The 55,000-nt window shown below is 38.1% G+C and overlaps 2 protein-coding genes and 1 long non-coding RNA gene across 3 annotated transcripts; 1 reads left to right on the forward strand and 2 right to left on the reverse strand.

The window, feature by feature from the left end:
- Positions 1-1,853: 1,853 nt before the first annotated feature.
- LOC148736767 (adhesion G protein-coupled receptor D1-like) lies at positions 1,854-13,561 on the reverse strand. The gene is made up of 18 exons (XM_088751033.1): positions 13,157-13,561; positions 12,011-12,040; positions 10,997-11,361; positions 10,606-10,795; positions 9,961-10,065; positions 9,238-9,325; positions 8,659-8,749; positions 8,119-8,168; positions 7,722-7,851; positions 6,834-6,928; positions 6,518-6,620; positions 6,263-6,413; positions 6,018-6,102; positions 5,742-5,808; positions 4,930-5,012; positions 4,668-4,788; positions 3,330-3,371; positions 1,854-3,156 (listed from the first exon to the last, which is right to left on the reverse strand). The coding sequence occupies exons 1-18, from the start codon at positions 13,185-13,187 to the stop codon at positions 2,980-2,982; spliced, it is 2,004 nt and encodes a 667-aa protein (XP_088607159.1). The 5' UTR covers positions 13,188-13,561; the 3' UTR covers positions 1,854-2,979.
- Positions 13,562-23,778: 10,217 nt separating this feature from the next.
- Positions 23,779-30,431, reverse strand: LOC148736768 (uncharacterized). Its single transcript, XR_015997319.1, has 3 exons — positions 27,795-30,431; positions 25,087-25,581; positions 23,779-24,523 (listed from the first exon to the last, which is right to left on the reverse strand). It is a non-coding gene; the product is annotated as an uncharacterized LOC148736768 (long non-coding RNA).
- A 739-nt stretch (positions 30,432-31,170) lies between these two features.
- On the forward strand, positions 31,171-50,482 carry LOC148736769 (uncharacterized). Its single transcript, XM_088750935.1, has 17 exons — positions 31,171-32,057; positions 32,317-32,672; positions 33,381-33,545; positions 33,725-33,835; positions 34,122-34,247; positions 34,355-34,451; positions 34,890-35,108; positions 35,567-35,943; positions 36,249-36,416; positions 41,183-41,293; positions 41,728-41,844; positions 42,159-42,249; positions 42,569-42,943; positions 43,247-43,369; positions 43,853-43,975; positions 48,586-48,720; positions 49,975-50,482. Exons 1-17 carry the CDS (start codon positions 31,979-31,981, stop codon positions 50,334-50,336), a joined length of 3,135 nt encoding a protein of 1,044 aa, XP_088607061.1. The 5' UTR covers positions 31,171-31,978; the 3' UTR covers positions 50,337-50,482.
- Positions 50,483-55,000: the final 4,518 nt, after the last annotated feature.

Below are 55,000 nucleotides of genomic sequence, written 5' to 3' on the forward strand. Positions count from 1 at the left end.
AGTTATTATAATTGGTAAAAGAACATCGATAGACTTAACAAGTAAAGGTGTCGGAATTGGATCGAGAGCGCATGATTTCCTGGCCATTCCCATGATGATGTTGTAAACCTCGCTTTGCGTGAGAGGTTCAAAACATCTAAATGACGACGAACATAAATGTGAGTTCTCTGATGGCTGAAATACTAAAGTGATTTTTTCACTGTTTTGGTCTTTCGCTTGCTTCATGGTTGTCATTTCCTTGATAACTCACCCCGGTAGAAATGCGTACAACTGGAAAAAAATTATAATGTGATTAAAAAAAAATTATATGGAGTTAAAGCAAAGTATGCACTTGAGCTAGGTGGTTCGAGCGGAAAAAGTAAAATGACACTTTAAGTTAAACCCTTCTTATCATTCCATCAAGTTTCTCTTACAATTAATCTGTACACATTTCTACACCTTAGTGAAGAGGGAGAGAAGCACTGTAAACGCAAAATGTTTCACCTTGCAACATAAAACAATGCACCGATAAAGTCTGGAATAAGACCTTCCCGGCCTGAAGTCCAGCGAAAGAAATCTTAAGAGCCACTGACCATAAGTATTGAGAATCCGCCGACATTGCAGAGTTTCGTAATTCATTTAATTTTTTCTAAAGGACCCTTTTAATGAATATTTTTCGAAAATTACAACAAAAAGTTCTATCACGCTTTTTTTTTTTGTCCGAGATATCAAATATGTATATGAGCACGATCCTTCGCAGTAAAGCACTATTTGAGCAATAGTGAAAATCAGACCTGAAAAAAATTTCAGGCCTGTACGGGATTCGAACCACTGACCTCTGCGATACTAGTGCAGCGCTCTACCAATTGAGCTAACAAGCCAACTGGGAGCAGGCCATCAAATTAATTCGACATAAACTCGTAGATGATACATCAAACAAAAACAAACATATGCAACATATGTGTGAACTGCGGTTATGAGACGTATATGAGCACGATTCTTCGCAGTAAAGCACTATTTGAGCAATAGTGAAAATCAGACCTGAAAAAAATTTCAGGCCTGTACGGGATTCGAACCACCGACCTCTCCGTACAGGCCTGAAATTTTTTTCAGGTCTGATTTTCACTATTGCTCAAATAGTGCTTTACTGCGAAGAATCGTGCTCATATACGCCTCATAACCGCAGTTCACACATATGTTGCATATGTTTGTTGTTGTTTGATTTATCATCTACGGGTTTATGTCGAATTAATTTGATGGCCTGCTCCCAGTTGGCTTGTTAGCTCAATTGGTAGAGCGCTGCACTAGTATCGCAGAGGTCAGTGGTTCGAATCCCGTACAGGCCTAAATTTTTTTCAGGTCTGATTTTCACTATTCCTCAAATAGTGCTTTACTGCGAAGGATCGTGCTCATATACGTCTCATAACCGCAGTTCACACTTATGTTGCATATGTTTGTTGTTGTTAGATATCAAATAGTTCAAAATACGCCTATATAGACTTTGTCCGCCCACCGTAAAGCAATGAAAGACTAAGCGACCTCGGCAGTTTCCTACGCTACAACGGGATGCAATCCCACTTTTAAACTTTATTTGCTGGAAGATGGTCTTTTTATCTCTTGGAAAATATAAATTTCTTGTTGTTACGTTTGAGTCTGAGTAGGGACCCGTTGAAACAGAGTACCTCTCGTCTTTTTCGCACAGGTAAAATAAAGGTCAACTTCAGTGGCCCATGAAGAGGTCTGCCATATATATTTTCCAGATCATTAATATAGACCACCTGATGATTTATTTTTACATTTGAACTCCTCCGCTGAATAGCTCTCACGACCCATTTAAAGACCGTTAAAAATATCTGGTACGATATATTTACAAATCAAAACATACATGATCTTAAAGGTTCATCTTTGTAGTTTAATTTCTCAAAGTTTCTTCCTTGGCCCGCCATAGGCAAAGCGTCCAGCTTGAAAAGAGTTCGGGGCTAAATGAAAAAAAAAAATGTGATGCGATCCGTTGAACGACTGTCACGCAAGAGGTCATGTGTTTGGTACATTCCTGGCCAAGCTACGTTAATGCAGCGCATTTAATTTTATGTAGTAATATCAGGAATCGAAATCACTTTGTCCCAGTTCAAAATTAGTAGACATTATAAACAAATTATTTATTGATGCCTGAATATAATTACATACACCTTAAAATTACATTTTCATTAGACAGGGAGGAGTGAGAGGAAGCCTAACCTCTTCGTACAAAGTTCACTTTCTTTTCTAGAAATGGAGATATAATCAAAGTACCTTATGGTTTCTTATGAAGGAATAAGGACGATTAGTAGATAAATAAAATAATGAATAGACTAAATGAAACATCTGAGGAAGATTTTCTTTCACGGTGATGAAATCCTAACCATTTCTAATGGATACTCATTGGTGAGCAAGTTTAAGTTTGAAAACAATTTTTTTTTTTTCCTTCTGAGATACCCTAGGTAGCTCCCTTACTCTCAGGAACTGTCTCTTGGATGTGGTTTTGGATTTCTAGACCATCTGACCCTGGTTATATCCGGTACTCACATTCGACATAAAGGATACTTCCCATGAGGATTACTTGAGCTGTTTGTTATATTATTATAATTTGGATCAAATGCAAAGCTATCCGAGCCTCAGCTTCAGAAGGTTATAATAATAATAATAATAATAATAATAATAATAATAATAATAATTCAATATTTATATTGCGCAAATTAACATGTGGATATGATCAAATGCGCATCACAACACTTTTCGGGGAACTTTGGCCGGACTGCATCTGCACTTTACAAACAATCGAAGGAAACGTGTTTGAAGATGCCCCCTCCCCCCAGTTCCCATTAAACAGGCCAGACCACATCACAGTAATCTCGTGAGTGGGTTCTTATCCAGCTCTTCTGAGTCGTTCCAAACTTTCTAAACGAACTTAATATAAGATATACACAGGTCTAGACTGTGGAAAAAGACTACGATGCCGATTCAGATCTCAGGGACTTCAACACCACTTTCACTGTTATTGAGAGGCTGGACATGAATATTTCTCGGAAAAACGATATTCTCATCAGTTTCATTCACTTGCGAGGCTCGCTTAATGCTCGTTCCTTCATCTATAGTTGGGGTGACGCCAGTGATCCTTCTTTTAAAGCGAGATCTAATCTGCAAGGATAAGGTGAAATCAAAACGATTACAAGAGTTTTAAAACTGATCGTGCTTTGAATTGGATCGATATAACCATGGAATTAAATTTCTTATTAGAAAATCGAAGCCTATCTAGAAAGAAATCTGAAAAGAGGTACAAAGAGAGCTAAGAACAACATTGAATAACATACCTCTGAGTTTCTTACGCAGTGAAGGAGAAATATTAAGAAGCCCTGTTAAATCATAAAGTGGGATATCAAGTTAACGCCTGCAGTATAACTTTTTTTATTGCCTGTGTGTAGACTCATAAAGCTTTCATCTACGCCCTCCACCTCGAAGATCTACCGCCACCAACTTCTGAGAAAAAATTTTAATGTCTGGCATCGAGAAAAGTGACTTGAACAAATTCTACCTCCTACCATTCAAAGCCACGAGAGAAATTAAATTGACAATGTTTCAATACAAAATTAATCATCGAATTTTACCAACGAATAGCTTGTTACATAAAATGAAAAAAGTTGCATCGCCCTCCTGTCCCTTTTGTCCATCTGAGCACCAGACCGTCTGGCATTTGTTTATAAACTGTAAGTAAGCAAGTTCTTTTTGGAATAGATTCCAGGAGTGGTACTCAACCTCTAGTAATATGAAACTGTCACTGTCAGAACTGGAGATTATGTTCGGAATTATTCGCTGTCACACCTACTGTTTAGCCCTCAACCATCTCATTATTCTAAAAAGAAGCCCTGTTAAATCATAAAGTGGGATATCAAGTTAACGCCTGCAGTATAACTTTTTTTATTGCCTGTGTGTAGACTCATAAAGCTTTCATCTACGCCCTCCACCCCCAGTTCCCTGAATATTCAATTTCATGGTCAGAAAAATGTCCACATTACTGGTATTAATCACTAGTTCTCTATTTTTACAAGTTGCTTTACACTACGTTTAGCACATGGTAATCTACTAGGCACGACAACATGCGTGACAGTGACACTACTTCTATTGTAAGATCAATAATATAGGATAAATTTTATGAGATGAAGAAAACCATCATCATTGCAGATTCAAGATCGTGAGATTTGTTTTATGATTTAATTTGTTATTTTTAATTCCGGAAAATTAAATATTACTTTTTATTATCATTGTAAAGAGTGATCGGAATTTTTATTTGACAACATTAGAATCCTGATTGCCTGCTTTTTATTTAATTTTTTTTTTCTCGTTAACGTTATTTACTTAAGAATGCTATAACTGTTGAAAGCTTAATAGCCGTAGGGGTTGTATTTTCCAAGCATGTGGTAATGGGATAGAACGTTCGCTTAAAAAGGCAGTCGAGTATCAGAGAGAGCTGAGAATTCATAGTAAACAGTGGTGAACTTGTGCTCTCACATGAGTAGGGTGTATCTCATATGAGTAGAGATAAACTCTGATTACTGACTTCAACTTTGGTGAGATTTATCAAAACAGAAGTAACCCATTTAGCTAACACATATTGGACGGAATTCATTTAAAAAGATTTGTGTTTAGTTTACCTGAGTGGAGTTGAGAAGTGTGAAAATGTAGGCGAACGCTTTGTGCAAGGACAACAAAAGACCAAATAGCCACGTGATCCCCAGCAAAGGAATCATCACCATGCATGCCCTGACACCAACCCTAAAAAATCATGGAGAAAAATAAAGAAGACGATAGGTTGCTTTCATTTTCGTAAGTAGGTATTACTTGTAAAAGGAAGCAAAGAAAAAGGCGAATAGCTCACCGTGATTTATATTCTACTGGCGCCGCTGACATACTCACCTTATTTGTTCACTGTGTTTGTCTTTCGCCTGATGCATGATTGTTATTTCCTTGATAACTCGCCCCAGTAGCATTGCGTTTAACTGAAAAAAAAAACAACAACAACAACAACAACAATATGCACTCATCAAACTAAATCAAAAACAACATGATTTCGAGGTAGAGCTAAGTTTGCACTTAAGGTAAAGGACGTAAAAAGTTTGGCGCTTCCCCCTCCTTATCATTCCACTAAGTTTCTCAGGTTTACCAGAAAAGGCGTTCGTACACATTTATGTACCTGGGTGGAGAGGAAGAAAAGCACTGTACACACAAAATGTCTCGCCTAACAACACAAGACAATCAACCGTTAACGTTTCGAACCAGAGGCCCATTTCTCGAAAGTCCCGGTAACTTAACGGGCCCGTAAAGCTGTTCTGTTTTCATTCAAGATGTCGATTTAAAAACTTTTGAAAATGATACAACAAAACTATTAGCTAAAGAAACAGAAAAGGACTGGTTCGGGTGCCCGAACCTGCTTTTTTGTCCTTTAAATTTTGATTTTAAAACATGGCCTCGGGTCCGTTAAGTTACCGGGACTTTCGAGAAACGGGCCCGTGGACTACTTAACCTGCCGTCCAGCGCGATAACCGCTTTATGCGTCCTCTAACAATGGGGTCTCCCAAAGGAAAACATAAACTTTGCATTTCGCGGAATACTATCGAACATAGTGAATGAAGTTAGAGGTAAGTGGTAAGAAAGAAAACATCGTCGCGATTCTAACTATAACTGAAGACAAAACGTAAAAGCGAATAAACCTTAAAAATTTAACTTACCAACTCAATCAGCAGAACGAAAACAACAAATATCCATATCATCCCGTTAGCAGATGAAATCCAGCAGCTGAAGTAAATTAGGTATCGGAAACTTTGATAAATTATCAATTAATGATTTATTATTGTGTACATGCACGTACACAGTATCCTCTATGCCCGGTTTGCTTCCAAGTAAAAATCACAAGAGAAATAAAATAAAACAAACAAACGAAAAGGCAGAAAACGACGATTCGTGACAGACTCATGGATCAGGAGAAAAAAGTCCTCACTGCTTACAATTTTTCACTGACATAGCTTGTAATCCCCTGTTCGCTTCCTGCTGCAGTGCCCAGCGATATGGAGACGACGAGGGCGGGTAGACCTGTGTATTTGAAACTCGAAGTGATTACAATGTCAAACTACAAGGCTGTGGTGATGATGGTAGTGATGAGGGTGATGAGAATGGTGCAGGTAATTATTCATGTTTTGCTTTTCAAACAATTATCAATGAGAGTATGACAAGTTTTGAATGCATTTTTTACCCCATGAAAATCCATGTGACACCTTCATCTTGTCGTTGATGTTGTAAACTTTTACAACAAATAGGTAAAGATAAATTCCTTCGACAAGCATCCAGCAGAAAGCGGCCATCAGGAGATACTGTACTAAAGCTGCTATTGTAACACAGGCAGACTGCACAGGATAGAAAAAGTGGCATGGACTGAATAAGTTAAGAGCAGGTTACCGTCATAAGGATTAACACAAAGAGACTCCACGTTTTTGATGTAATATCTCACCTTGTTCTCAACAGCACCAATTCCGGTTAGAAAGATAACTTGCCCTGCACCAAGTGAGGTGACTAGACTCACTCGGATCTGAGATAAAGGTCCCTTCATGTCTCTAATCAAAATTAAACAAATGATTTATTAGAGGACTCCTCCATGTCAGCTCTATCCTCATTTTATACAAAGCCATGTTATATACTTTGGGAAACAAAAGATAATTTGACTTGGGTCATATCTCTTTGTGCGTCTAAGGTCATAATAGTTTTTGTTCGGTCTAAAACATCGGCTGGCTTCGGAATGCTTGTGTGGAATTATTTCATATACTTACGTAAGAAGAGCATAACTGATAATTGTTAAAGTGCTTCCAACTAAAGAGATAGACAAGCCCACGTGCGTAAGAATTCTCAGCGCCTTTTCGTCAGTCTTGAAAATACAAAAAACAGAGATTCAATAATCATAACAGAGAAAGGTTACGTACCATGCACCCGGTTTAACACCGACGGAGGGAAAAGCGCCACGCCGATTGTTACGGTATTTTCCAAACCGCCAGAAAGATATAACTCGTACAACTCAACTACTTTATTGACTGACGTAATAACTACGAAGCGATATCGACAACCAGTACAATAACTATCTTTTTCACTTAGCTACGGAGCGATATAAATACTAATACAATCAGTATCCTTATAACTTAGAGCCCTTTACAAATAATATCACTTAAATCTCAGTGTACTACCGCACAACTCACAGTTCTCTTGAAAATCTTTAACAAAATGTCGACGTCCGTAATTCTTTCTCTCACGTAGCCTTCCACACGGCTTTCAATTCCGGTAAACAACTCTGTCCGGCTCTCGCTCCTCTGGGCTCTTCGCAACAGCAGTTATAGCTCACTAAAAGGCCTTCCTCTTTAAGCTAGCGTGACTCCTTATATATCTTTCAGAAAAGTTCTAGAATGTTCTAGAGATCTGTAATATTGCTATTTTTAGAAACATTACACTATGATTACATCATAACAAAAATATGCTGAGTCACGGTTCTAGAAGGTTCTCCTTAAAGTTCTCGCTTAGTCATCATGACTAAATGTTCTAGAAACTTCTTCGTTCTATTTTTAATAATTACGTAACGCAACGCACTCTAGGAAAATATGGGCGCTCTCCATAACACGATACATGGTGCCTTTTGAAATCAATTTATGTATTTTTCGCAATATCCCTACCTTAGTTAAAGTATTACCGCTCGTTCCACTATCAAACTGCATAAGAACTGCGAAGTGAGTTAGATGATTGCAGCTGCACTCGGTGTAAGTTTCGTTCCTAGATTTTAGAAGACACCCTTGCCCTGACCATCTCGAGGGCCTGCAGAAAGCATTTAGAAAAACAGTCGTAAAATTTCCCTTCCCCCTTCCCCACTATTAAAAAAAATAATAAACGAAACAACTGACAGTTCGATCGACCATGTCTTATACGGAGGTCTGAGAAAGAGGAAAATGAGTAAGAAGTGAGCATACTATATGATGTACCACTCACAAAAGCCTCACCTGTATGAAAGATGAGTCCTCAAGAAATTTGATAATTGGAGTGAACGATGTCATTAGTTAATTCAAAGTTATTTACCTGTTCTCGACAGTATTCCAAAACATGCAGCTTCTGTCCAAAGTTGCAGGCTGAAACCGTGAAATTACAATTAGTGTTAAGTAATTCAGCGTCTTGCGGGCCAATAAGGAGGTAGGAGTGCTCCCGCCGCATTTTTTTCAGACCCCACCCCCATTTGTGATACATCTGAAGAGTTGCTTCCTAATATTTCTAGTCTAATTTGCCTCTCTTTGAGAGGCGCCCTAAAAAGAACTAAGGTCTTGAAGTATTAAAAAAACTAACACTAACAATTTGAGGTAAAATAAAGTCCACCATAACAACAACAACAAAAACGACAACAAAAGTTAACCAAAATCAAGACTAAAAAGAGGAAACAATTGGATATATAGAAATAGAAACAACGAAAATGCATACAGAAACACGGATGATACAGGAGAGATGCGTTAAGAGAGAGAAATTGCCAAAGTTTGCTCATATTATCCAGATATACTAAAGCTGTTTAAACTCTTTTAAATAGTTACAAACATGGCTGCAACTGTCTCTTGGTTAAATATAACTTACCTTTAGGTTTTTAAATCTCAACGTGATATTCTTCCTGAGTTTGGTGTTCCTTGGCCATATCGTTGCAGACAAGATAAATGTGTTGATGTTCCTAACCATGATTCCCAATAATTTTGCAAAATGCTTAGATTAAAAAAGCTATTGTGTGCACTTATTTCATCACAAGTCTTGAAACCTCCGTCGAAATTTCTTTATGGACCAAAGTCGACAAAGCGAAGTTTCTTTATGATCCAAAGACGACAAAGCGGAAATCCTTAATTCCTAGTCTATCCTTTTAATATGCATTCAATTTTTTTTTCTATGTATATCATTCAGATGTCAAAAGTCACTCGAAAGACCAACAAATAAACATAAAAACAAGACAAATAAAAGTAGACGAAAAAAAAAGATAAATGTTCTTAAAGACAAAAAGAAAATTGATAAAAATTTATTAAAAGAAAATCAAAACAAAAGCGAAACAGAAATTCAATCTGGGATCGAGCACATTCCTCTAAACTTGCCTGGTGTAGCTTATCTACACACCAAAAGAGAGCTATAAAAACATGAAGATACTATATATAGAACTAGGTTTTAGCAAACCTTCGTTCGCTGAAAGAGGCAGAGTTGGCTTGGTTCGGTTGGAATATTTCATGGAGATCTTTGTAAATGACCGCAAGTGCCACTGATCCTAAGAAGTAATAGTGGAGGCAATTTTAATACTACTGGTCTAATAATAAAAAGAAGGACAAGCAATCACGACTTTAAGACCTTACAAGCCAAGTGGCTAATTCAAATGGTATGCCTTACGTTTGAATAGGAATAAAATATATCGATCTACAAACAAATAAACAAATAATTATAAACAAACAACCAGATTAAAATCTCAGTCATTCAGTTTGAATTTTCCTTCGTACATGAGACCCAGCCCCCTTCTGACCATAGCCCTGATAATCAAAATATAACAAAATCTTCGAACCTGATTGGTTATCACTAGCCTGATTTATGCACTTATAGGACAGTGTATGCTTCATGCTTGTAATTGGGCAATGTAATAGGAAGGTTAAAGGGATACTATGAAAGTAGACAGGACGTGTTATGTGCGCTCGCTGTGGCCGCGCTTTTCGCCGAGTTCAATGTTGTTGTTGCTATTTCTCTTTGTTTGTTTTTCTTCTGAAAACATATTACTTATGTTTAGTTTCTTTTCTTAAATTTGTCATAGATTTTATTAATTGGCAACAGGACTTCGTGTCGTCTAATTCTTTGTTTGATGAAAGCCCGAGTTGGACTACTTTAAAAAAAATGAAAAATATGTAACTCTCCAACCGTTATCCAATCCTGCAGTGGGAAGGCTGAGAGAGTTTTCTCTTTTATCATCCCCAAGTTGGACATCACTCTCATTTTCGTTAAAAACCTTCCTGACCAAAATATCTGATGAAAAAAAAAAAAGTATTTTAAGCGCAGGCCAAAAAAAATAAGGATGCTTTCGTATTAGTCACAAGTTACCGTTCACGAAATATTTAGGCCTAGAAGGTCTGAAAACCATTACTTAGAAGAAGTCAAAGCAAGCACTTTGGAATGATCCCTAGTCAAAGGAGTGTTCTCAATTTGAACTTCGGATAAAGTGTAGGTGATAATTTTTTAATCATAAAACGTGTATTACCGCGGCGGATTCGAAAGTTTTTTTTCTTTAACACACTCTGTTGCGAAATTGTATGGTATTGAAAGACTCCTTAGATACAATCGGTGCGCGATAGGAATTCGTTGGTATGAACAGCCTTAATGGGGGTTTTATACATGTCGCCAACAGGACGCGATGAAAGGTTGATGGAGACAAAGCTTTCAACCAAAGTCAATAGTTTAAAGCAAGTATTGCCCTAGCAGATTTTTCTCAAAAATGCCATGAAAAATGCATGAAATCGGTATCAGAAATCAAGAAAACTCCCAAATCAGCTTTTAACATTTACTCACCTGCATGTTCACTACTGATATAAATCTCAGGTGTGGTTTGATTAAGATGGTGTTGTGAATAATTCCCAATGAACTCCTCTAAATCAGTAACGGAGAGAAGAGCACGCTCCGTCTTTTCTTGATTTATTTTAATTCCAGGAGGGCTTATCACTTCTGTTAGGATGGTGTCGACAAGTGTCTTGCTTGGAAACTGAGAAGGTTAAAAATAAAAAAAAAAGTTTCGAGTAGGAATAAGACGGTGGTTGACGTATGTCATCTAGTAGCCTTACTCGTGAAGGAATAAATAAATGAATGGAATACAAAATCTATGCGAAAGCTCTGTAAAGAGTTAAAGGAACACTAAGAAACATTGGGCGCTAAAAAATGTCACAGAAGAACTAAATGCACGTACTTCGATTGCTGATGTTAGCCTAATGGAAAGAAAATGCGGTTCCCTTGCCCAGCATTGTTTCACTGTAATACTTCCCATATACGACGAGTCTGTTCTATTTGTCATGATGATAGAGAGGTGTCTGCGAGGCCTACTGCATCTCCACATTTTCTTACAGCGCGAGGTCCAACTGAACGACTGTCCGAAACAAGACGCCAACTGCTCACACCAAGATTTACAACATTCCTTGTCAATGGGTGGTTCTGTTTCATTGAAACATATCAGCTTATGCCAGTTCTGACGCCATGGGCCAGTCTTCTGCAGGCACTCCGTACCGTTAAGTGCTGAGTGACTGAGATTTTTGTTATGGATGGAGCAATGACTACCTGCGTTAGAAAAGTGAACATTTAGTGGAAGCATTTAAAAATGTCAACGATGTTCCTCGTTTGCACACATACTGTATTTTATTTCTTTTATAAAATACATTTTTTTGTAGATCATTTTTATTTCCACTCACGTCCTGTTCCATGGACTTTCAGAAACAAATTATAATCGGTAGAGAACCCCAAGAAGTTTCTGATTGCTTTTGTCTTTCTGTTTTTATCGCTTTTCACTCATTATCAGTATTATTGGTCTGTAGAGAAAATCTCAGAGTTATTCGATGTTTAGACCCTCAGTTTTTTCTGACTTCACTTATCTTTTCTTATTAATTTTGTAATTATTATTTTTTTTTCGGGGATGGTGACCCGCTTTAAGATTGAAGTTACAGTGTAAAGTTTATAGGCCAACACCTTCCCCTGTTCTTTTGTTTTTTTTTTTTGTTTGTTTTTTTTTTTGTCTTTTCTTACATCTTTTGAAGGGACAATTACCAGCAATAAAAAATCATTGATTTTCCCGAGTAGTTCGCTTCTTAAGATTTATTTAGCGATAGATGAAACATTCAGGGTTAAGCCTTGACGGCAGAGGTGAACACCTCAGACAATGTCGATCTCTTAAAATGTCCTATTCCCTTTTTCCTACGAAGAAATTACAAACCTTGTGCTGAAATTAGCATGATCTTAGTCGCTGTGGGAGAGATGAAACCAGACAAAATGTAAATCACCAGTCATAAATAATAACTCCCTAATTCATAACCATGACGAGGCAAGGGGGTTGGAGTGGGGAGAGGAAGGGGGATTTGGCAAAAGAATAAATTGCGAGGCAAGCACTACGATAATAAGATATCCATGGAAATGTGGTCTTAAAACGATCAAATGTTAGAGAGTTTATTTTTCCGATTACGTCATCTCTAGCGGAACATCTACAAAGTTTATCATTACTCCTCATTTATGAAAAAACCTGCCGTCGAAAATTAAAATAAGTAAACCATCATATCTTTTTTTTACCACTAATAAAGGGAAACGTGTCAGTGGAAAATTTGACACACGAAATACCGCCCGTATCAGAAATACACCTTCACGGCGACAGTAAATAGACTGAGGTGTGTCGCCGCCATGAGATTGTTAAGGAGAAAGAAAATTAATTACAACCACTAAAGCGGAGTTCTAGCGACTCATAACATAGTTACCGGTATACTTGAAATATGTAAAACCATTTTTATTTTGTTTTCTGAGCTAACTACTCATTGAAAAGGTTTTTGTCACGGCAGAGCGCTTGTGTCGACAGAGGGGTCTAGAAAATACATCTGTTTGAAAGGAGATCGCCGTTACGTTTTGTCCTCACTCGGGCGACGGACTACGTTTATTGCATAGAGGAAAATTAGGATAACATGGTAGAGATCAATGACCACATATAAAAGAGATTAAACACAGAGCGAATCATACACAAATCGCCGAGAAATTTTAGAAAAACGAGTAAATTAATTTGTTGTGTTCCGGTATAGGTAAATTTTTCTACCTACATGTAATTTACATCTTGTTTGTAATTCGCTTTTACTCATAGTAAAGAGATGACAAAAGGGAACATCCAAAATAGAAAAAAAAGCTCCCATCTTTCCAAATGTCTTTATTTCTTCCTATTTCTTTTTCCTCACCAGATTTTCACGTCTATTAAGTGCGTCAATACAAGCATCAAGAAATTGTGAAAGCATTCTGTAATAATGTCAGAGAGAAAACGTAACAAGAAGTTACTAAAACTGCCTCTAGCTACGCTACACCGAATTGGTTTGATACAAGTACTTACCAAGAACGATCAATAGTCCAAGCAATGGCATTTTTTTGAGAAACTCCGTCCAGGTGAAAGGATTTTCCCTTATATGTAGGGATCCAAGATAATCCGGCGATGACAATATCGACAACCGCAAATTTACCCTAGCGAATTAATATCTCTTATTCAGACTGCTTTACTCGGGGCCCTACAGAGCTGAGATGTAATACAATCGAGAGAGGGTAAAATAAAGAAGGGCCAGTCTCACTGAGCGCGGAGTGAGACACTAAACGGTTAGATTCAATGCTTTGTTTTCACATTATGGCTTGATAACTTAGCTTTTAAGCTCGTAGATCCATTATAACTTCTCCGACGACACATTGACATTAGTACGCGCCTAAACAGGTGGATAATGGATAGAATAATTTCGGTCCGCATCAGATGGCAAAAGCTTTGTAAAAAAAGGAGTATTTTAAGGTTTTATTGAAATTTTGTTTTCGTTTAGCATTTGTATTAGCCTCGTATTCAGTTTCTTCAAGCAACATAAGTGTAAATTTGTGCTTGTTCCTATCGAGTACTTGCTATAGATTAAACACGAAACAGTACAAAGTTGAACAGAAACGATACCTAATATTCAAATTTCACCATTCTATGTTTTTTTTTTTTCAGTTGAAAGCAGTCAGGGCATGCCCTATGTTGACAATCACTATCGCAGTCTGATTGGTTTTTGGAAATAAGTTGACAAACAATTGTCTGTTGCGTTGACGATTATTTTCACTGCTATTATCAGACCATGTTCATAGGAAGCAAAATATGTTGGTCCGGCCGATCCCCGGCCGGACCAACACTCAAGGTCTTAAAACGATTTAGAATAATTTTCTACCTTTCTATAACTTCAAGAAATGGTTAGATATTCTAGTCTTCTCAGATTGGGACGAATAAATGGAGGTCCTGTCTCCTGCAGGGTTGGGGATATAAAGGGATAATCTCCACCAAATTTTAACTTTTGATTAAAATGTAGATCTTTTGCCAAAATAACTACCGGCAGAAGAAAAAGTTCCCTAAAACCTTTCATTTGATTAAAATCCTGGTGTAAAAGCGCGAAATTCACTCAATTCAAAGACCGGAAGTTGAAATGGCTCCTAGTTAAACGCGTGATCAATGACGTAAAAAGGAGAACTGGAAAACATACGAGCGATCGCAATGGAGTCCGACTTTGGTGATTCGAGTTCTTCCTTTTCGGATTCATCGTCAGTGATCGAGAGTGCAGACGCTCAAGGAACTTAAACATATATATGTTCGAATAAAGGCTGATAGTTTCGAAAGAAACTGTTTGGGGCAGCGTGGGTGGGGGTAACGAAATAACTTGGATATATCAACAAAGTTGAAGTGGTAAATTGGCCACCGTAATGATTACAAAAGCTGCCGTTTCGAGCGTTAGCCCTTCGTCGGAGCGAATAAAGAAATTGTGGGTTGTGTGTGCTTTTAAAGGCAGAGAATGGAGCTACGTTATTGGTGGGAACATGGCAACGAGAAAAACAAGAATGTGGAAAGGAATGACAAGGACACATCGAAACCACTCGCTAGACATTTTAATTTGGATATATCAACAAAGTTGAAATGGGAAGTTGGCCACCGTAACGATTAGAAAAGCTAAAGTTTCGAGCGTTAGCCCTTCGTCGGAGCGAAGGGCTAACGCTCGAAACGTCAGCCTTTATAATCGTTACAGTGGCCACTTTACCATTTCAACTTTTTTGATATATCCAAATTATTTCGTTACTCCCACCGACGCAGCCCCAAACAGTTTCTTTCGAAACTATCAGCCGTTAGACATTTTAATTTACCTAATCATTCTAAGCAACATATGGCAATCTGCGATCTTTCCTTACACTTAGGTAGCAGGGAAAGCCGTAAAAATCTTGAACTAAAGCTCATCTTTCAAACCAGCAGTCTAAATCCCACAGGGATCAACGAACGCTTTTCATTCCACTAATTTATTCTTGTTTTTCTCGTAGTGTGCTTTCAAAGGCAGAGAATGGAGCTACGTTATTGGTGGGAACATGGCCGCTCCGACGAAGGGCTAACGCTCGAAACGTCAGCTTTTGTAATCGTTACGGTGGCCAATTTACCATTTCAACGTTGTTGATATATCCAAATTAAAATGTCTAACGAGTTGTTTCGATGTGTCCTTGTCACTGCTTTCCACATTCTCGTTTTTCTCGTTGCCATGTTCCCACCAATAACGTAGCTCCATTCTCTGCCTTTAAAAGCACACACAACCCACAACTCCTCTATTCGCTCCTACGAAGGGCTAATGCTCGAAACGTCAGCTTTTTTAATCATTACGGCGGCCAATTTACCACTTCAACTTTGTTGATATATCCAAGTTATATATGTTTGAGCCTTACGACAGTGAGGCTAGTTCTGACTCCTCGAATGAATCAGATGAGGCGATCCATTCGACCGATTACGAAACAGACTGGTAAGCGATTTCTCTGAGTTACAATTTTCGCCATTTGGCGAAATCTCTTCGTTTCTCACTTCACAAAGTGAAGTGACGTTAGAGTTGAGAAATGCAGCAGTTTTTGGCCCTAAAAATATAGGAAATCAACTTGATTAGACCGGCATTTGTTTTTAACACAATAAAGCTATTCTCTCACATTCGCTGCACGTGTTATGTAAACCTTAAACTTGCGTAATTCCTCGATCTTTTACTTCTTCTTCACCTTATTCCTCTTGATCCGAAATTTCTCGTCACTCTGAACCGGGGTCGACGTAATGAACTCCTTAAGCAAAGTGCGCTGTAGGCCTTTACTGGAACGGACGTCTAACCACCTGCCAAGTTATTTTAGCGTACGATTTGTTTACTTTCTTTGGGGTGGCCAGACTACTGTCACAACAGATTTATATTATTATGTATTTTCAAGTGACTAAATTCGCCTTTAGTGGTACGACTGCTCCAAAATTGCACAGAGATATCTTTTCCTATTTTGGGAGTTTGGGTGTTCACATCTTGAGCTTGCGTGGAGTAAGAACTCTGCCGATGCCAAACTTACTTCTTCGGTACTCTCTTTGGAAAGGGACAGCTGTTCACTTTCTATATGTGCATCGAGGATCTGGAACGTGCACCGGGTATATGAGCTGGGTTAGAAGTTTGAAAGAGCTTTTTGCTTCATTTTTGATTCAATGAATACAGGTTTATATTTCTTTTACAGGTAATACAAACCCTTGCAGCTTCCCGTTTTCTGTACGCCCCACGTAGTTGTTGTCGTTTTTGTTTTGATAATCCCGCGCTTGTGTCACGGACTTGTGAGGATGAGAGTTTTTTTCGTCCTCGAGCCTTTGTTTATTTTTTACAGGCGGATTAATTTTAAAAAATTAAGGGAACAGCATTGTATTTTAGAAAGGGCTTTCACCTTTAAACCCATAGATTTCGCCAGAACCGACTGTACCTCACAAGTAACTGCAGTGAAGTAGTGAATGCTGCACAGACGGCTAGAGTTTGTTGAGTTCACAAAATCGGATCGCGTGTTTTTCACGGCTCTCGTCCATAACTTAGCGAAATCAGGATCGCTAACTGTAGTGGAAAGTCCACCGGCCACACATCGTTGCGGCATTATTGTATTTTTGGGGCGCGTTTTTTTATGATTTAGAAGAAATCCCGTTGCTCTTGTTAAAGAAATCTTAACGGAAGTTCAATGAGTTCTCCCCTCTACATCACTTCCATTGGGAGGCAAAGCCCCTACGATCGAACCGTGCGTTGAGAAAAGTTTTAAATTTAAACGAAAACTGCCAAAGATTTCCTGTTTTTTTTTTCAAAAGAGTTGTTTTATTTAAGTTGTTACCCGTCTTTTCTCAAACATTCATCACTGGCGAGAGGGTATCCCTTTAAATGAAGAGCGTTCATTGATACTAAAACTTGGCGTCTTTTCTTTACTCCTTAGACGTGGGGAAATGAGATAGACTGCCAAATGCTACTTAGAATGATTAGAGAGTTCAAATTGTCTTGCGACTTTGGATGCCCTCTTGCCCCACCTTTGTAATTTACGAAAGTGTTCTCGGAATCGGTCGATTGGTCGTTTTCTTTTTTTTTGTCCCCAATGTATAACCTTTGGCGATGACTACAACTTATACAATATATGACAATGGGAACGATGCATGTCAAGTGATCAATATTCTAAATGGATCGCCTGAGTTTCGATATTTTCTCCATGTTATGAATGAGAGGACAAGGTTTGCGTAGTGCACGCGTGCATTGGAATTTTCCCGGTTCATCATTAATTTGTCTTGAACTTCTGAACAAAATTTTCGTATATTTTTTTTTTTTTTGCCGCGTTACAATAAATTTAATAGTTTCAAAAAAAGAGTATCAGTTTCGGGATAGTTTTGAAGTAATCTATAGCTTTTAAGAGTAATAGATTTAGCTGCATGATTGTGAAGATGAAATGTGAGTGTGAACATTATTCGATCGTTCCTTTCCTTCTGCGACGTTCCTTTCCTTCAGTGACGTTTGTAACGCTAACTAACTGAGAAAGTGAAGGAGGGAGGCGATCCCACTCATGCCTCTCTCCTTTTACTCGATCCGAACCAAGCCTCCCATATCTTTGTAATCCAAGCCAAGCCTCCCTCTTTTTTGGCGACTCGAACTCAAGCCTCCCTCCTTTTTCGCGGTCTAACCTCCTTTATCCGCTTCCTCGCCTTTGAATATTTTACTCCGTTCTACAACCTGAAACTGAACGCCCGGAACATGCTAGGAAGTGATCAATTTTGAGGTCAATCGTCGACTAAGACATGTTTTGCAATTCAACATTCTTCACTTGGTCACGTGGAAGATACCAATTTTCTTATAGGTCTGTTTCTCTCCGGTACATGGATTTTGAGCCTTGGCGGCTCTCTCGACTTTTCACTTACTAAAATCGCTGCATACGTCACGGATAAGTGTGCATTTAGTACGTGGAGTTTATTTTCCAGGGATTTTCCGGTGAAATAAAGGTCTTTTGTAGAACTTTAATCGGTGAAATTTAATTCCATCGTGAGAACTTAACTCAAGATTATCTAATAACATTATTAGACCGCACCGCGAATAAAGGGGTAAAACCGAAAGACAACAACTTCGCGCAGTGAGAACTGCTTCAAACGCCGTCCAGCTACTTTGTATTCTTGTGGTACGCTATTTTCCCTTAAGCAATCTTTTCTCTTGCCTTAGCTTGGGTTGAAGCTTTTCTGGAGTCCTCTTTAAATTTTACAGAATGTACTTAGAATGCTTAGACTTTGCAACAACTATCGAATGAAAGCTGAATTATTGTTGGTTTGACTTCGCGAGCAAAGATTAAAAAGGTTGTCCACGTTGACATCGGCTGCAGGCACGTTGGTGGCTGACCAGACCGATGCGGGAAAGGAATTATAGAAGAATTATATAAGAATTATAGAATTATATAAGAATTATACAATTATATAGGAATTATAGAATTATATAAGAATTACAGAATTATATAAGAATTATAGAATTATATAAGAATTACAGAATTATATAAGAATTATAGAATTATATAAGAATTACAGAATTATAGAAGAATTATAGAAGAATTATAAAATTATAGAAGATACACAAAGTTCCAAACTAAGTGAAAAACTAAGACTCAAATCTCAGAGATTTCACTAGCAGTTTCACTACGTGGTTAAACATTAATTTTCCTTGACAAAATATTGCTGCCAGTTTCATTTACTTGCGGGGCTCGATTACTTCTTCTCCCTTCAACGACAGCTAGGGCGAGATCTTGTCTGTGAGGATAAGTTGATCTCAAAACAGTGACGTGGTTTAATTTGTAGAAAGGAATGATAAACCATACTATTACCATGATGTTCCTTTATCACTTATTATGTCTGCTACGGTCAGCATGTGCGTCGAACCATTGACAGCAAATGTTCATTGCCTCTAGTATTATCAACGAAGCAACACGCTTTGTTTTAAGAGTGGAATTACACTTTTTTTTGTCAGAAATATAATACGTTTTATGATTAAAAAGTGATACAATTTAGACATGCCCATCATAGAGTGAGAACTGACTTAGTAGCCACAAAAGTGATTTATTAAAAAAAGAAAAAAGGAGATAGAAATTGAATACCTTTCCGCTGAGGCCTCCCGCCTTTCGCTGAGGACCTAGGTGGAAACGACAAAGCTTTTAACTTCATATCCACCCAAAGAAAACAAGTCACTAATTTGAAAAAATTTTGAGCAATGCGTAAATGAAAAAGTAAATGCATAAATGATTATATTGCTGAGTACAGAAAACACAAAACTGTTAATGAAGGGTTAGAATAATTAATTCTCATAGGAACAAGGAAACAAAGGAACTATTGGGTGAATAGAGAGACGGGTGGATTTAAGTACATACTATTGACGAAATAATAAACAGATTCATAATGACAACAAAATAAATCTTATACATACCATCCCCTTCTGATATGCCGTTGAATTGCCTTATCTTTATCATGGTGTAAACTTTGTAGAATCGCAAACCCAGGCAGTGTTAACAGTGTTTGACGTCTAAGCTATAGGATTGGCGATTTCCTACGGAGTTCACCATAATAGTTGCAGAAAAATGTTCCGGATTGAGTTTCTGAATGCATTTTTCTTGTCACTCAATGGATTATTTGAGACACAAAGCGAAGTCTCTGCACTACATCAGGACACAAAACCGACGAGGTGGGAAAGGGCATTTAATTTCAAACCAAAGCTGATTGGTTCCGTTTTTAATTAGCTGACAGGTGTCCTTTACCCCTTTGAGTTCCTTCTCTGCATAGTAGGTGGGTAAGAGCGTTAAATTCTAAAGAAAATACTCGACCGTACCCAGTTTCCAACTATAAAATCAATTCTACAGCAGAGGTTTTAACTGTGATAGCCCGCTTTGGGTATTCTTCAGCAAGAGACCACAATTTTTTTTGCTACAGTGAGAATATTTTCTGCGGAAAGTATTCCAAAATGAGACTATAAGTTATAGAACCATCGAATTGATACTGACATAAAATAATAATAATAATAATAATAATAATAATAATAATAATAACAATAAAAACAATAATAAAGATCTTCAACGATTGGCGAGTATACTGTGATGAAATAAATATTTTATCCTGGTATCATATCTACAAGGATAGGGAGGGGGTGGTGGTGGAGATGAACAAGGACAAGTTGGCAAATATAGACAAACAAGATATCGGATAATTTCCCTCTTCTTCCCCATTAAAAAGTAAAAAGAAAAGAAAAAAAAAAGGGAAATGAATAAACGAAACGAATGACATCATAAAACTGGCATCCACTCAGAAGGTTACCCAGTTGTTCTTTCTTACTCACCAGTCATTAGTGTAAGGCTGAAAATTTTCCTTGACATTTCGGTTAAAGATCCCTTCAAACATTTTAAATGTGTAATCGGCCTTTACGTGTCTTTAAGATCATAGTGTCGTTTAACGTTTCGATGTGATGGTGTTAGTCTTTGTTTAGTGGCTTTTGGTTGATAGATCCAGGCTAAATCTTGCAAGAACAAGCTAGACAGCGGTGACCATGTTCGGCGTGAGTTTTTAACAAATCACCCCTTGAGGTTGATGGTAATAAATAGACTAGCTGGGTCCGTATTTACTTCATAAATCGAGACAATACTAAGAAACGATAAGAATACTTACTTCTTGCATGCGAAATTGTCATGGAAACCATTGGGCAGCAGCAGGTGGCAGTTGAGTTAACAAAAAATAATTGCATAAAGCGAACGTGTTAAAAGGTACGAATTTTCACTTAAATCCTTCCTAACACCAACATAATAATTTTCAAATTTACTCTTTTCTTAACATGAAGTAACGGATGCAGATCATAAAGTCACGCCGGTATGTTTCAAAATTTTAAATTCACCTGTAAGTTAGGCACGCTATTTTTCTAATTGCTGGTGTTTTTGCGTTAATGACGTCGCCACGGACATATGAGTAACGAATGGGGACTAAAACAAAACCATGGGTTGCCATCTCAGTTGGTTCCATCATTGAAAAAATTTGCCGAATTTCTTAGTTTGCATAACTGACATAAGGTTGAGCGCGTTTTACTTTTGAAAAGTGCAGATTTTGGAATGAATATTTATAATGTCTGCCTCTGGCCACGATATATTTTCATTCTTTTTTGTTAGCGATCATACCTGATACATCAAAAAACATTTCACCGCAAAAATTTATAAAACAAACACGGGTCTTAACTCGTTCTAAAATTATTGAATTGGTGTTTTACGAATATAGACCTCCTTGACAGATTTACATTTAGTTCATCTGATAACTGGTGTTTGTTACAATGCTTTGTTATTGCCGAAGGATATTAAACAATCAACAACAAAAAAAGCAACAACAAAAGATAAACAACAAAACAACAACAACCAAAAAAAAAAAACAGCAAAAAAAGCAGCAACAACAAAAAAACACCCAAATAAGGTTTTTTCATTTCATTGAAAATGACAATCATTAAGTCAAGGAAAAGACGAAAACGAGAGAGCGAGAAATAAGATGGACTGTCTAATGCGATACCTCTTCTAATAAAGTTATCTAAGACCTGCAAAGCCTTCACCATAAATAAACTCATGCGATGGAAACGAAGCACCTTGGCTCCATGCTTTTAAAGTGGATTCCATAATTTTCATTTGACCAGGAGCGCATGAAGCAGTTTTGAAATATAAAATGGAAATACTTCCCACTTCAATCATACCGAAACATTTCTTCTACTTTACAGGCAAGAAGAGGTCTACCTCCTGTTTCCCGTTTTCTGAATCGTCTGTCGAAATCACAGAATACTATTACTATAGTTTTGAACGAGGAGCAGATATCCTTATGAGGAGAACGACACGCAGTGCTGTTGCAGAGTTCACATCTTTTCTCTGCAAATCATTTTGTTAGTAAGCGAAGACGCCAGTCTCAAGGTAATTTATGTAATGAATCAAACAATCAATAGAGATTAAAATAGTAAGGAAGAGGAAAGAAATACGATTCAATTTTTCGGCGTCTTAAAAAATACTTATAAATTATTTAAAATCCTTGCCTCTACTCGAGGCAGTTGTCATCTCGACGAGTTCCTTACACAAAGTAAGCACCAAATGTTTCTATAGATACTCAGTGTGGTTTCAGCGATTAACGATAAAAGCACCCCTCTGAATTTCATTTGGTAGGTTTGACTGCAACTCATTTTGAATATTGCATACAGTCAACAGAAGAAAATTTAGTAAGAGTACAGGAAAGTTGAAAACTTATGAACAGTAAAATACAGTAGTATTGTAACAAGTAGAGGTTTTAATCACTGAACTAGTGTCACTCCCGACTCCACTGGAAGTCCAAGGTTTTGCCGGTCACATGACTCTTGGCTGGAATCGCCATGTGCTTGGGTTTGCGGATGTTTTGTTTAGTTTTTTTGTCCATTGAAGAGAGTTTTAAAAAGGGCCTTATTGTTTATTTTCGTTGGCTTAAGCGAACGGTTCGGTGAAATAATATTTTATTATTATTTTATTTTTTTTTGTGGTTCAGGCAGGTATTTGGAGTTTGATGCCTTCTTTGTTTGTACATGATTTTCAGACAACCTTTCGCTTTCACTCTCACTAACCGAGGCCGTGCGATTAATGTATGAGCTTTAGTTTTCGACGTTCGTTTGAGATAAATAAAAACAGTACTACGGTCCAACAACTAGGTTTATCTTTCGTTCTTTTTGTCCTTAAGTGAGCTTCATCAACCTAAAAAATAATTTACAAAATAATAATCTGAAATTAATAAGGATCGGAGTTAAATAAGTGTTTGCTCGTGTTTCCTTTATGTAACACTCGACCTTAGTTCCTGTAGCCACGAGCTTCACGGTCCAAACTTGTATTTTTGCGGAGTTGTCGATTTCTGTGGACGCTAATTTTGAATTAATTAGCGTTATTCCGCACACGTGAAACATGTTTCTGAAATAGCAAAATTTCACCAACATTTGGTTCGCGGTTTAGTTAAAGACTTATATTTAAACAACGATCTCTTACGTGAAGTAATTACAGCCTCTATTTCAGCGAAACGGAAAGAGAGAAGCCCTGAGATACGCTTTGTAAACAATCATTACCAAGATGTGTTGAATATCCTGCCAAGTTATATCGCTAATATACAGATTTAGCCAAGCCTAAAAGCGGAACTCCCAATAAGTGAAGATTTTGCAATAAAATTTCTTTACATATATCACAAATTTTTAGCCAAAAATTAATTCCGTATAGATTAAACCCATTGACACTTACGTGTAACACGTGCCTGTGAAAAGTCAAAATTTTGAAGAAACCAAGAAAGCAAACACAATCCGCAGTAAATTTTTAAAAATCATCTTTTCCAAAAAAGCAAGCTCCAGTGAAAGAAGACTAATTAACAAACTTATTTCCGACAAAAAAAGCGTTAGGGGCACTTTACGTTTTAACTAAAAAATCAAGATGAAAGATAAATATTTTCGCATGTGTGCAAATAATTCAAACTGGAACATCAACATGAAAGATAAAATCGATAAATATTTTCGCAGGTGTGCCTATTTCGAACTAGAATATGCGAATATGTCCGTGAGTGAAGAGATCTCAAGTTCCATGGAATTTATCAATCGAAAGCAAGACTAAAATGGCCAAGAAATATTTTGGGACGACATATTTATTCAAAACAGTTTTTGATTTGCTCTAAGCGAAAAACGTACGAATTTCTTGTGTGTACAAAGCCCACGCGGTAAAATTCATCATGCTTAGATCGTTGACTTGCCTTCAAGGCCAGAAATTGCGCAGCGTTATGTTGAAAGTTCTCTAAAAACCTCGATTTGACGATTTGACGCAAAATCTTCTATTAAACAATACTTTTTGAACACATGGTTACTCGAACATAATATTTACTGGGCCATCGAATCGTCAAATTGTCGCTAGGCCCTGCTTGAAGTCCGAAAGTTCGTTTTTCACTTTACGTCCATAATTCGCATAGTCCTGAGAATCGTTGACTCGACGTCTTATTCTGACACCTTTAAGACCTTGATATCCATTCTTCTCTAAGCAGAGTATTCTATAGCATTGTTACTTTACATTCTGAGTTCTAACTTGATCGCAACTTTGCAGTTTTGAACTTTTTACTTCTCGTAACTTGACTCGTTCAAACTTCTCGTAACTTGACTCGCTCAAACCTCTCGTAACTTGACTCGCTCGAACTTCTCGTAACTTGACTCGCTCAAACTTCTCGTAACTTGACTCGCTCAAACTTCTCGTAACTTGACTCACTCAAACTTCTCGTAACTTGACTCGCTCAGACTTCTTTTTGAATCAGTTGCTATCTCTTCTTCCTTTAGCTCACAGTCTGGTAGATTCTTTGCACACCCGTTCCCCAGCAAATGGTTTTCTACTGTGAAGTGAAACGATTTCCCTGAATGAATTTGTCAGAAATGATATCGTGCCTAATGTCCGTTACCTCAAGTTTTTCCACGCTCTTCGTTCCTAGCTCACAAACCTTCACCTCACTTTCGCTTAACCGTGCCCAAAGCCTTCATTATATACGCAAGGTGCGAGAAAAAGGGGAAGAAAACTATTGAATATATAGAAAAAAGGTTTAATACACAAGTAAAGAATGCGAATTACATAATAGATACAAATACCACACACTAGACATATCCTAAGGCCATCCACAGACTAGGGATTTAGTTGTCGACAACTATTTGTGATCGACCTTTAAAAATTATCGACAACAATAAAGCGTAGTCTGTGGCGCACGTTGTCGACAACTAAACCGCAAATTATTAGTTGTCGACGGCCTCATTTTTAAGCGTCTTTCTAGTGTGTGAAAACTTTTGTTTTAGTTATCGACTACTTTTAGATCTCCGCGCTATTGTGTTAGCGGCTTTCCCCGCCGGCTTAAAACATGGAGGATTGCAGAAGTAAAATACTTGGTAAAGAAAACATTATTTTTACCTTCCTTCTCCACATCCCGTTCTTGGAGGTAGAAACGACACTAACGATGTCATTATTACGGCAGCTTGTCCCCAACAATAAGTTCTGATGCAGGATATTTTATCCAAAACGACTGAAGGCAGATTTGGCGCAAAGTTCGTTCGAGGGACTTTTGGCTAGCGTTCGTAGAAACTGGAATGACAGCGATTTTATCACCAATTTGCGAGTAGACAGCGGTACGTTTCTTGTTATTGTTGACTGACCCCTTCTATTCACCGAGAAACGACAAGAATGAGGCAGTCCATTGATGTCCATGAAAGAGTTGCTATGGCGTTATGGCGCTATGGAGCATGCGCAGTAAGCTCTTGGTACCCAACCTCGCGCGTATCGGTTGCTAAATCCGCATTTGAGCGCCAGTGTGTAGAATCCTTTATCGGACTTATTTAGTTGCCGATAACTTTTAGTGGTCGATTACAAATGGCTGTCGACAACTAAAATCCCTAGTCTGTGGAGGGCCTAAGAGAGTAAAAGGATGGATTACATAATCCTAAGTTAATTATTTTCAATGCTTCCATGACAAGGTGGCGATGGACAAGCACGCTGGTGTCTATTATAGAAACCGGCGCTATGGCCACAAATCACAGACAATGTACTTACAAACCAACTTAAGGTTTGACTTTAGTTTTAAAAGTTTTTTCGGAGAGTGTGAAGATTGGTTGCGCGACTAAACGGAAACTCGTTACGATTTCCTGGTAAACGGAGATCTACTTCGAGCGAGCATATACGGACTTCAAGGATGAGACAGCGTTTTGGTTCCAGAGTAAACTTTATTCGGGCCCCAGTTGTTGAAAGGGCGGTTAATGCTATCCAACGGATAAATCGCTATCCAGCGGATAAGTGTTAGCAAAACGTACTGTGCTATCCACCGGATAGAGATTTTTCCAGTGTATAGCGTTATCCATTCTTCGAACAACCGGGGCCAGAGCTGTAAAATGTAGTTGCTTATGAAATAGTTGGTGTGAGGTGCTATTGTTATCTAAATCGACCATTACTGTGACATTGTTTGGGGTAGCTGTGGGAAAACGCTACGAGACAAACTGCAGAAATTGCAGAATAGAGCAGCCCGTGTGTTGACATTCTCTAACTATGATGCTGATGCAACTGAGCTACTCGAGTTTTTAGGGTGGAAAAATCTTGCACGCCAGCAGGAAATCCATAAAGCCACCATGATGTTTAGATGTCTGCACGGGCTAGCTCCAAGGTATCTATATTCAAAGTTTACGTGGCGTGACTCTGCTTATGACCTCAGGGACTCTGAATATAAGCTTAATGCTCCACTACCGCGCAGTAATTATTACAGAAAAAGCTTTAGCTACAATGGCGCCACATTATGGAACAGTTTACCACTCGATATAAGGAACACAGAGTTTCTGGGGTTATTTAAACGTCAGATCAATGACATTCTTTAAGTCTAAGGCACGGCTCTCACGGAAAACAGCTTTAGTGTTATAGTATGTAGTTTTAATTTCAAATATCTTAGCGTATGTGATATGTATTTTTATAGGCTGATGAATTGATCGTGTCTAAATAAAGATTACAATACAATACCACGTTCGAGACGTGGAAAGGAATGACAAGGACACATCGAAACCAGTCGCTAGACATTTTAATTTAGCTAATCATTCTAAGCAACATATGGCAATCTGCGATCTTTTCTTACACTTAGGTAGCAGGGAAAGCCGTAAAAATCTTGAACAAAAGCTCATCTTTTAAAGCGGCAGTCTAAATCCCACAGGGATCAACGAACGCTTTTCATTCCACTAATTTATTCTTGTTTTTCTCGTTGCCATGTTCCCACCAATAACGTAGCTCCATTCTCTGCCTTGAAAAGCGCACACAACCCATAATTCCTCTATTCACTCCGACGAAGGGCTAACACTCGAAACGTCAGCTTTTGTAATCGTTACGGTGGCCAATTTACCACTTCAACTTTGCTGATATATCCAAATCAAAACAAAAAAAAATCGTTTAAGCCAGAACAGGCTCTGACCTGCATCGTGTCTAAATAAAGATTACAATACAATATAATACAATACCACGTTCGAGACGGCAGTCTAAATCCCACAGGTGCCAGACGCGGAAAGGAATGACAAGGACACACCGAAACCAGTCGCTAGACATTTTAATTTAGCTAATCATTCTAAGCAACATATGGCAATCTGCGATCTTTCCTTACAGTTAGGTAGCACGGAAAGCCGTAAAAATCTTGAACAAAAGCTCGTCTTTCAAACCGAAAGTCTAAACCCCAGAGGGATCAACGAACACTTTTCATTCCACTAATTTATTCTTGTTTTTCTCGTTGCCATGTCCCCACCAATAACGTAGCTCCATTCTCTGCCTTGAAAAGCGCACACAACCCATAATTCCTTTATTCGTTCGTTCGACGAAGGGCTAACACTCGAAACGTCAGCTTTTGTAATCGTTACGGTGGCCAAATCCAAATTAAAACAAAACAAAAAAATCGTTTAAGCCAGAACAGTCTCTGACCTGCATGACTTGATTTCCCCCCGTTGCATTTATCCTAGTCAAGATTTTGCGCGTTAGCTATTTCCCTAATTTTAGAATTCCGCATTCTTCCGATCTTGTATTCGTAGAGAAATTAGATTTTTTCAGCTAATGTAAAGTAGTGTTGCTAGCTCGCATAATGAAGGAAACTGTTTTCCACTTACCCAGATCTTCACCAACATCTATAAGGTCAGGAGTTCTTAGGTGCTGCTGTTTTATAGCCTTCCTCCCTATTAAGTCTTCAAAGATAAACGCAGTAAAAAAGGTTTCCCCCAATTTTTGACTCTCTGAAGAATTTGTGCAGTGGGACCATATACTTTGGACTGAGGAAGTTAATTGGTTTTTCGCATCCTTGATGAAAAGTGGTAAAATTAAGTAGATTAGAAGCTAACTCCAGTTACTCAGTTGTTGCTTAATTAAAAGATAAATAGATATAATAAGTGGAGTTCGGAGTTCGGGTTTATGGATATTTCCGTTTGTTGAATTTCAGGAATATTGACATGTTCTGAATACTAGATAAGATTGCTTTTCAGGACGTTGACTAGATGAAGTAACAGACTAAATATAGCGTTTTATAATTCATCTTACGGTATCCCCTCACTGTTGCGTTTGTAACCAACCCATTACTAAGCAGTGGAAAAAAAAAAAAACTATAAGTGATGGTCTTATACATTATAATATCTATAAATATTGCATAGTATTTATAATTATTAGTATATTTTTATCATATACCTGTAGGTCTAAATCCTCAAGACTTATGATAGTAACAGTAATAATAATGATAATAATATATATTAACACTCAGGAAAGTTTTAAAAAGGGCAAAAAAAAAATCATGGTTTTTCCTCTCAGCTACTTTGCAGTCTGGAATTTCTCAGTTAAAGGACAAACTCTTGTTTACATGCGTGGCTTGTTCTGGGCAGTTTAACATAGAGGAAAAATGGTTTTTAAAACTTGTAGTAAACAAAGCGGTGTGGAATCAAAAACGTAACTATATATTAAAAAAAAGGGAAAAATGCTGAAGGATATTGTTGTCATTTTCACTGATTTTCCATCACAATTGGTTTCACTCTGTAATTTCTAAACAAACGACGAGGAACCTCCTCTTACCAGGATGCAGTTGATTATCAAAATAAGTTGAAAGAGATGGATAGATAGATTCTCACAGCAACTCTGAAACGTATGACCTTCCGAGTATAAGAAGTTTATCGGGCAAAGATTTTTGTGTTATTCTTACGGTTCCGATAATGAAACAGCTACACGGCTCTTTATGTCGATCTTTACTGCGAACAAATTCTCGTTGCGAAATAAGGCACTATTCATTCATAATTGCGCTAAATGACCCATTTGCTTTCAATGCCTTGTTTGGCATTTCTCCCATTTCTCTGCTACTCGGTCATTTGTTCAATTATGTAAAGAGGGCACTCTCAGACAGATCCTGCCGTTTAGAGTTAAAACTTACTGTATATTTCTCTTGATATTTGGAGCTCCTCGTAGTTGTTATAAAGCTTCACTCGTATTCCCTAAAATACATTACTACACCTTAAATGCCTCGTTCCTATATTCCCTGAGGAATTAAAGGAGTCCCGTTAACCTACAGGCCCCGACAGTTCACCTTGTTCAACATCCACCAGTCATTTAAATCATTTCTTCTGTTATGTTATTGATTTTAAGGGCCACTGACCATAAACATCGAGAATCCGCCGACAGTTGCAAAACTTCCTAATTCATTTACATAATTTTTTTTCTGATAGAGCTTCTCAGAGTAAACCCAAGACGCACCCACCCCCAAAGCTCCCCGAATTTTATGTGATGATGGCATTATCCAAGATTAAAAAAAACTGCTATTGGCCCTGATGGGTTGCCTTTATGGGTTTGGAGAGACAAATGCACTAGTCTCGCTCCTGTGGAGACTGCCTTGTGGAAAAAGTCCCTCTCTTCTTACTCTTGGCCGACAGCTTGGAAAGAAGCTAACATCAACCCCTTCCCAAAGGTAGACACTCCTGCTCAACATTCGGATTTTCGAGGAATTAATGTAACCCCAGTTATAGCACGTTGTTTTGAAAGAAACGTGTACCATCATTACAGAAAGAAAGTTTTTCAAGGAAAATATGACTGTAGAGGTGTCCCTGTTCGTGTCCAGAGTAAAAACAAAATATAACCGAACTGGCATAGCTTAGTCAGAGCGACTGCAATCGTGGCTAGCTCACCATGGTGATCTCCAGTAGTCGCAGTAAAGAAAGCGTCCAAAATTACATCTAATACGTTTAAGTCTAAATCGTGACCCGTTGAAACAAAGTACTTCGAGTCTCTTTCGCGGAGGTAAAATAAACGTCAACTTCCCTGGCCTCTGAAGAGGTCTGCCATAAATACTTAAAAGTCATTATATGCATCATCTTAAAGTTTTGTCCTTGTACTTTAATTCCTCCAATTCTTCATTTTGGCCCGCAATAAGCGGCACGTCCAGCTTTAAAAGAGTTTGGGCTATTTTGTCAAAAATTTAATGTCATGGCCCCTTTAATGGCCTTTAAAAAGGTCTTGTATGATATATTTTTGCATTTGTCGGCGGATTCTCGATAGTTGCAGTCAGTGGCTCTTGCTCCAACAAGAAATGCCCCTACAAAACAATTATCGTGGAGCTATAATCTTAGCAACAACTTTTGCTCTCCGTTTGTGACACTTTTTCCTTTGTATTTTTCCTTAAGGTCAAATGTGAAGATTATCTTCGTGTGCATGAGAAAAAAATTAGACAACACGCAAATTAGCAAATTAGTTAAGAGGATTTTACGTAAGCAAACAGGCTTTAGTAAGAGGATAACTTTATAGCACGAAACTCGCAAACATTCCTCGAAGCACTACGTTGATCAGGCTTTACATAGAATACAATGTCAGGAAAATTTTCAGAGGTATGTAATCTACTAACATTAATCAGGAATTCCGAAAACTCCGCTGTTTTTTACATAATTAAAAGATTAAGAAAAGTAGATGAAGACTGGTAGGCAATAACATCATGACCTCGCCGTACCTTGGGCAAAGCTTAAGAAAAAGTGATAGAAGAAAGAATTATGGATTAAAACTGATTTTGTGATACGCAACATGCAAACACTCCTAAAACTCTGCGAGCAGTACAGGGAACAAATCGAGATCCATAGGAAATCGAATATCAACAAGACTGGCCAGAGAGTTTTGAGTACTGCGTTATGCGATAAAATGAGGGAGTAAAAGTATCTAGCATCTCGTGACTGGAATAAATCGCAAGGGAGTTAATAGCCTTTGCTTTAAATCAGTTGGGTAAGTCCATGACTTGAACCATCATAATCCTAAAATTCTTTTTTCTATCTTAGAGACACAAATCTCGCATGATATATAGTGGAAAACGTCCAATTACTAGGAGCTTGCCTTTTGTTCGTTAAGAGGATCCCGCTTTATGAAAATATTGCAAATAATTTCCTCTCCTTTCTAACAAGTGAGGTAAAAGATATTGAGGGTGACTCTTAAACTTCAGAGGTGTGGTATATGAAGGTGGGAGGGTGGGTGGGGGGAAAGAAGTAGAAGTGTCCATGTTCGTGTCCAGAGGAAAAAAAGTATATATAACCGAAATGGCATAGCTCAGTCAGGGCGACTGCAATCTTGGCTAGCTCACAATGGTGATCTCCAGTATACGCAGTAAAGCAAGCGTCAGAAAGTAAATCTTCCGCCCTTGGAGTGAACTGAACTTAGAGACTTTTCTGATATTCTTTCCATGGGTCGAGTGGAAGATAACATCAGTCACAGCCGTCGAAATATACGGCGCTGTCATCCCGAGCAATCTTCATCTTCCTGTGACATCGGCCGTCGTTCATTCATAAAAGGCATGCCTCGAGCAGTTTGTTAATCAACTATTACGTGAAAAGAAAAACTTTTGTGTTTTTGAGTCACAATTGGGCCGGATTTGACTGCACATTCATCTTTCAGATTTCGTTTTAAAAGTCAAGTAGCGGCTAGAGCACTCAAGAGGTAGAGGGAAACACTCTACTATTTCTCGTGTTTTCCCCTACACTTTCGTGCTCTTAACAACAGAGCAGAGCGCAGTCAACACTTCTCTACTTGTTAAAAAAGTACCAACACTGCCACTTATGGATCAAAATGAAATGGCAAGGGCTGTCGATAGTTTCCCCCTCACCCCCTCCCCTCCTATTTCCCCCCTCCTTAACTGCGATCAACGTATTAAATTTGATTCTTTAGTATTCCGTGATTAAACTTGCCCTCACGAAATGGACATGTCCTTGCAGTCAAAGATGATTGACATAAGGATCTTTATGAGAGTATATACTTTCCAGCGGGAAATACACTTCTCATTCTGAGCAAGATGTTGCGCGAGCGCCAAAGTTCAGGCGACTTGCACTTCGCTTTCTTCGTTCTTATCTTAATTGCTCCAGCAAGTAAAGGTATGTTGATATGTTTTTCCTTTATAAAGCCACAGTAAAGCGAACATTGAATTACTGACGTTAAATGACTTGTTTATGGCGATAAAAACGTGGGTTAAATGGAGGACAAAGAGAAAGACAAATGGGGGAGGGGCGCAAGGAGAAGGAATGGAACAATCAACTGGATCAAAAAATAGGGTGTACTTCATAATTCTCGTACAACTGCAATGAGCAAGGTGTATAATTTCAAAGCTTTTGTATTTGATTTATTTCGTAACAGCTCTCGGTTTCAAGGCCGGAAAGGAGAACATCACCACCGCCATACCAGGTCTGTTTGCTTGTAAGAAGATCTCATTCCAGTATCTTTTCTCTGATGGACAGCAGGTAAAGGTCTTTGCCTCCGTTGGCCACACAGAGAGGAGCCAAAATCCTAGAAATGGAGCTGCAGTCTGGGTTGAAGATGTTACGAAGAGTGGATTTACAGCCTGTGTGGTGGAGTTTGGAGACAGCTCGAACGGTACTAAAGAAGTGGACTGGATTGCTGTTCAGACAGCACCTTACGGATCCCAAATAGGCACCAAGTCGCTGAGTTCTTGGACAACTGGTACGGAATGTGAGAGGATCGATTTCAAACAGGTTAGATGTGTGCTAATTAGCACCTTATAGGCGCTGATGATTAAACAGGGTATGCCATTAAATGATGAAGATTGAATGCAAAAGTCTGTGATAGGAAAAGGGATCCGACCTTGCCAACGCGTGCTTTCGACAACAAAGACACTTAACCTTTTATTAAACCCCCAGAATAACACGTTTCACAATCTTTTTAAACACCCTAAAGTTGCACCTAATCCTTCGACATTTATTATCAATGATATGGGCTTTTCCCCTGTTTGATCTCGGCGTTTTTTTATCTTATAGTCTCACAGTACCCTCTTTAGTTCATAATTGATAATTCATAATTCGAAGGTGTAGTCTGATCGTCTGGGTGAGTGTAGTCCTGAGATGGACTCTTGTCGGTGATAGTGACTGACGTTTCGACAACCTGAGTGGAAGTCATCATCAGACTTCCGCACAGGTTGTCGAAACGTCAGTCAGTACCACCGACAACAGACCTTCTCGGGACTACACTCACCCGAACGATCAGACTACACCTTCACATATTACCCCCGGGTTCAAGCCATTTACTGAATTCATAATTTGTTACCATTATTAATAGTATCATTCGTAGGGTTGTTTCCAATAAAGGTTTAAATGTGGTTCATTGTATTTCTCACACTCCTTAATTAAGGGTATCGGCATAGTCTCAAAATGCATTGGATAAAAACTTGTCAACTTATGTTTCAGCGTTTTCTATCTCCTCCAACTATTTTTGTGACTGCCAATCACGGTGTTATCAACAGAACTCAGGATGCCATGGCCTTGTGGGTCGAGGAATTGAAAGCAAACAGCTTTAAGATTTGCTTGAGGGAAGCCAAGATTTTCGATGGTCCACACAAGAACCTAAAAGTAGTAAGTGACCGCGAGTTTTAAAAGGTGCTGTCCACTGGAAATGTATTGAAATTTATTGGACGAGATGAGAAACACTTAGTTGAGCTTAATTCTGAAAGAAAAATCTATCATCGACAGAAAAACGCTTAAATACTCTATGTTTGTCAGAGTAACTATGGAAGCTTTTATTTGATCGACAGAATTGGATAGCTTTCAACAACATCAGCGTCGACAACTTTACCTTCATCAACAGTTTGTTATTTTCCAGTACAAACTCGCCATCTCCGCAGCATAATTACGCCTTTTGTCAAGTAAGTAATATAATTTTTATTTCTATCTTTTGTTCCTTCTTTTATCGTTTCACTTTTTTTAAAAGTTTTGTCTCCGTTTGACCTGCAATCGGCATAAAGTTTAGTACCCTCGATTTCTCTTCTCCCCTTCTGTTTTCCTCTTTTATATTCCTCATATACTTAGGCCCCCCCCCCCCTCCTGCCACCAGGACATTGTGGCCTTAGAGCAGTTCTACTGCTGTTCACACTTCACTCTAACTCTTGAGGAACTACTCGTTATTTACTTATTCTTTTTTCTTGAATTTAGACTATAAACTTTACTGAGCCCTTCTACGCTCCACCGGTTGTTTTGGTGACTGCAAAGCGAAACACTAGAATGAACAATTCTCTTCAATCCGGCTCCCAATGCAATGCTGTCACTACCTGGGTGGAGGTTAGTAATGTGTTCTAATATTGGTTTAGCTCCTCGATGAAAAAAATGGGACTATTAGCTATGTTACTATATTAAAATTATTTCTTCTTATTTTTGTTTTCATTTAGCACACATCTAAAACTGAAGCTCAGATTTGTGTCAAAACATTTAACAGCGATTCCAACAGTAAGGATGCCATTACCGTGGATTACATGGTGACTGGTGGTGAGCAAAGAAATTCATGACTATTTTTGTGTCAATTTGAGAAAGGCTAAATTTTCATTGTTCCTGCAAAGTGACATACCTTTACAACTTTGTAGTTCGTCAGTCAAAATGTAACTTCGTAGAGCGTGGTTGTCATTTTCAACTTAGGGCTTTGTCATCCTATTTTTAGATGCAACTTTTGGATGTCTTTTCTAAATTAACCACCTTCTATAAGCATTTGAAAAGTGAGATAAGAGTTGCAAATAAATTATCTATTAAATAAATTAATAATATTAAATAATAATATTAAATATAATATTAATAATATTAAATAAATTAATATTAAAGTAATATAAAGTAGTATAGTATTATAAAGTAATATTAAATAAATTAATATTACGATGGTAAACTTGTTAACTTGCCGGCATCTTCTTTCACGTTTCCTCGTTTTTCTCGCAGACTTGGACCCTTGCATTGACGTCGTTTGCCATTATCACTGTCTGTGCAAAGCATTTGGGCCCTATGATGCTAGATGCGTTTCTGTGGAGAGCTGTCCATCATACCAAGAACCTATCTGCTCATCAAACGGCTCAACATACGATAACGAGTGTCTGTTTCGGCAGGAAATGTGTGTCCTTCGACTTAACTACACCGTACAGCACCCTGGTAGCTGTGAAGGTTAGTTACATTTGAGTAAAATCTTTGCCTTCAACGGTTTCTTTTCTCGGTAAATCCGTTTGTAGACACCTGAATAGATGACGGTGATAGTGTCAATGAAAATGTCAATGTCAGTGGTACTGGCAGCATTGGTGTTCCACGTAGATCTAACTGCTGGTAGTAATGGTGGTCATTTCGACTGGTGTGTGGGTGTCGGAAATGGTGGCTGTCAGAAGTCAGTGCGGCAGAAGCAGTGTTAGAGCCGGGAGAAGTGACATTGTCCTCGTCTTCATACTGGTATCCAATGCAGGGTAATTTTTAGAAATAACTACTTTATTTTGTGGTTTCAATCATCTTATTGTTGTTGGTTCTTTGGTAATGACGCTTTGGCTGGTATAAATGGTTTAGAGTTCCATTACAAATTTAAAGTAGAAGACAGACAATTATTCGTAGCCAAATGGTTTTGATTTTTTTTCTAGGATTTCCTTTTCAGCGCGGTCGTCACCACATGCCGCACATCCCATCGCTTGGATATTCTCATTGCGAAGTCATTCGCCTCAGGCCATTTGTGTTCTATCCTGACAAGGCCCTCGAAGTTCAGATCACTGTCAATCATATTGACACTAGTGACAAGTCTTACGTACACGATGCCACTGTGTCCTGGGTTGAAAATGTCAATTACGATAGATTCACCGCATGTGTGATGGCGGCCGGTTACAACGAAAGACACTCAAATGCTAATGTGACAGTTGATTGGATAGCTTACCAAGGGGCACCAGTGGATGGAGTTGCTGACGAAGTACGGTTATCACAATGGTGGACTGGAACGACTTGTAAATCTATCAGTTTTCCCTTGGTTAGTAGACCAAGCTGTGTTATTACTAATGTTTTGAAAAGGAAAAAGAGTTTATTTTCAAATTGGAGCCGTGTTCGCAGTACCGACCTAGCATTATCATTCATAAAACAAATATCATTAAAGAGTTGCTTTTTTACACAGATTAAAGTGTTGACTATAAAAGACTATATTGGAAGTTTTTTAACGTGATTAGTTTTCAGTTTCAGGTCTGCGTATTTTGCTTTTCGAGATTTCAGAGTGAATAAAGGAGATGAACTTGTGTAACTTCAGTGTTTTAGAAGCGAATATGCACTACCTTTTAACAGGGAAAGTTTTCTGTGATGCCATCAGTATTTGTAACGGCTGCTCATCATCACGCTGGACTGAAACGTGACGCTGCAAGTGTTTGGATTGAAGATGTCACACAGTCCTCATTCAAAGTCTGCTTAAGGGAACTTCAGAATTATGCAGGATCTCACGAAGATGTTCACGTTGTAAGTACACATTCCAGTTACTTGCACTCATTATCTCCAAAGAGGTGCACCACTTTTTTTTTCTTTTATGTGTGCGTTTGTGTGTTTTGTTTTTGTTTTGGTTTGTTTGTTTGTTTGTTTTACTTTTGCGTGCTTTATTTATTCTTTGTAAATTGTGGAGTAGTATCAAAAGGGGGTTTCTGACACATTTTGAAAATTGCCTTGATTTTCAGGTAAAATTAAACTTTGTCCTGAAAACAAATCATTCTAAAAATGTGTCAAAACAGCCATGTTTTCCAGTTAATTTTGAAAAAACTACTTTATCTTTAATCTCATTTAAAAAAGTATAACGATGATTTCAAGGCAAAATCATCGACGCATTTTTTCGAAATTGCCTTCAAAATCAAAGCAAGTCTTTCAAATCAAATTGACGAATTTTAAGATTGCATTGAATTTCAAGACAAAAGTGCGTTAGAATCACCAAGAAAAACTAATAAAGACAATATCTCAGAAATATTCCCAAAAACTCATGGAGACTTATGAAGCATTTGGAACATTTTTCAAATCATCGAAATCCTTCAGGAGGTAACTCATTTTTTAGATGGAACAATCTGAAGCTCTTCTCTGACGAACCCTCGCTTTGGTCCGTCTTTCAGATAGGAGAGAACAGGCTCCCTTTCATACACAAATACTTTTTCGATATTGAAGACCTGCAGAGACCATATTGGAACTGTTGCTCGTCTTTGACTACCTTCTAACTCACCAGCAGCATAGAGATATCTCACGTTTTTTGAAGAGTCGAGTCTCTTTTCTTTAAAGCCAACAGGTCTTGAATAAGAAGTTGAACTCTTTGCGTCAACCGCCTTTTCTTTGATTGCGTCAATTAGTTTCTTTCCAGTCAATCTTGTCTCCTCACTATTTAATGCTGAAAAAACTTCTGGAAACCTTTTCACCCATTCTGTTGATCTCTTTTTGTCTTCGAAGTTTATTTCTTGGCCGTATTGGAAAGTAAAAAGGCGCTCACTCAAAGTTCTATTAAATCGCTCAACTATCCCTTGATCTCTATGAACATTTACATTTTCTCTTCTTATTTTCACATCTTGCTTTGCCATCTCTTTAGTCGTTTCACCCATAAATTCACGTCCAGGATCAACCTGAAGAACTTTACGCCATCTCAATGGTAATCTCTTGTAGTTTTTCTGGAAAGCCTTTGAGACCTCAGAAGAATCTTTCGAGGTGAGAGGTTCAGCAGCCTTGAATCTGCTTGCAACTTTGACCACTGTCGATGCATATTTATAGACCTTTCTTCCTCTAGGAAGTCTCTCACGATGAAGGAAAATAAGATCAGCTTGATGAACTGTGTTTGGAGATTCAACGTGAAAAATTCCTCGTGGGATATGCTTTGGGCAGGCAAATAAATCTGCCAGATAGCCTGCTTCATCAGCCAAAGCCTTGCAACACATTCAGAAACTCCAGCTTCCTTTACCAACTTCTTCACTGCATCTAATCCCCTCGAAAATCCTTTCGGGCTATAATAAACTCTTGAAAGTTTTCTTTCCATTTTCTATTGCGATCACAAAAAACGACTTGCTGCCAATCCCAAACCCAAAGCCATTCCTTCGACGTAGATCTTTTCACCTTCTTTGTGTTGTGTGCTCGGCTTGTAGAAGTTAGAAAAACGTGTCTCTTCTATATCAAGATCCTCATTATGTGCCTTGTTGTAAGGCTTTAAAGCGTAATCTGTATGCTTTGTTCGACTGTCAGTGTCTATGAAAAGAAGCTTTGCACAATCTCCACATTTCTGTTTGATCTAGTCATAGTGGAAGTCATACATAAAAGTCTTGCTGATATCAAGAAGAGCCATTCCACAGTAAACTGGCTTGTCAAACCTTATTGATGTTCTCCCCATATGGATTGCAATGAGATTTTCGTCAAATAGTATGCAGTGCTGAAAGTTTGGTTTTGTTTGCTTTCTTTCGATTGTTGACTAACCTCACATCAACTCGATTCCTGATGTTTTCCATTGTTTTTCCAAAGACAGAGTTATTCATCAACTTGAAGAAATCCTTTTCAAATTCGTTCTTTGCACTCACGCGCAGGTTTGTGTTGAGCTCGATATAACTTTTCAGGCAGGGTTCTTCTTCAAATTTGATTCCTCTGTGAATATTTTTCAACCTTAAACCCAACGCAAGGTTTGAGATTCTTGTGATGAATGATATATCTCTCCTTATCATTCAGATTTGGCACAAGTTTCTCGACTAGGGCTCTTCCCGCGCTTTGCGCATTGTTGATCATAACCCTCTCTGGAGCAAGAGGATAATCGTTGTGAAGATCATGAAGCTCTTTTGGATATTCACGATCAACCTCAAGAATGCACGGAATGTTTCTCCACTTTTTAGTCTCTGCTTGTCTCATCCATTTGAAACATCTGACAGGAAGAGGCTTGCACATTGCGCATCCATAATGATTGTTCGCGTCTAGATAAGTCAGATATTTTGATGGCTTTTCTATGTCAAACTTTTCTCCCATGTATTTGTTGTTTGTCCTTGCATAGCGATTTGAGATCATAGAGATTCCTTTACGAATTCCTTTCAAAAACATCACAAGCATGTCTGGATCACTCAGTAGCTCAGGCTCAACGTTTGTCACATTCAATGCTGCAACCTAAGCCAATCCAGGAGCAGTGTAATACCAAGCAGGGTCCAGACTGTAATTCTCAAGACAGACGTTTCTGAACTCCACAAACACAAGATCATGATAATCATCAGAGTCATTTAGCTTTGAATAAAAACTCTCTCTTTTTGGTGGAATTTCTGTTTCTCTGAACTTTTCAATGCTGCTCATGTAATCATATGGATACACACCCTTTCTTGAGACCAACTCGATTTTGTCCTTGAAAACCTCTCTAGTCTTCTTCAGCATCCAAATGATCGCAATTGACAAGGTAGTTGTTCAATGATGATAACCTTTTGTCGAACTTTGACTCCTTCGTTTTTCAATCCATCTCCAAGAGCTTTGCCAAGGCTTTTCGACGTTTAATTTCTCTCAGAAATGTTCTTTACAGATGAATTGTCCTGAGCATCAAGTGAAGAGATTTCTCCAGAGTGACCCAGGTTCTGCCATGAGTTGTAAAGAGAACAGCTCACTAGCCTAATATGTTCACTTCCATTCACGAGAGGTTCTTTGAAGAGAACTGTGAAATCATTTGAATGTGAAATAATTGTCAACACAACCATTTTGATTATAAAACCAATTAAAATTTCGGCTTGGTTAAGAACAGATGAAGCGAAAATAATTGTCGCGAAAAAAAGAACAAAAGCCTTGAATGATTTCAAAGCACAATATCCGAACGCACACCTGAGCAAGTTCAATGTGCAAGTAACATTCTTCAGGGAAAACCAGGGAAAAGCTGAAGTTTACTTGAATTGCTCCAATGGTGCTCAAACGAGCGTCTCAGTATCAATCAGAAAAGACTGGGAGGATGAAATGAAGCGAGCACTTGGAATAGCAGGGTTTCCTATCGAGGTTACTCTGAATTATTCTGCAATTAAGGAGGTTCCAGCAGTTCTAACTCACAAGAGTGCGATAAGTAGCTTCAGTGAAGAGACTAACATATTTATTACCCAAACCAATATTTTAAAGCAAAGTTCAGAGAAATATTCACAAGAATGAAAATTCAACACAGCTCAGGCGCAGAATCAAAGAGATGGCTTGCGGGGCCGACTATGAGCTCCTGGTTTCAACAACTCAACTTTGCAGTGTGGTGCGCTATTTCAGGCTGTGGAATCTCTCATGAACCGTTTGACATGGTTCCAGACCAGATCAAGTCGTTTCTGCGGTTTCAAATTTATATCGCAGTCAGAAGGATTCTTTTAGAGATGGGTGGAATACAGAGTGAATCGGCTCTCCCGGGCGACCCAACGCTCAGTCAGACAAATAATAACTACGACAAGTTATCGTTCAAAAGATTGTGTGCAGAATTTGGAACTTCTTCAAGCACAGACTTTTGTCCTCGGGCAAATGTTTTTTTGCACTTCTCACAAGCCAGCCTTTATACATATACTTTAGGTATCTATAATGTTCTTTTACTATTTACAGCGCATTAGAAGTATTTTTGGAAACTGCTGAGTCACATGAAAAAAGTTTCTGGAATATTACAAACTAAAGGCAATTCTAGAAAGGTCTGGGATTGCGTGACAGATTCAGTGAAAATAATTCGGTCCTCGTTACAAGTATTGGTTCAAATGCATTTTGAGATTGTCTTGAAAATCAATGCAATCTCAAAATTCGTCAATTTTGCTTTGATTTTGAAGGAAACAAATGATGCGTCAATCATTTTGCCTTGAAATCATCGTTGTGCTTTTTTTAAGTAAGATTAAAAATTAAAATAATTTTTTCCGTTGCTCACCATATAGTCTCCTCTAGCTCAGTGGTTAGAGCATCCGACTAGATCACGGAGGGTCGTGGGTTCAAATCCCATCTGGAAACTCGATTTTTAAAGGATTGTTTATTTCATCTTTACATTTTTCAAAATTGCCTTTAAAACATGATTATTTTGACACATTTTTAGATTACCTTGTTTTAAAGGCTATTTTTAAATTTATCCTTAGAAATGAGGCAACTTTCAAAATGCGTCAGAAACCCCCTTTGAATACTACTTGTGGTTAATTTGCCATTCTCTTTTTATCAAGTAGTCTTATTTTTCAGAAACAAGGTCGGTGAGCTACACTTGGACAAATTAACACAAAATTAAGTGATAACGAATGATTTTTAATTTCATATTTTAGAAATGGTTGGCATTCTCATCTCTGCACAAGCCTCTCTTCTCTGAACACAAGTCGGTTTATTTTGCTAATTCTCAGTCGCCACCTGCTGATCACAACCGCGCTTATTGCAAGGTACAGCTGAGCTAAAAAAGTTTGTCCAATACCAATGCATTTTTTCCCATAAAAATATTCTTTTCGTTCTCGCCGTCAAAAGCAGGTCCCAGAACGGATGGTGTTATTGCAAGGTACAGTTGAGCTAAAAAAGTTTGTCCAATACCAATGCATTTTTTCTCATAAAAATATCCTTTTCGTTCTCGCCGTCAAAAGCAGGTCCCAGAACGGGTGGTGTTACTGTCTTTACTTGTGAATTGAACCGTAATGAAAAACATCGTTCTTCAGTAGGTCAGTGTTAAACTGCCACATAGAGTCTTCATTTAAAAATCAGAAGAAAACAAACAAACTAACAGACCTACAAAGAATTAAAGCATAACGAGCAGGATTTAACTTGTCCCTCCTTCGCAAAGTTAAGTTAATTTTGAATTGGATTCGATCTGCTTTTTACATAGGATGTCTCCTTTAATCAGAAGTTCAACAGCACCCCGAATGTGTTTGTTTCTGCAAATCATTCAACCAGTGGTGGAAATCTGCAACCGATACATAATGGGATAACAGCTTGGGTGGAGGTAGTGTCGATTACTCATCATCCTAAAGTGTCAATTTTTTCCCGTTTTCCCCTTTCTTTCTTTTTGCCACGGGAAATCTGCTATCTAACTTTGAAGCCACACCTGAGTTTCAGCAGATGTTATTGGTATTTTTCTCTTCAATTTTCTGTTTATTACACTCTTTGCCATTTGTTTCGTTCGCTAGCTCTACGATATGTAATGGAAATTTCCCTCTCATTGTAGTGCATTTCTTCCCTTTTCAAATACTATTTAATTGAAATTAACTCTTTTATTTTTTATGTTATTATTATTTTCTTTCTTCTTTTTTTGTTTAGTTCATCAATGAGACAGGATTCAGAGTTTGTCTAAAAGAGTTGTACGAGATAAAGTATGACCCACTTTCAGTGTCATACACTGTTTTGTCAGGTGAGAATATGTTTGGACCTGAAAGTGCAGAGGGATGTTTATCACAACAGAGGTTATTTCATCTGAAACATATTATTTTAAAAAGTACCTTTGGTTTTAACTGACCACCTAAAGTATCTCTGGATTCCATTCGTTTTCCTTTGCTTTGCCTTTTTGTTCTTGTTTTGGTTTTGCTTTGTTTTCTGCTTAGCCCTGTCGTTAGCCATAGAGAAACATCCTACCGGTTATGAGCAAACCAACGTATAACTACAGCATCTACGGTATAGATCCATACGCGTGTTGACTTTGATGCGGGCGCGTATTGTGCACTTTCATGCAGATATATGCCAATCAGGGTGGAGTTATTTCGACGGCTACTGCTACTTCACAAGCCGCGCATGCACACCATGGCTCACCGCTGAGTCTAACTGCTCTGCAATGGGCTCCCAGTTGGTGACTCTGCACAACCAAGAAGAAAATGTTTACGTTCAGCATCGACATAACGGTGAAAGATCTTGGATTGGACTCAATGATCGGAGCGTGGAAGGATCATTTGTTTGGACAAATAAAGAAGTAAGCAAATTTAGATTCTGGGCTCCGCAACAACCAAATGACTGGAGCAACCAAGACTGCGTGCACACTCTTGGTGCAAAGCATGGGTACGCTTGGAATGACGTGCCATGCAAAAGTTGCTTCAATTTTACGTGCTTTACAGGTAATGAGTTTATTGTCTTGCAAGTGGTTATTGTTTTTGAATAACACCTTGAGTAGTTATTGAAACTGAGGTGACCTTGATAAGTGGAAAGATGCTATTTCTTTTTCAATCCAGACTTTTTTCTTTATTTGATGGGTAGTTCTAGTTATTGAACGTTCCTAAAGATCTTAGTCGCCAAGCTTTTTAATTTTTTCCTTGCTGTGCTAAGATAATCCCTCCTACCAACAAATACAGATCTCTTCAGCATTTTTTATGATAGCGTATAGGCATAGACTTAAATTTGTTTGATGTTGATTGTGGCAGACTTTGACGAATGCTCCACACACACTGACAACTGCGCAGACAACGCAGATTGTACGAATACCGTGGGGTCGTACACCTGTACCTGTAGAGCTGGGTATTCTGGTGATGGAAGAACATGCAATGGTATGACCAACTTTAAACTCTTGAAAGTAGAGAAAGTGTACCATTTAGCCTCTCTTATTTCTTATTGACATGGTTGTACCGTTCTGTCTCAGCTAAGAGAACCGTCTTCAACTTCTTAACAAATCTAAGCGATCCTTTTAAAAGTTTAAGATATAGACGAGTGTTTGTCAAACTCGCACAGCTTGTGACATTCACGCTGTTCGTAATAATAACCCGGTGCCTTATATGTTGATATGTTTGGTGGCCTCTTCTTTGGTTGTTTTGGATGCCACTCTTTATTCGTTTTTCAGTTGTTGTCCTGAGATTAACCGTTAGCTTTGACAATTACAGAATAAGGATTATTTAGGGTTCACAATCAGCTGAGAGTAGGTAATATTTTTACCTGGAATGGGAGAAAGGAAATAGAAGGATTAATTACAGGTAGAGTTATGTTAGAGTGCTTCATTGAATTTTAACTAGCCTTTATTAAAATTTATGTCACAGATATAGACGAATGTTCCACAAACTCCCACAGCTGTGACGCCAGCGCTATTTGCAGTAATAGTCAAGGGTCCCATAGCTGCGCATGTAAAGCTGGGTATTCGGGGAATGGAAAAACTTGCGTTGGTAAGTAGTCTATTGACGCAAGCGATAGTGAAATAAGCAGCACTTCTTAAGTTGTTCAAGAAAAGACTGAAATGACATGCTCAGTTGTTTCTTGGATGCTTAAAACGTTTTATTTTTCTTATGTTATTCAGTGCTAATTCAATACGAGTATGGATTAACATCCTTAAGTTGGTATTAGATTTACCAATTACCCTTATTCAGACAAGAGATTCTCGAAGAACTGAAGAGCGAGGTTAGGGGCTTTAACTGTCCTCTTAAATTTACAAAACTCCTAAGAAGAAAATAATCATTTATATTCTCTTGCCACCAGATTGATCGCAGTTCCAGTAAATTTTAATTAAAAAGTCTATATACAAAAACTGGGGTTTTGCATGCGATTTGTACCTTTCGTGCATCGTATTACGCAACGAATCACATGATTTCAGATCAGAATCTCGCTCTTTTCGCGCTCCTTTTTTTTTTCCTTCCTTTTTTTGTCTGTACTAAGGTCTGCAAAATCTCTAAAAGGCATTTTGGCTGATATATGTCAGCCGTATCATAAAACTTCAACTTCCTCCTCAGTACATTTTCCTTCGGTGCCCGAGTAAACGTTATTCGTGAGGTTTAATCGTTAATTGAAATAAATAATTTTATGACTTATGGAGGATAGCAAGTAATCAACGAACAATTTTTTGTTTTGTTTTTACGATAAGATATTTCAAAAGCCACTTCGGCTCGCTTCTCTGACTTTTTGTTGTGGAGTTTCATGGGGGTGGGGGGGGGGTTCCATTTGTGGCCTAAGGAACATCAAAAATTCATCCCTCTGAATGGCATTTTGAAAGTGTTATAAAACTCCATTGGTAAACTGCGCTGCCAGATGAATTTGACCATGGACTCTATTATAAAACAGTTTTTACTTCAGAAATGTAAATTAGTTCTCAAGTGACTAGACAGAGAGGGGCAAGGGGCTAAAGTTAGGTCACATTTGAGGTCAAAAACACTAACCAAATTGCCATTTTTGGAAAAACCATCACATCCTTCTTGCATAACTTTCACACCAAATCCTGTATACACCTTAGTGACCCATTTATTAAAATAATTGAGATTAATTTGGCTTATTAAGGTTTGTTAAGTTTTTGACAAAAACTCTCCATGCTCCTCTAAGGCCAAGCATAATGGAATTTTCAGCATAGTTCATGCTATAAATAGACCAACGTCTTGACATAAAGCCTTTATTTTGTATTTGTTGAGTGAAAATGAAACATTAAAGGCAAATCGATGTCATTATCTAAAATACCTCGTCGCATAGCTTATAATTGCTCTAAGAAGGCCTCTGATTAGCCCTGTAAACACCCAATGGTTTAACAAAATAAAGGTAATTTTTTTTCCTATGAAAACCTTGCGCTAGTCATAGAGCACAAATGATGATGTTCTTTTCTAGATGTGGCAATATTTTTTAAAGGCGATTGAATTTTCTCTGATCTATGTTTGTTAGACCATATAGCCATACATATTATACTGAAAGCATGCAAAGTCTTCATATTTTATCAGGCCGTTTTTTAATTGAAAATAAGGTGACCTTAACCCGGCCGACCCTAACCATTAAGCTCAGAAGAAAACGATTGTTAAAAGATGATCTACGCCTGGCGTTTGAATAGTCTGTGAATAGCTCTCGCAAATACCCATCACTTAGCGAGCAAGAGCATAAGCTTATGTGTGCGTGCCACAGTGAGCACCGTCCAGGTGACTTGTGATCCACAAGAAATCTTAGGTACTTTAGAACTGAAGAAATGGAACCATCCAAAACAAGAGGGAGTCTACATTCAGTAGAGATGGATGACAAAAAATTATTGTTGCTGTTTAAATTAAATATTCCACACGAGACATGATGTGATGCCAACAGGGCCCGCCATTTTGGACGTGATAGTATTAGGACTAGACCAAGTTTCCATTCCTCCCACTATTCAAGCGTAAACGTTTGTGTCCTTATCAAGTTTTAAACGTATAGCGATAGTAAGTTCCAGGATAACTTTACGATGGCACTTTGTTCCCTTGGAGGGGTAATTGATTAATGCGGTGCCGCATTATGGGCTCTGCGTGAAACAGGGATGACTCCTTTGTTGTCTTGCGATAATGACATGACTACTTGATTAAAACACAAGTACAAGGGTTCAGGTGAGTCTGGGGCGAGAGGAAGATCGGGTGATACCAAAGCTACAAGTTACAATTAATAAAAAAATATACGAAAGGGCTCATACATGCCCATAAATGTAGCAAATGGCCTTTTAGTGCCACTCTCGCCAAAAGCAGTCCTCTCAACTTCCCGTGAAAAAAATTTTTCTTATTTTTTTTTCCTATGAAAAGGGTTTCGGACACATGTTTCAAAATAGTTTGATGGCTTTCCAATTTTCTTCTATATGAAGATTTCAACTATCGCGATCTCTCTGCCAAGGGAAAATTTGCTAAGGTGTTGCAAAAGCAAAAAACTCAGTGAACTACAGTCATTGTTCGAGTTTTTCCGACGTTATAATTGAAGGTGGTGCTAATCGTAAGGCACCGAGTTACGAACCTTTTTTTACAGTAAGCAAATTCCTGCGATTGCCGCAAGGGATGGTCAACAGACCCGCGTTACTCAAAACTCAGTGAAGGTTGCGTGACTCCTCGACTTTGTCCAGTCCTCTCACTCTCACGTCTAATATGGTGGGTCAGTCAATACAACAACAATCATATCTCGAGGTGTGGCATGGCATGTTTCATATGAACTGCAACACAAAATATTTGTTATCCAGCTCTCCTAACTGTGGATTTCTTATTTACTTCCGGATGATTTGATTTATTCAGCTCTAACGTACTAGAGAAATCGGATGGATCACAAGTCATCTGGACGCTACTCACTACAACCTGTATGGATCGCCCTGCTATTTTACTAATGCCATCGTGCGTATTTACAAGAGCCAGCAAGGCTATCAAACGTTTAACCATAGATCTTCTGTTAACGGTCGTTTTCATTAAGCTAACTTCATATTGCGTCAAAAAATGGGCCTGACAAAATATAGAGACTTCGCATGCTTGCGAGTATAGTCTGTATGGAGATATGAGCTGAAAAAAATATAAATAAAAGGAAATTGAAGCATCTTTAACAAATGTTGTCATATCGAGTTCAGAACATCATCATTTGAGCTCTAAGATGGGTACTAGGTTTTCAAAGAAAAAAATCACCTTTATTTTGATAAACCGTTAGTTGTTTGTAGTGCTAATTACAGGCCTTCTTGGAGTATTTATATGCTCTGAGACGAGGTATTTCTAGATAATGAGATTGATTTTTCTTACTAATTTTGATAAATGGGTCACTGCAGTATATACTGGATTTGGTATGAAAGTTATGCAAGAAGACAGGTGAATGTTATGGTTTTTCAAAAAATGGCAATTTTGGGTGGTGATTTTGACCTCAAATGTGACCTTGCTTTAGCCCCAGGCCCCTCTCTGTCTAATCGCTTGAGAACAAAGTTACATTAATGAATTGGCGCAAGCTGTTGCGGTGTCCCTGCCTGTCGGCGAAGCTAATAAACTAAGAAGAGTTATGCGATGCCAAAACAACAACAACAACAACAACGACAACAACAAAACCAACAACTGCAAAAGAGACTACGGTGGAACCCCGTTAACACCAACGGGCCATGGAGATCTATTCGTGTTGACGAGAGTAAAAGCATACACTCACTTGCACTTCACGCTCGCGCCATTTTACTCCACCGTATCATAGTAAGTAAGTAAGTAACTTTATTTCTGAGTGGAACATATAGACCAGCCAAAGGAAAAATCCTAACAGGAGACATGTAAGAGAATAATGGTATGGTTAAAGTTCGATTAGTTCAACAATCGAACTCGCCAAAATAAGTAGTTTCCATGAACCTCTAACCAAGGATTAAGGTCGATAGCCGCATGTTCTTTTTTGTGTTATTGCCCATTTGACGGAAATGTATGTTTTTTTTTTTTTAACGGCAAATTTTCCCTCAATACGTCTTTCTTCTGAGCTTCTGAGTAAATGAATACGTTCAAGGTTAAGGGTCACAGTTATTTCAGAGTGCATACGATAAGGACGTTTCCTTCATCATAATATGTAACGAATCCCGTGAATTGAGATCTTCAGAAAATTATTATAGCTGAGTAGCTGATACATGACAGCAATATTTCTGAAATTTCAACATTCTCCTTGATACACTTTCATTAAGTGCCTGAGTGGACGCTATTGTTTTGGTTGAATCGTTAAATTGAAATGAATTGTTTTCTGACCTGAGGTAACAAAATATCAAGTCAAACAACAACAAACATATGAATTATATGTATGAACTGCGGTTATGAGACGTATATGAGCACGATCCTTCGCAGTAAAGCACTATTTGAGCAATAGTGAAAATCAGATCTGAAAAAAATTTCAGGCCTTTACGGGAATATCAAGTATTCAACGAATTATGTTTTTCCGAAATTGTCATTCCTCAGTTGGTAGTGTGTGCAAATACATGATCAAGAGTTATGCTCGCTTTGTTATAGGATTCTGTCATTCCATTCTATTTATTTTTTTTTCTTTTCGGTTACTTATTTTAATATGTTGGTGCTTTTAATGTCCGCAGACATTGATGAGTGCACCAGTGGTTCTCACAACTGCCATCAACGTGCGTCATGTACCAATACTGTTGGGTCTTACAGCTGCTCTTGTAACAGCCCCTATACAGGAGATGGAAAGACGTGCAGGCATTCTGCCTCAGGTAAAGAGTGTCCTTTGCGAGACGATAAACCAACAACTAGTTCGATTCACGGCCACACCACTTCACTTGAAGTGACCAATAGATGGAAAATGAACGGGAGAGATAGTTTATTACTTTAAACGATAGGTGGTAAAAAAAAAAAAACGCAACAACAAAAAGAAGAGAGAGGAAGGAGAAGGAGGGAGGGAGGAAAAGAGGAGGGGAGAGACGGGGGGCTGGGAGGGAGAGGGAGGGAGGGAGGGAGAGAGAGGGAGGGAGAGAGAGGGAGGGAGAGAGAGGGAGGGAGTGAGAGAGAGAGAGGGAGAGGGTGAGGGAGGGAGATAGAGACGGAGATAAAAATTAATTAGTGGCAATTGAAGAGCAGTAAATAGATTAGGGAGCGATGAAACAACTGCTTGGCCGTATTATTCACAATGAATGATTAAGAAGTAAATAGTAACATAATAGTCTAACTAGAGAAAGATCTAGGCAAAGGAAGACGTACCGCTAAGTTTCTCACGCAATGGAGAAGGAAAATCAAGAGACCCGCCCAGATAAATGTGCTCACGATTAGCTTGAGAACTACTTTATCCTACATGTCCACAACCTGTACAGAATGGAGATGTTTCCATCCCTTTCCCTTCCTTTGTTTTCTTTTTTGCAAACAAGAATGCTACACTCCAGCTATGGCCAATTTTCCGCTTGGAGACAGTACTCCTTTTTTGTCCTCATGGGGCACGGGCTCAACTTGTATTTTTTTGAACTTCTGCATTTGAGAAAATGAGGATAATATATAGACGATTATAGAATAAGGATTGTACTCATACATGTTTTAGAGAGAGTATTTTTAAAAGCTTGTTCAATTCAAATGTTTGACCTGATTGGTATAGCAAATCAAATGACACACCACCGAACAATTCGCAACCGGCAGTTACCTTAAATGCCGACTTAAACTCTCTTACGGAGTAAGGCTTACAAAATTCAGCTATAAGAGGGATATAAACACTAAACACTAAATAACTTTGAAGGCTTTGGTTCGTTAATGAAACGATAAAATATCTTACAGCTTGAATTCCTCTATCGTTGAGTTGGTCAAGTAATAAAGAGGGGAGATAAATGAGAGGAGAATAAGAATAGTCGTTGTCCAAGAAAATTTTGTCGTTGCCAAAAGACAGGGAGAATCTTTGTTTGGAGTTTTGCCATCTTCAATTTGTTGGCCTGAGTGGCAGACTGGCCTTCATATTCTTTAATAGATTGCTCTTTGCTCTTCCTTAGAATGCCAAAACTTCCAAAGCCTAACAAGTATCACCAGGCGGGTGACCTACAACCATGCCAATCATAATTGTGACAATCGTTTCTATGGCTGGTATCGCTTTCAAGGTTCAGCAGGAACCAGAATGGCCACTTCGTGTCCGCCTACACATAGATGTGACACGTCTGCAACCGGTTGGTTAAATGGTGGACACCCATCAGTGTCTGATGGTCAGGTCAGTAGACTGGCCTGCTTTCACTACTACTCAAAGTGCTGCTATTGGTCACACTACATCAAAGTGAGAAACTGTGGCGCTTTCTACGTTTATCACATCACTGGTACACCAAATGGCAATTGTGACCTTCGTTACTGCAGCACCTTTTAATACTTATCGTGCTCAAACCTCTATATCACAAAAGTAACAATTAAATGTAAGCCAAAGATCACCGAGCTGATAATAAAACGTATCCCGACTTACTCCTGCATGACTTTGCTTCTTCGCAATAAGGAAATAAATGGTTCTTAGAGATACATGGGTGTATTTTTTCTTCTCGGTTTGTTATCAAGGGTCGAGGGGGGGGGGGGAAGGTATGAACAAAGTGATAGCGAAACAAAGTCAATGATAAAGACTTTTGACTTTTGTTCACACAAGTCTCATTTTCTTTCTACAAATTTAAAATCGAAAATCACACGGCATCGTGAGCTCTTACGGGCAAGTCTTTCTTTTCGGATAGGGGGAAGAGGGTGGAGTCTTCAATACATTTAAGAGGAAAACAGCATTTGCACATGGTGTTGAGATCGGTGCGTCGCAAAAAGAAATATTACATCCGTTGGACAGAGATAAATTTTCTATGGGTAAATTTGACATGTGACTCAACATCTTTCACATGCGCGCATGCAAAGCGACTATGATATCAAATGTCGCTCGAGTAAATAGGTTTAGAGCCTTAGTGACGGTTCCGACGTTTCTTTCACATCTTATACGTGACTTTTTTATACATCACGAATCATCGTACATTTATTGCATTGAACTGGTGCTTTTCTTGCCAAAAGTTAGAGAAAAGCCCACTGTTTAAGAAGGGGGGTGAGTGGGAGAGGAGTTCTTTTGCTGATCATTTCCCCTTAACAATTAGCCCTTTATGATTGGTTTCTTGTCCAATCTTTACTCAAAAGTCTGGGGATAAGTGCATCACAACTTGATTATTAACTTGGCTAGGAAATTAGTTAATTTCAATATAAGTTTCAAGTTTTTACTCTCATTATTACAGACTACCTTATTATCTAGTTTCTTTTACTCATGGTTTAGAGATTTTTATGGTTTTTTAATCTTATCGGTCCGATCTATAAAATTATTGTACAGCGCTATTGGATAGTGATAGAAATAGCGCTATATAAATACCGTACTATTATTATTACTATTATTATTGTCATCGGTGAAAATATCATACTTCCCTTTTTTTCTGAGAACCGCTTCAAATTAGCGCTAGTGTTGCATTGGATGCTATTTTAACATTAAACGTAAAGAGCGTTTATTGCTCATTTATTGACGGTAAAGGGCTTACATCATGATTTTTTGCGGTATCCCATAATTCCACGGAAAGATTCAAGGCATTCCCGAGAACGTTACTCATCAGTGAGAGTGGTTTCATCAGTGAAATAGTATTTTAATGATCAGTCTGTTTTCAATATCCCTTAGCTTTGTGCTCGAAGACAAAACTTGCTTTTGAATAGGTGTGGTCCTTGAACATTCTGAAATATCTGCACTGATTTCCTTTTGGCTTCACTGCAGAGATTGTGAGAGACACACCATATCTGCCTTTATCTTGCTTGAAGGAATAAGAGGTGGTGTGATCTGTGTATGTTCTCCTTTTGCCAATGGCACATCTTGAGCAGCAATTTTTTGAATCTCAGCTGTTTTTGCCTTCTCTGTGTGATTGGCTTGTATTCCTGGCTTTATTAACGGTGGTGGTCCATTACTCTTAGTTTTCCTTCCCACTGCAGGAGGTGCTTTTATTTTGTCTTGTACACCCTCTGACATATCAGAACTTGTACTTTCTTCTCCCTCTGATAATTTGCATCTTCTTACTGCTGGTGAATTGTCAAGGTGATTTTGAATGTCGGCCACAAACCGTTTCTTCTTGAGCACATTGTTTTGGGCAGCAAGCTTCTTTTTCTTTCTTGGCGTACCTTACAGTAGTGGTGCTTTGTTGTCACCAGACAATTCAAACTTGTCCAAGCTGGGATGATGAGAACTATCTGTACAGAAAAGCACTCTTATACTTTTTTGTTCTGCAATAATTCCACCTAATGCCGTCAACTGAGCTCTTGTCAATAACATGCCCGATACGAGCCTCTTTTTAAGAGCACTGTAGCGACAATAAGTATGTGGAGGCTGCGAGGATGATCTCTTTACACCCATGTCTCCCTGGCAGTTTTTAAGGTTTCTTTCTCTTTACCAGCATAGTCACTGTTCAGATAGTATTTGTCGTCGACACGTATAAAGTCAGTTTTACGTAATGGGTAACATGCCACAATTCCATTGTAGTCCTGATTTCTGCCATACATCCATGTCATGGCATCTACTTACAACCTTCAGGTCAACGATATGATAATGTGTATGTAGCTTAATTTTAAATGAAGAGATAGAAAGTTGTTTTCTTTCGATAAATGACTAATTGAGAAAGACTTTTTGAATAAATACAGCCCGAGTATCAAAATTAAAAGTTCAACGCTAAATCTCAAACTAATCTGCATATTACACGAGATACATATTTCTCAGGATGAAAACTCTTAGAGTCAGCGAAAGGAAAGTTCTCCATCGCCACATTCTGGGAACCATAACACATGTGAAAAAGAGGCAAGCAAAAGAAGGAAAAATATATATAACTATATATATGAAAAGTCAAATATCTCGCCTTTCTTGGTGGACTTTCCGAAAGGTTCCTTAACAGTACTAATTACACTCTAATACTTGATTTCTAAAAATAATAATAACTGAACTACCTACAATCTGCAGATCTGAAGCACAAGTCTATCGCTATTGCCTGATTGAGGACAAACTCACTTTAAAAAAATAAAACTATATAATTCCCAAATTCAAGATTATCACCTTCCAGATCTGAGGTCAACCGAATGGACTGCTCAAATCTCAGAGACTTCAATACTAGTTTTATTGCTATTGTAACTGGATATAAATTTTCCTTGGCAAAATACTGCTCTCAGTTTCATGTACTTGCCAGCCTAGCTTACTGTCTGTTCCTCCATCTTTAGAACTGACTACGCTTTGAATTTTGAATTGGAACGAAACAATAATCGAATTGAATTTCTTATTTTAATGTGGAAGCCTAGTCAGGAAAAGAACTTAACACAGGTCTTAGGCCTACGAGGAGAACCACAAAATAAAATTGGATAATATACCTCAGAGTTTCTCACGCAGGGAAGGAGGAAGATCAAGAAGCCCTATCAAATCATGATGCGGGCGATCAAGTTAACTACTCCAAAATAGATCTTCGACCGATCAGGGCGCATGTTATGCCATAAGTTTTTGGAAAAAAGTTACAACGCCGATGCTATGTTTCTTAGTCTTTTTTGTTTTCGATTTTTCTTCCTTTTGTAAAATCAAAGCTATTTACCTAAGAACGCTGTAACTGGTAAAAGTTCAATAGCCATGTAGGGTATCTTTTCCAAGCAGGAACTAATGGGATTGTTGGAAAATTAGTTTAGCGTCACGAGAGAAGAATTCATGATAGACGTGGTTGAACTTGTATGCTGAAATAAATAGAGGTGCATTCTCACTTCTTGCTTTGATCTTTGTCAAGATCCATATTTAAAAACAGAGGTGTCTCAATAAGTGTAAGTGATAAATGAGTACAAGTTTCATTCACTAGGAGCTGTTTTCAGTTTACTTGAATTGAGTTGAAATTGTGAAAATGTATGAGAACGCTTTGTGCAAGGACAACAGAAGACCAAATGGGCACGTGATATCCAGTAAAGGAATCATCCCCACACATGCCCTGACACTAAACCTGTAAAATCAGCTATAAATAAAATCAGATAATTCGCTTCCACGTACTTAGTAATTTCGCATTATTCGTACAAGTAAGAAAAGTAAGAGGCGAATGGCTCACCTTTATCCTCCACTCGTGTCACTGAAATATAATCTCCTTATTTGTTCACTATGTTTGTCTTTGGCATGTTGCTTGATTGCTATTTTCTTGTTATCTCCGGCTTCAGTAGCAATGCATTTAACTAAAAAATGATAATAACAATAATAATACCCACTAATCAGACTATATCAAAAACAACACGATTTTAAGTCAAAGCAAAGTTTTATCTTGAACCTAGTGCTCTAAATTGCCTCAGTAGACGGGCGTTAAAAGGTTCCCCTGACTGTTGGTTTGCACACATTTATAAAAGCTCAATGTCTCGCCTAACAATACACAACAATAAACCAATGAAGTTTCAAACAAGGAATTATTAATATGAAATCCAGCGTGTTAACCGCTTACGGCATCTCCCAGTTATGAGGTCTACCCAAGAAAGATATTTATTTTATATTTAGTGGGAATCGATTGAGCATAGTCAGAGAGGTTAGGGGTTAGTGGCAAGCAAATAAAATGCTCACGGTACAAACAATAACCGAACGCAAAGTGTGAAAAGGGGTGCGAAATAAACCCCACGAATTCAACTTACCAACTTAATCAGCACATAGAAAACAACATATATCCAGACCATCCCGTTAGCGGATGAAATCCAGCAGTTGAAGTAAATTAAGCATCATAAACTTTTATAGATCATCAAGCAATAAATTATTTTGTGTACACGCAAGTATAACGTATCCACTATGGTTGCTTTACTTGAAAGTAAAAAAAGACAAAAGAAGTACCACAACAAAACAAAAACAAACTAACAAAGAAATAGAGAGATACTTTATTATAAACACCTTGCAGCCATACGCTGAATTACGGAATATCTACAAATATAGATGATAAAAAAGGAAGCATAAAATATTACAATTTCGTCATTAAGAAAGGAGAAAATCATCTACGT

The sequence above is a fragment of the Stylophora pistillata genome, chromosome 2 (genome assembly GCF_964205215.1).
Source record: "Stylophora pistillata chromosome 2, jaStyPist1.2, whole genome shotgun sequence".
Classification (NCBI taxonomy): domain Eukaryota; kingdom Metazoa; phylum Cnidaria; class Anthozoa; order Scleractinia; family Pocilloporidae; genus Stylophora; species Stylophora pistillata.

What these genes read in the sequence shown, in the direction of transcription:
- LOC148736767 (XM_088751033.1), bottom strand. Translation starts at nt 13,187, where the DNA reads ATGCCATTGCTTGGACTATTGATCGTTCTTG. An exon ending in CACTGCAGGATTGGATAACG is followed by an intron (nt 9,326 to 9,960) that starts GTTGGAGAGTTA and finishes ATTACTTCTTAG; the next exon opens with GATCAGTGGCACTTGCGGTC. An exon ending in ACTGCGTAAGAAACTCAGAG is followed by an intron (nt 3,157 to 3,329) that starts GTATGTTATTCA and finishes TTATCCTTGCAG; the next exon opens with ATTAGATCTCGCTTTAAAAG.
- LOC148736769 (XM_088750935.1), top strand. Translation starts at nt 31,979, where the DNA reads ATGTTGCGCGAGCGCCAAAGTTCAGGCGACTTGCACTTCGCTTTCTTC. An exon ending in CACACAAGAACCTAAAAGTA is followed by an intron (nt 33,546 to 33,724) that starts GTAAGTGACCGC and finishes TTTGATCGACAG; the next exon opens with AATTGGATAGCTTTCAACAA. An exon ending in ATAATTACGCCTTTTGTCAA is followed by an intron (nt 33,836 to 34,121) that starts GTAAGTAATATA and finishes TCTTGAATTTAG; the next exon opens with ACTATAAACTTTACTGAGCC.